Here is a 70954-nt window from a genome sequence, read left to right on the forward strand (position 1 = left end):
TAATGAAATTTTCTTTCCTGATCAAAAAAAAAAAAAAATTGACTTGGAAAAAATAATGGGAGAAAGACACAACTAACCAAAAGCATATAGTTTGAGACTTTGATAGCCACTACTTTTAAACTATGACTTTAGGGGTCAAAATGCTATTAAAAGACAAAGCTACCCTTACTAATTAGTTAATAAAAATAAAAGAAAATTGAAATAACATTTGTCTTAAAATAATTGTAATAAAACAAAATAAAAAATGAAAGTTTAACTTACAATTTTAAGAAAAAAACTGACGGCCATTCTTCCAAAACCTTTCTTCTTCCCCATTTCAAAACCATCCAACTTCTTCCCCATTTTCTTCAAAATTGCCGTCCGTCACCTTCCACTCTCGCCATCTCTGCTCCACGATTCTTCACGGCGACCGTCGACTTCCGTTCTCGGCGATTCTTCACGGCGCAACCTCCAGCGCCTCTTCTCCACGACGACTCCAGCGGGCGGCGCTTAGGGCCGAGACAGAGCTCCAGCGGCGACGGCGATAGAGCTTCAGCGGCGGCGGCGCTTAGTCCCACCAACCAAGTTGTGACTTCTGTTGCTTTCGCCTCCGCCATTGTTGCGTTTGGTCCAACCTCAGCGCTGCGCAGCTGCAGACGAAGCTTCAAACCCTCGATCTCGCCTTCCCTCTGCCGGAGATCCGCGGCGTACTTCTCTCGCATCAAATTCGCCTCGCTCTGCTTCTCTTGGAAGGCGGACTCGACCGCCCTCTGCTCTTCTCGGAGAGAAGAGATCGTTGACTGCATCTCCGACATCTTGGCGCTGAGCTCCGCCTTCCGAGACCCGAGGCTCGCTATCTTCGTCTTCATCTCCTCCGCCTTCCTCTTCGCCTCCACCACTACGTAGGAGTTGCTCCATTTCCTTCTGCTGTTGCTGCTGTGCATGTGCCCATGAGCACCCTTCATGCTTCCCCCCATTCTCTCTCTACTCTCTCTCTCTCTAGAAGAGTGGTGGAGAGATAAATAATGAAGGGCAGCAGCTCACATAATTAATGCATGTTGCTTCTCCGATCAAGAGCTTAAAGCCCATAAATTAATCAGCACAATGGGAAACAAACCACTCTCTAAAATATAAGGAAAAGGTTAAACCACAGAAAGAAAAATAAACAAAAAAAACAAGAAGAAAAAGAAGAGGCATAGCCCAACTTGCAGAGAGGCAGATAGACGAGACTGAGAAGAGGGGCGTCGGCGAGTAGGGGCTGCGGCGAACAGGGGCGACGGGGGAGAAGAGCTGAAGGAGACCGCAGCGGGAGAGGGCGGCGTGGGAAGGAGGCTGCGGTGAAGGGCGATGGGGGAGGGCGGCGTGGCAGACGTGGGCGCCAGTGGTGGGCGGTGTGGGGGAGGATAGGCTTAATTGAAATGAAATACTGCTGAAATAGAAATTTTATTAAAAAGAAAAAGAAAAAAAGAGAGACCAGATACAGAGGAAGCAAGCAAAAGCACCCGCAAAAAACCCCGGGTAACCAAAAAACAAACCAAGACTAAGAGAACATTTTAAGAGGGTCGTCCTCGTCTAAATCGTCCTCTTCATCGTCCAACATATCGCCCCATTTTTTCTTCATTTTTGAAGAGGCCACAACCGACATAGCATGGGCTGCATCGGTAGAGTTAGAGGAGTTGATCACAAAGTTTTGCAGTATATGTCCTCGAGACTGAGCATACTTCACTTTATTCAGGAACTCCACAGGCGAAGAAGTGTCAAGACCTGGGCCATGCATATCGTCACGGCGTGCTGAGTTTTGGAAATCCGAAGACATGCCATTGATTATGATACGACGGAGCCTGTGCTTGATAGAAGAATCAGAAACTCTCCCCTTCTTGGTGATAGCCCCTTTCGGACGCCCTCGTGTACGAGAAATGGGTCCTGTCGTCCCAGTCAAAGTTAGCACAGCGTTGTTGTCAGTCACAACAGCAAGCGGCTGAACAATCAGAGGTGCAGAACTCCTCTCGTATTCCTGCTCAACTACCTCAATTTGGCTCTTTTCGTCATCTGACCCAGGGTGTTCCATATCCTTTCTACCCTGACTGTCCTGAGGGATGCAAGCATCTGAAGCTCGGTCTCCATCAGAAGGCGGCTTTTCCATGTTATCATCAGCAACAAGTCTCTGTTCATCTTGCAACTCTAGAGAAACCAACACAGCAAAGGGATTGGATGAGGTAGGAGAGTCTGAAGAAGAGTTCAGTTTCTGTCCAACCTCAAGAATTTCCTTTCCAGCCCATGCTGGAGTTGCCTGATTTCCGGTGTAGGGACGAGGATGAACCCTGTGGTCATCTACCTTGGACTGACGACGTTCCTCGGTCGTGGTCGTTTTATTTCTTCTGCATTCGTTAGAATTATGTCCCACAACATTGCAGACGGAGCAGTAATAAGGCAAATTCTCATATCCAAACTTGACAGTAAAATCAATATCGCCACACTTAATATCTAAAGCTTCAGGAATATCAGCCGAAACATCTAACTCAACAAGAATTCTAGCAAAGTGACCCACATGAGCCTGTGCGGACTGACCATCAATCAAGATAGGCGTACCCACTTCTCGTGCGACCCCGGAAAGAACCTCTGGGTGCCAATATTCATGTGGCAAGTTAAAGATTCTAATCCATACCTGAACCAGGGTAGAATTCGCTTTGTAGGGATCAAAATTCGGCACCCAAGCCTGGAGATGGAGTATACCTGAGCGTAGACGCCAAGTCGTTTTAGCGAAAGCCGCTGCCCTATCCTCGTCGGTGGTGAAATTAAAAGTGAAGTAACCTTTTCCGAGCGGATGAATCGACCAACCAGCAGCCGGTTTCCAAAGCTGCTGAAGTTCCTCCCAAAGATCCGCTGCAAACCGAGGTGACTCACCTTTGCGGAGGATCAGCCGGCCGTGAATCGCATGGGCGAAACGCTGGACTTGTCTTTGGTGGAAAGAAGGCTCTAAAACAAGGCAACGTTTGAGATCCACCAACTCTGGTCGGAGGATTGTATAGTCATGAGCGGGGACGTCCCTAGGCTTGGAAACTTGCTCTGTCGGACTGCCATCCCTAGCTTTCAGTTTATCTGCAAAAGAGGCTTTCGGCGACACCTTCGGAGCAGACAGCGGACTGACCACTTTCGGATGGGCAGTCCCGATCGAGCGAGGCGGGATCAGGCCCTTAGGACCATCGGCCTGAGAAGAGACGCCGACAGTATGGGAAGTCATCACCGCAGCGATTTCCGGGAACGAAACATCAGCAGTAACTCTAGCAGCCTCCGCCGAACGATCTGTGACAGTGATGCTCGGAGGCATCGTGATCCCAGACTCGGGGAAGAGAAGCGCCGTCATTACTGTGGAAGAGTTCATTGTCGTCTGATCAGCAGTGGTGAAAACCCTAGTAGAACTGTGTAGTGGCGATGAAGATCGACTGACAGGAGCAAAGTTATTAGACACAATGGGGTAATTTGGGAGGGGAGGCTGGAACGATGCCATTTCTCACAAATAGTTCAGATCGGCAGCGGAGATTGCAGCGCCGACGTCGAGAGAGCAACGTGCGACGCCCGCTGCCTTGCCGGAGCAGCTCGCTGTGGAGTAGGCCGCGCGACGTCGATGGCGTCGCTGCTCTCAAGCGGCGGCGGGGCTGACGGGACTGAGCACAGCAGCAGCGAACGGCGTGCTCGCCGCACGCCGGGCTGGTGGCTGTCACGTAGTCTAGGCTGGTGGCGCGTCTCCTTGCCAAGGGCGGATCCGGCGAGTCGGCGCGAGTCGTAGTAGAGCCTCTATGATTCATTTTTGGCGGGGGATAGGATGGTACCTCTAATTTAGAGATAGGGCTATTTCATAATTAAAAAAAAAAAATTATTTCATTTTTGGATATTTCAGTTAATAATATTAGTAAAAAAATGTATTTTTTAAAATATAATATTAATAATTTTTTTGTAATACTATTTTTCAAATTTCATTATTTAAATTCTTAAGATTAGAAATAGATCTTTTATTATATTTACTATTTAAAGTTATAATATTAATTACTTTTAAGCAAAATTCTTTAATTTTATTTATTTAAATAGTAAATTATTTTTTACAATTTAAAATAAAAATATTAATCATTTTAATTTTTTAAAATAATAAGCTAAATGGCATTAAATTTTCACTACATTTTTTAACAATTAATAGACTACAAAGGTAAACACTGTAGTCAAAACTCACATATACACTACAGTTTGACTACAATCGTAGTAACAAACAACCTACATACACTACAATATTTAGAGCAATTGTAGACAAAAGTGAAGATACATACCATATATTACGCTTTAAAAAACAACTGCAGTAAAAACTTTATAAAGAACAAAGAATACACTACGATAGTTCATAAATTGTAGAGACAAACTTCAAAAAGACGCTCATACACTACGGTTTTATGGGAAACGTAGTAATAGACTACTATAGACTACGCTGGTGACTACGGTTTGTTCGTCACCGTAGTCTAAAATTAGAAAAGGGCGCTCATACACTACAGTTCATCAAACACATTGGACATATATCACATGAGAGTTAAGTATACTAAGAGTACGTGTTAGAGTGCATATAATAGCATCGTAGTAATTGAGACGTGTTTGATTAAAAACAAATATTCGATTTGATGTGTTAACCCTTGAATTTAACATAGGAGATTAAAAATCTAAATTTCCGATGCCCGAAGTCCTTCAAATCGGGAAAATAGTAAGAGTTCTACGGTGCACAATGACAGTGCACAACTACGTACACAATGAATCGGGGAATACACAGTCAACCACAAACGGGGCACGTTTTAGTAATTCATATGCAATTAAGTGAAATTAAGTATGCAATTTCAATTAATAGACATTATATTCATTAAAAATGAGTCAATAGTGTTCAATTCCATTACCCCTCAAACACATTGGACATATATCGCATGAGAGTTAAGTATACTAAGAGTACGTGTTAGAGTGCATATAATAGCATCGTAGTAATTGAGACGTGTTTGATTAAAAACAAATATTCGATTTGATGTGTTAACCCTTGAATTTAACATAGGAGATTAAAAATCTAAATTTCCGATGCCCGAAGTCCTTCAAATCGGGAAAATAGTAAGAGTTCTACGGTGCACAATGACAGTGCACAACTACGTACACAATGAATCGGGGAATACACAGTCAACCACAAACGGGGCACGTTTTAGTAATTCATATGCAATTAAGTGAAATTAAGTATGCAATTTCAATTAATAGACATTATATTCATTAAAAATGAGTCAATAGTGTTCAATTCCATTACCCCTCAAACACATTGGACATATATCGCATGAGAGTTAAGTATACTAAGAGTACGTGTTAGAGTGCATATAATAGCATCGTAGTAATTGAGACGTGTTTGATTAAAAACAAGTATTCGATTTGATGTGTTAACCCATGAATTTAACATAAGAGATTAAAAATCCAAATTTTCGATGCTCGAAGTCCTTCAAATCGGGAAAATAGTAAGAGTCCTGCGGTGCACAATGACAGTGCACAACTACGTACACAGTGAATCGGGAAATACACAGTCAACCACAAACGGGACATGTTTTAGTAATTCATATGCAATTAAGTGAAATTAAGTATGCAATTTCAATTAATAGACATTATATTCAATAAAAATGAGTCAATAGTGTTCAATTCCATTACCCCCTCAAACACATTGGACATATATCGCATGAGAGTTAAGTATACTAAGAGTACGTGTTAGAGTGAATATAATAGCATCGTAGTAATTGAGACGTATTTGATTAAAAACAAGTATTCGATTTGATGTGTTAACCCTTGAATTTAACATAGGAGATTAAAAATCCAAATTTTTGATGCCCGAAGTCCTTCAAATCGGGAAAATAGTAAGAGTTCTACGGTGCACAATGACAGTGCACAACTACGTACACAGTGAATCGGGAAATACACAGTCAACCACAAACGGGGCATGTTTTAGTAATTCATATGCAATTAAGTGAAATTAAGTATGCAATTTCAATTAATAGACATTATATTCAATAAAAATGAGTCAATAGTGTTCAATTCCATTACCCCCTCAAACACATTGGACATATATCGCATGAGAGTTAAGTATACTAAGAGTACGTGTTAGAGTGCATATAATAGCATCGTAGTAATTGAGACATGTTTGATTAAAAACAAGTATTCGATTTGATGTGTTAACCCTTGAATTTAACATAGGAGATTAAAAATCCAAATTTTCGATGCCCGAAGTCCTTCAAATCGGGAAAATAGTAAGAGTTCTACGGTGCACAATGACAGTGCACAACTACGTACACAGTGAATCGGGAAATACACAGTCAACCACAAACGGGGCATGTTTTAGTAATTCATATGAAATTAAGTGAAATTAAGTATGCAATTTCAATTAATAGACATTATATTTAATAAAAATGAGTCAATAGTGTTCAATTCCATTACCCCCTCAAACACATTGGACATATATCGAATGAGAGTTAAGTATACTAAGAGTACGTGTTAGAGTGCATATAATAGCATCGTAGTAATTGAGACGTGTTTGATTAAAAATAAGTATTCGATTTGATGTGTTAACCCTTGAATTTAACATAGGAGATTAAAAATCTAAATTTCCGATGCCCGAAGTCCTTCAAATCGGGAAAATAATAAGAGTTCTACGGTGCACGATGACAGTGCACAACTACGTACACAGTTTAACAACTACGTACACAGTCGGCCACAAACGGGGCATGTTTTAGTAATTCCTATGCAATTAAGTGAAATTAAGCATGCAATTTCAATTAATAGGCATTATATTCAATAAAAATGAGTCAATAATGTTCAATTCCATTACCCCCTCAAACATATTGGACATATATCGCATGAGAGTTAAGTATACTAAGAGTACGTGTTAGAGTACATATGATAGCATCGTAGTAATTGATACGTGTTTGATAAATAACAAGTATTCAATTTGATGTGTTAACCCTTGAATTTGACATAGGAGATTAAAAATCCAAATTTCCGATGCCCCATGTCCTTCAAATCGGGAAAATAGCAAGAGTTCTACGGTGCACGATGACAGTGCACAACTACGTACACAGTTTAACAACTACGTACACAGTCGGCCACAAACGGGGCATGTTTTAGTAATTCCTATGCAATTAAGTGAAATTAATAGGCATTATATTCAATAAAAATGAGTCAATAGTGTTCAATTCCATTACCCCCTCAAACATATTGGACATATATCGCATGAGAGTTAAGTATACTAAGAGTACGTGTTAGAGTACATATGATAGCATCGTAGTATTTGATACGTGTTTGATAAAAAAACAAATATTCCATTTGATGTGTTAACCCTTGAATTTGACATAGGAGATTAAAAATCCAAATTTCCGATGCCCCATGTCCTTCAAATCGGGAAAATAGCAAGAGTTCTACGGTGCACAATGACAGTGCACAACTACGTACACAGTTTAACAACTACGTACACAGTCGGCCACAAACGGGACATGTTTTAGTAATTCCTATCCAATTAAGTGAAATTAAGTATGCAATTTCAATTAATAGGCATTATATTCAATAAAAATGAGCTTAATTAATCACTTAAATTATACAATTTAACTTAATTAATAAAAAATAAATAATATACTTGATTAGTCACTTAATTAACTAGCTAATTTAACAAAATTAAATATTTATTAATTTTTAATAATAAATTATTAAGATTTTTACGAGCTTGTAATTCAAATAATTTGTTAATGAATATATTAACAAAATCAAATAATAATTAATTAACAAATTCAAATAATTAATAACAATGCACAACATTTTTTTTTTATTGTGGATGCAACTGTGTTTCTAACTGTGTAGTTAAGAACAGTTGAGCTCCCAACTGTGTAGCTAAGAACACATTCATAGCTCCCAAACTGTGTCCTCAAAATCAACCATTTATTTTATATTTTTCACACTCAATGTGGTCTTAGACGTGAATAAACTAATTTTTTTCATTACAAAACAACAAATCATGAATTTGATATCAATATATTTTAAACTGTGTCATTTACAAATACAACTGTGTTCTGCAAAATTACTGTTCACCGCTCACTAAAATCGAAAAATAAGACATACAATTGATACATTTGCCATGAATTTAACATACATACCTAAATACAATCAGAATGCCCAAAGAATTTCGTCCGACCCAAGTGTTTTCAAATAACAAAATCGCTATTTTTTTGGGGAAAATTTTCGTGGGTTTCCACCAAAAAAGAAAAGAATGAGGAAGAAGAACACAAATCCACTTTTCATCCATTTCTTCACCAACCTACCTTACATTAGCATTTATTATCACATTAATTTAGCTGTACGAACCATCTTAACCTACGAAAATCAAAGATACGATGAAGAATAAGATCGGCAGTTTCATTAATGGAAGCCATGGAAAGAGTAATGGAAGCCATGGAAAGAGAGAGAGAGAAGATGAAGAGGGGTGGGTGAGGAGTAACTTTTGCTGAGTTGGCAGTTGGAGGTGGGTGAGGAGTAAATTCAATTTTTCTTTATTTTTATTTAGCAATTAGTAAGGGTGAGATTGTCTTTTCATTCCATTTTGACCCCCAAAGTCATTATTTAAAAGTGGTGGCTATCAAAGTCATAAACTATATGCTTTTGTCTACAAGTGTCTATTGTCACAAAAATAATTGCATAACTTGATGAAAAACGTAAAATAACACAACTACTGACATGTGTTAAACAAAATTAAGCCGTATTGGTATACAGAGCGGTGCGTTCAATTTACGAACAATGTAAAATTTACATACATATTTAAGAAAAAAATTAGAAATCGCGTGTAAAACTAAATCTGGGTAAAATACGCATATTTTAAACCAATTTGCCCCTAAATCTGTTATTCATATTTCAAACTTTTGGCTTAATTTCTTTATTTTATAATGATGAGACAGTTATTTGTGTGTGTTTAGAATAATTTCCTACACAGTTGTAGTTTAATTTGTCGATATTCGTAATGAGCCAAGTTGGAGTTCTTCCATTTCCAATGATTTTCAAGGGATGATAAATTAATGCCCAATAATTTTCATTATATTTGGGATAAAGAGATGAGAATTTGCAAGTATAACGAGATTGTTGCACTGGCAATTTTGCACACCACATGAGTCTTGATATTTTTTCATATCAGTTTCTGATTGTTCTCAAAAGTCTTGGTTATTGATTGGTCACCTCAAATCATGGCAGATTCTTTTCTTTTCTTTTCTTTTTTCTTTTTCCCCTTATTAAATTTGGTTTGATTTCGAAGAATGCACAAACTTTGAGACATTTGTGCACATTGACTAACATTTTTAACTTTTTTGCAATTTTAATTCATAATTGTAGAATATAGAATTTTGCGTGTGTTTGTAACCTTGCATGGCGTTGGATAGGCCTGGGAATCGGGTCGGGTTCGGGTACCCTACCCGAAAAAATCGGGTACCCGAACCCGAATAACACCGAAAACCACTACCCGACCCCGACCCCGAAAAAAAATCGGGTACCCTAATACCCGACTCGGGTACCCGAGTCGGGTATTCGGGTACCCTAAATTACCCGGTCAAAATCGCATTTTTCAAGTCAAACTGTGAAAATCGGGTATTTCGGGTATTAGGGTACCCGAATTACCCAATTTTGGCCTAATCGGGTATTCGGGTACCCTAATACCCGAAATACCCGATTTTTTTTTTAAAAAAAATCGAAAATATAGCTCCCCTTATTTTCAATCGGGTATTCGGGTATACCCGATACCCGATCGGGTATACCCGATACCCGATTTTCAGCCGCTCAAACTACCCGATACCGAGCCCGATACCGATTTTTTCGGGTATTGGGTACCCGATACCCGATTTTTTCGGGTCGGGTAATCGGGTACCCAATACCCGAACCCTATCTTCCCACCCCTAGCGTTGGACCATGCTGTCCCTCGTTGCGTATATAATATTCCCTCAGTCTCACTCCAATAATCTTATTTTTTCTTTTCGAAACGTCCCACTCCAATAGTCCTATTTTTATTTTTAATAATGATTTTACACTACAAATAATGTGGCCTCATATATCTTTACTCATTTTTACATTCAAAAAGTAAATTTCTTAATCTTCGTGTTCAAATGAAATGAGACTATTGAACTGAGATGGAAGAGTATATACTATCATAAAATACTTTTTTTATTATTTTTTTGAGGAAACTATCATGAAATTCTTAAGGTGCTAGCAATGGTAGCTTTTTTTGCTATAAAAAAATTGAGGAGTAACTTTTTCACCAATGCATGATGATGATGTTGCAAAAAATACAAATTCAACTTCCAATTTTAGGACCCAGCTTAGCACAAATTTCAAAGTTTGAAGGAGACGTAATTCATAAAATTGTTTAAAATCTTTTATACTCATTTTTCCTTTTTTTTGTTCTTTTTATTGATTTCTTTTTTTAAAAAAATTAGTATTCAATTATTTTTAAATTTAGGATTCATAAAATTGTTTTAAATTTTGACCAAGCTTGAAGGAGACGTAATTCATAAAATTGTTAAAATTTTAGGACATAATTTTATTTTTTAAATACATTCAATTTAATATTAAATAAATAAAATAAATAAATTGAATACATAAATGAATATATAAATATATTGTAATATGATGGGACTCGTGCAAAAGTTGCTTTTCTAGGTTCGTTGTTGCATAGATAAGTTTATAAAAGTTTGTCGAATTAATCTTTTGATGTAACGTTGTTAAAGTTACTTATGTTCTTGAAAACTACTCCTTCATTCCATAAAAAAAATAGTCACATTTGAGGATGAACACCGATATTAATAAAATTATTAAAGTAAGTGTAATTAGTGGAATAAAGCCATATATAAAGGTATATTTGTAAGAGTAGTGTTAATGATAATTTTAATTATTTAATCCTTCATTAATGACTATGTTGGATGAATTCATAGTTCTGAGTTGGAATTTCATAAATAACGAAAATTTAATTTTTGAAATTTATATATTATATATTTATCCAGCGAATTCAGACGTATTTTTACATAAAATTAAAATATTTACATAGCGATTGCTCAAAGACTAAATCTCAAACTGTATAAGTAACCAATAATGTAAATTTAGATTATGGATTTATCAATAATACTATAAAATTTATCCCTATTTTATACTCTAACAATTAGTTTAGAAACCCCCCTTAAGATGGAAACTAAGAACCTAATCTAAACCATTGATTTTTAAAAAATAGAGGGCTGAGATTTAAAATTAATGTTGAACACGTTTTTTACATAAATATGCATTAAACATGGTAAAAGGCTAAACTAGTAATTTACTTTTATTAATTAACCGTGTGCATCATAATTTTCGCTTGAATTTACCATTTCTCTTCATTCACCATAATTTGTACTATTAGTTGCTTCGAAGAATTTAAAAATAATAGTATTCGATTATTATGGAAAAAAATGTGTGGTTGATTGTTGCATTGAATGTTATGTGTAATTGCATAGAACATAAATAAGAAATATTTATAATTTGTGATTGCAATAATGTTTTTTATTGTTGTAGTAGTTGCACATAGAGTTATTTTTTTTTTTCGAACAATTGTTGCATTAATTTAAAGTAATTTCGTGTATAAATATGCATGAACTGAAATAGGTTTTGCAAGAATATGTTCGTTGCACATATTTTAATTGCATAGTAAAAATTGTAATTGCATAGATTACTTTGATGCATAGAATGACTGGTGTATTTGGACTTGAGTTCTTTCTGATGTGTTTTTAATTATCATTTTAGTTTAAGTTAATGCTGGGAATTTATATCTAAAATGAATTTTAGCGCTTGAAGTTTATATATAAAATAAATTTGTGTTTGCATATTTATAACATGTTCGTTGCACTGATTCTAATTGCATAGAAAAAATTGTAATGCATAAATTACTTTGGTGCATAATAATTTGTGTTTGCATATTTCTAACATGTTCGTTGCATAGATTCTAATTGCATAGAAAAAAATTGTAAATGCATAGATTCTAATTGCATAGTAAAAATTATAAATGCATAGATTACTTTGGTGCATAGTACGACTGGTGTATTTGGATATGAATTCTTTTTTTATGTGTTTTTGATCATTTTAGGTCAAGTTAATGTTGTGAATTTATATCTAAAATGAATTTTTGTGCTTGAAGTTTATATCTAAAATAAATTTGTCTTTGCATATTTATAACATGTTTGTTGCACAAAAACTTAAAATTAAAAACGTCCCACACACATATTACACTACTAATTAACTAATAATCTTTAATTAAATAAGAAAACTATAAAAGACAAAAATAACCTTAATTTAATTGAAAAGATAAAAACACGGTCAATTAAAACAAATGACGCCTAATTAGGCGGTTTTATTTTTGACTAAATCCTAACCATTAGATCTAATATTTAAATGGCCAAGGCCCAAGATTAGGTTCCTAGTTCTCATTTTAACAGAGGTTTTTATTAGAACATCTTCATATATATATATATATATATATATCTATCTATATTTGAGGGTGTTGAGTTGTACTATAATCATATTGTAATTTTATGGATTCATGGTATTCTTATGTTTGTAGTTTTCTAGGTAATGTCATACTTTTACAAAAGATTTTTGGGCAAATATCATGAAAATCTCTGAATTATACTTATTTTATTAAAAATATCCTGAAACTTTTAAAATGTTCTCTAAACTCTCAAACTATCAATTTTTTTTATCAAATATATCCCGCATCTATTTTTCGGTTACCAAAACGTGATGTGGCTCGCTGGATGTCACAATGTAATTTATATTCCATTTTTTTAAATGACATGGAAAAAACGACTTCGTTTCGTACCATATTCTATTGTGTTTATCCCTAATTTTAAGTTATTAGCGTGAATTTCAAACATGATACGAGTGAATTTTAAATTTCAGAGTAGATTTTTTAAAAAATGATATGATACGAAACGACGTCGTTTTTGCCATTGCATTTTAAAAAAATAGAATATAAATTACATTGTGGCATCCGGCGAGCCACATCACGTTTTTGGTGACCAAAAAATAAATACGGGATATATTTGATAAAAACTTAATAGTTTGAGGGTTTAGAGAACATTTTGAAAGTTTCAAGATATTTTTGATAAATCGAATATACTTCAGAGATTTTCATGATATTTATTCAAGATTTTTGGATAATATTTTAAACGAATTATTGGTTTTAGTCGGTACGTATTAATTCTAGCTTCATAGTGAGTAACATGTTCTATTTTAAGTATGGCCCATAATTCTTGGATTTGAGTTGTGAATTTCATTATTGTATGCACGGTGACATTCATTTGGGAGGATAAAGAGTCCAGCTGTACCTTTTTATTTAATCGATTGAATTTTTATTATTTTTACAAGGTCTATTTTCTTTTCCATACCACGAGCGTGACCTTCTGGATTTGTGGAAGTGACTGACATTTTTTTTTTTGATAAATTAACAGTATTAAATAAAAAATTTAAAGATCGCGTCACAAGAAACTCAAAATCAAAACTTTTGACCTTGAGCATTAATCTCTTGCTGCTTGACTAACACACCACACAAAAGTGATCAACATTAGAATAATTTAGTTGTCACGCTTCAGAAATAATTCATGATTACTTAAAAAATGAAATGTTTGTTGACAATTTTTTTTAACCAACCGCACGCACGAGCATTGTCCTGTAGTTTAGGGAAGACAAAATCCACTTATTCTACGTTTTCTATATTTGGATCCTATTTAAAATTTAATGTAAACTTTAAAAATATTTAAATTTAAACAGTTAAACTTTTAAATATTCGATTTTTGTCCCAATGTATTAGCGTTTTAATAAAAATGTCACACTTTTAGGATAAGTGCTTAGAAGCGCTCATCGTATTAATTTTCGATTATTTGTGTCCCGAACAAAAAATAAAAAAATTGGCGCCTAAATATTGACGTGGAATGCTGAGAATCTAAATTGGCAATTAACGTTGAAATTATGTTCGAAAAAAAATGTAAGGAGAGATAAGAGACTTTGCGTTAATCCAAATCTAGAGCTCAGGGGGAGACTTCCTGTAGATGACGAAAATGGCGGCTCTACTTGCTGTTGTTGTTGTTCGGATAGTGAAAGGACGAAAGCGGCGGCCTTCGTCGAAATTTTCACGTAATTTGTCAATTTGGATTCTCGGTGTTCCACATCAACACTCAGGCGCCGATTTTGTTTGGGCACAAATAACGAAAATCGATACGATGGATACTTCGATGCACTTATCCTAAAGGTGTGATATTTTCGTTACACGCTACTACGTTGGGACGAAATAGAATATTTATACAACTAAAAATTACTATTAGCATAAAAAAATCAAAATTTACCACACTTATCATGTTACTCTTTAGATAAAAAATTTAAAAATTATCCTTCTTCAATTCACATTCACCGTAATTCTCATCCCTACAACTAGATTTGTTGCAGCTTCGCCGCCTCAGGTTTTGACACTCCCTTGCCGCGTCGTAACATGCAATTGAGAATCGAAGCCGCACCTCATCCTTCTATTGTAAGTCACAGCACATAAATCTCACACATATTCCTAGATTTGTCGACACGCCACCGCCTTAGGTTCTGAGTCTTAGCCTAGTCGTCACCTTCGGTTTTGAGAAATTGTTCTAGAATTCACAGCTAAATAATTAATGTTGGTTGTGAATTTTAGTTCTATAGCTAGAATTCACATAGTCTTGATTGTAAATATGAGTTTCAAAACTAGAATTCAAAACTAAGAATAATATTGGTTGTGAATTCACAACTAGGAATAGTCGCATTCACCTCTGTTGCCCTGAAAGTCAGCGTTGTAGCCATCTACGGTTACGGCGGTGCACATGCAAAAATAAGAATTTTCACCTATTGTTCGACAAAAAATGATTCAAGGAGGAAATTTTTGAAATTTGAGTGTTGGTTTAGCAAAGTATGTGATTTTGTATATTAAGTGTTGTTTGTTTATCGATTATCAATCGATATCCGTATTTAACATTTAAAATAATTCTATTTTATAATTAAATGTGATTTAGTCGAATTTGTATTGTTATTATTCTAAATGTCATAACTAGTTCTTAATTCACGATAATACTAAATAAATTGTGAATTCGCATATTAAAACTAAAATTCACAATTCGATATTAGTAGTGAATTTGAGTTTTCCGCAGCGCTGCTAGTTTTATTACCCAAACTTCACCTATTAAATTTCGGTACCGCTGACCCAACCTATTATCATCCCTACTATCCTAATCTCTTTTATTGGGTGATGCCAACACATTTAGCGATTTATTTCCTTAATCAGCATCTATTTTGTATTTAACTTGTCCTGGCAATTATTTGACTAATTAAGTTTGTTTAACTAATAATTATAGTTGGTAAAATAATGGTTAACAATAGATATCAGATATGTTTTGTGAACAATCAAATATTTAGTTATACAATAAGATTGTTGACTCAAAAGACTTGATTAAGGGTGGGACGGTATGGTATACCTTATTAAATCGACCATACCTTATACCTTACATTTATCTCCGGTATGGAGAAAATTCATACTTTTACCTTATCTTTACCTACGGTATACCTTAGTTCGGTATACCTTAAGTACGGTATGGAGAATATACAAAACCTTTACCGTACCTTACCGAATTTCGGTATACCGTACTTTCACGGTATACCGCACTTTAACGGTATACCGTAATATCAATATTAATTATAACTATGCTATTATATACATAGATGTTACACGTCAGATGTATAATTTATTGTAGAACAATAATCTTAGTTATATAATATAGTATTATATTATAACTGTACAATAATCTTAATTATATAATATAGAATATTATATTATAACTGTGTTATGATATCAATATAAATAATTCAGTTACATTAAATTATATAACTTACATACTATATTATATTTTATTCACTCTTATATCATTTGATGATATTTATATTCACATATTTGTATGCATTCATGTAATATATAGTAAATTATAGTAGATGTTATAAGTTACATATAATTTATATGTTAGACGTAATATTATTTATAATATAATACTAATATTATAACTATGCTATTATATATGTAACTATTATAAGTTAGATGTATAATCTATTGTAAAACAATAATTTTAGTTATATATTATAACTATACTATAATATCAAAATAAATAATTTTATTTTATTGTATGACTTATACTATATAGGGTTAATACCGTAAAAAACCATGAACTTTGGTGCGATTTCAAAACTTTCCATGAACTATTTTTTTTTATCCAATTTTCCATGAACTTAAACGCCTGAACAATTTTTCCACGAATTTTTCCTCCGGTGAAACTCCGGGCTGACATGGCAATTTTTAGACAATACGAGCTGATATGGCGCTTATGTGGACCAAAAATTGCCACATGGAAAATAATATATAAAAAAAAACAAAAAAGCTAATTCTTCTTCTTCCTCACCCTTCTCTCTCTCCCTACGTTCCCTCTCTTCTCTCTTGTCTCTCTCTCGCTCTCCTCCGGCGGACTTCGCCGGTTTTCGCCGCCTCCGGCGCCGCGAGGCCGGCGCCTTTTCTTCTCCCTCTTTCCTTCCTCCATTTTCCCCACCGGCCAAACCCTAATTTCAGTCGCCGCCCACCTGCCGCCGCACCAGATTCGGCGCCCCTCCCGCTGCCACGCCAGTCGCCGCCCTCTCCGCTCTGCTCCGATTCGCGACCTTTACCACCACCACACCAGATCCGCCGCCCATACACTGCCTTTCCCCACCACCACACAAGATTCGCAACCAACCCTGCAGATCCGCCGCCTCCTTCACCACCGCCTCCGGCACCAAACGTCTGCTGGTTCCATAGAATTCCTCGCCGGTGGTGAGAGACGAGGGCGTGAAGGGGCCGGCGACAAGGAAAAGGGGTGCGAAGGCACCAGATCCGCCGCCCCTACGTTGCCTTTCCCCACCACCACACAAGATTCGCAGCGTCCCTGCCCCCAATTTAAGCAGACGATTTAGTCGCGGAGGAGACGGAGGAAATCAAAGCAATTAATAGGTGAACTCTGGCCCATCCCTTGCTCCGATTCGCGGTAGGCAGCGGCAATAGCTGCGTCTCATCTTCAAGCAGCAGCAGCTCCGATTCGCGACGGCGGCGTCGGCGTCAATTCCAGGAGAGAGAAAGTGGAGAGAGAGAGAGAAGAGCGAGAGAGACAACACACATGAAAAACGACGTCGTTTTATCACACCTAAACGGCGTCGTTTTATTAATCGTCCGGCAATTCCACGTCATTTTTCCAGTAACTTAAAATGTGCCATGTCAGCTTTGAATTTGGGGATTTTAGAAATCATGGAAAAATTGTTCAAGTCCTTAAGTTCATGGAAAATTGGATAAAAAAAATAGTTCATGGAAAGTTTGGAAATCGGCCCAAAGTTCATGGTTTTTTACGGTATTAACCCTACTATATACTATATTTCATTTATTTTTGTATCATTTGATGATATTTATAAATTCATGTACAATTGTATATATTCACATAATATAGATTATATACATCATTTTATAAAATTTATAAATATTTTTAAAAATAAAAACATAAAAATATATATTATATATTTTAAAACTATAGATTTTGATACGATATATACCGCGATTTTCGGTATATCAATATATACGGACAACTGCGGTATATCAGAATAAGGTATTGTACCTTATTACCGGTATATACCGAATATTAAGGTATACCAGAATAAGGTATGATACCGCATCACCGGTATATACAGTAATATTTGGTATACCAGTAATACGGTATCATACTGTGTTCCGGTATAGACCTTTAATACTGTATTTATTGATTTTTTCGGTATATACCGCGGTATCGGTATACCCCGGTATCTGAAAAATCCATACATTTACCTTACCGTAAATCTTTGGTACGGTATCATACCTTACCAACAAAATCGGTATACCTTAAACTCGGTATTTTACGGTACGGTATGGCCGATATACCGAGTTTTTGGTATATTTCCCAGCCCTAGACTTGATGCAAGAGCTGGGTTATTTATATATTTTGTGAGAGCTTGAGCTTAATTAAGCAACAATCTCGATCATCTGAAACCTAACTGATAATATGATTTGCTTTAACAATTACTCCCTCCCCTTTTTTATAAGTGTCCCATTTAACTCATTTTTTTTTTTTTTGATAAATTTACAACATTAGATAAATAAATTAAATGGTACAGGGGATTCGAACCCAAGACCTTTGACATTAGGCAACTCATTTAACTCATTTTTTGTTTCTCAATAAGTGTCCCATTTCAAAATTTGAGAGTATATTTATGACATTTTTCCTATTTTATCCTTATTTAATACTTGTATGAATATAATAATTAGTTGTATATATGCATTTATTATGATAATTACTAAGGTTACAAATGTAAAATATCTTAATTTGTTGGTATTTTCACGGCTGTGGAATATTTAATAAAAAACGAAGGGAGTATAAATTAATAACTAAGAATTTATTGACAATAAATAGTACCGTGTGCAACAGTGCAAGTCTCAACAAGTCCTGAATTCCAATTACTAGTCATTATTTATTTCACATAAGAACCTTGGAAATCATTGTAAATATTTTATTTTTTGACGCATATATCCCTTTATCTTAAAAGAGCTTCTCCTTTTTCCATTTTGGGCTTATTTATCTAAAACGAGGGTCTTTTAGATACAAATTAACCCAAATGGCTTTATCCCAAATGCCTTTTGAAACATCGTTCCGATTAAAATTTGTAAAAAAAATGGCTTGGCTATTAAATGAGATTTTAGATCGATCTTGTTGAATTTGGGCCGCCTAATATGATTTGGCTCTCGTCTAATCTTACGACTATTGTATGTAATTTTATTCAGCGCGTACCAATGAATAGCGGCCTGATTAGGGATTGATGAATTTAAGGTACGTTCAATTAATAAAATGAGATAAATAAAATTGATATGATATATTAATTTAAAAAAAATCATAAGAAATAATATGATAGGTGGATGATTAAATAATAGATCAATTTTGAAGCAAATAATCATCACATTATAATCAATACAAACTGAAAACGTCTCCTAATTATTTACATTTACGACGATGGATACACTGTACATTCGGATGCGCACACATTTTGCCTTGATTACAAATATTTTAAGACAATAATTTCACAAAACTTTTATGTCACAGGGAATTTTCATAGTCCATCGACTCCATCCGTTTTGTTTTTATGTGTCCAATTTTGATTTTTTTTTTCTTGTTTTTTTAATAAGTGTCTCATTTTAAAATTTAACAGTAAAATTAGGCCATCTACAGGGGGCGAGGACGCCGGCCCGGGCCAGGCGCTGCCCCCCCTCCCCCGCGTCGGGCGCAGAACGAGTTTGTATGGGACGCATGTTTCACACGCCCCCATTTTTTGAAATTTCGACAATTTAAAAATAAAAATAAAAATAAAATTTAAATTGTAAACGGACAGATTGGCAGAGAGCCGTTGCAAATTTTTTTTCTTCTACCTATTTCTATAAATTGCCCTCTCTTTTTATTCACTTTCACGTCCCTTTCTCATTGATCATCATCATCATCATCTTCTTCTTCTTCTATTTTTTTTGCAAGAAATCATGGATGAGAGTTGGGCTAAACATTAGAGCAATCACTCCCAAAATTCCAATTCCGGCAATCCAAATTCACCCGGTGATACGTTCTCGCCATTCTCTCAATCTTCAAATGCTTTTGAAACGGCGAGTCTCGAAGGAATAAATTTGAACGCCCAATTTGCAGTGACGGCCGAACCCGAAGTGAAGGAGATAGCCACAATGCCGCCCTCTACCAAACAAAGAGGCGGCTACACCCCAACGAAGACGACATTGGTGTGTCGTTTGTATGCGGAGGCCACATGCGACTCGATCAGAGGCGCTAACCAAAAAGGAGCAAGCTATTGGGTGCGATATCCGCGAGAAATACAATGCTCAACAGCCCCCGGGCACGATCGAACGCGATGTGAGGCAAATAAAGTCTCACTTTCAACGCGTCCAAAAGGATGTGAAGTTGTGGGAAGCCATCTACGAGAAGTGCCGAGCAAGTTCGGCATCCGGCATGAGCGACGACCAAATCACCACCAAAGCAACAAAGATATATGCTGCCGGGCACGGGAGTGTTTTCAAGTATCCATATGCGTGGAAAGTGCTTCGTGAATGTCAAAAATACGCATCGATTGGCGAGGATATTCACTCCTCCAGACAGTCCAAGGGCTCGGATGGTCGCCATACTTCCACCTCTAGCCAGCCAAGTATCTCAACACGGCCTCAAGGCCAAAAGGCGGTGAAGAAAGACAAAGGCAAGAAGAAGGCGGAGTCGTCCGACGATCAAACTCGGGCATGCGAGGCCATGGAGAACATGGTAAGGGTTATGAACATCTTCTCCCAAGCCCAACGCGACCTCGCCGACTCGATCATCATAGGTAAAGATACCTCCGACATGAACACCGATGGGCTGGCATTCCACTTGAAGTTGGTGGAAGATATCAAGAAACGCAACAATTTACCATAAATTGTTGTCTTTTTTTATGCTTTTTTAAATTGAAGTAATCTAGGATTTATTTTATTGTAATGCAATTTTCAATTTCAATCAATGTAGAATTAAATTTTTAATTTAAATGAAATTATGCTTTTAAATATAGTGTTTTAGAATTAATAGAAAACAAATATTAAAATTAAATCTAAATTAAAACATAAATTTAAGAGCCAAGGGGGTTGGCTCACCAATTTGGGGTGTTGGCTCACAATTAGTGGGGACCACTTTTAAGAGTCAATGTTGGCTCTCCACTGTGGATGCCCTTAGGCATTCTTTCCGTTTACCTTTCTTTTATTAGAACAAAGATAAGGCCCTTAAAAAGAAAAAAATAAATAAAAATGCAAATGTAAATTTCCCTACTTGTTTTATTTTATTCTCAGAAAAAAAAAATCCCTACTTTTTGTATAAGTAATTTAGTGGTTTGGAAGTTGGAACATTAAAAACCCAGAACTAATTAGATTTTACCCTATAAAATGTTATCAAGGGCCAAGGCCGGATCTAGGTATCTACTTTGCTCTTGTAATTCCGATACCTGGTCCATCCCTAAAAGCCCATCTCGATCCTCAAGTTCCATAAATGTTACACAAAAAAAAAAAATTATATAGAATTTTTTTATTTTACAAAATTTGATTTGACATCATATATAATATGTATATAAGGTGTATTAATTGGAACTCTAGTACATGTGGGATTGAAACGTGCCAAATCAGTTTATCAATGATCATAAAATTTGGAAAAAAGTGGAATTTACTACAAATCAAAAGGTTAAGACGTGATTGTAAATATCTTAAAAGATAGGTGAAATTAATTCGCAAGAAGGCTGAAGGTTAGGACTTATTAAACAATTTACCATTCTTAACTGTGTATCTAATATATTAACTATCATCAGTTCCATTAATTAATTTATATATGTTGATCGACAATACCACTAGTTCCTAGGTGACCAGGTCATTATTAGTGACAATTATTGTATACAAATACTGTTTGATCTATTAAAGTAGATACATATGCAAATGGTAACACAAAGTGGTGCAGAGACGAGTTGTCGAGGATTTTTAAATTCACAGTGTGTGTAAATTGTAAGTAATCAAATTCGTCGTCATTTTCTTTACGATGACACACGGCATTTTATTTTAACTAGCATTTGCATCCCGTCCAATGCACGAAAAAATATTTTAAATTTTCATATTTATTTAAAATTAATTTTAATTGAATATATTTAAATTAAATATTGAAAAAATAAAAAAGAATTTATAATTATAAAATTTGATATTATGAAAAACAAAAAGAAAAAAACAAGTTAAAAAAATTAAAAATAAAATACTAATTAAAAAGAATTAAAAATATATTTATTCAAAAAAGATGAGAGAGGATAGAGAAGTTTATAAAACTTTAATATTTACACAAATTTAGTTTTTAAATTTTAAATCAAATATTTTCACAAAATATATCATATTAAAGCTCTTATCGTGATCTTTAATTTGATATGCATATTAATTATTTTATAATTAATCGAATTTCATAATTTTGGAAAGAAATGTAACAACAAATAAGAAGTTAAAGAAAATGAATATATATATATATATATATATATATATATATAGTTTAAACATAAACCTTCAATTTTATTATAACTACAAAATTGTCACTCAATTTTAAAATTAATTTGAAATTGATTTCAAATTGAAAACTCCTTTTTTAATATAGTATAGATTACTATCAAAATGGTAGAAGTTATACGGTTATCTGACACAAAGTGAAACTTTCACAAAATCTCCAGTACACCCGGGTGTATCGTACACTCGAATTGATCTGTACCCAAATCCTTACCCGTGTGCTAATCTAAACCCGTATTCTGACCCAAATCGTGTAAATAACACTATTCAGTTATACAGATGACACTGCTTATAATTGACACTATTCAATTATATAAATGACACTGTAACATTTTAAAATGTTATAGTGTCATTTTTAATCTTATAGTATTATGTAAAATATTATAGTGTTATTTACAATCTTATAGTGTCAATTACAGGAAGTGTCATTTATATTTTTAAATAGTGTCAATTATATACAGTGACATTTGTATAACATAATAATGTCATTTACGCGATTTGAGTCAGGATGCGGGTCAGGATCTGGGTACGGGGCAACCTGGGTGTACCCAAGACCACCTCTGGAACTTTTCATTTCATTAAATAAAGATTACAAGAGGTTAAGGGCATGTTTGATTTCCTAGTTTAGTCCTAAATAGATTAGTAATCTAGTCTAATAGTGGTGATTGGTATTTTTTTAAAACACTTATCGGCCCTACACTAATAGAAGGCCCGTCCTTTTTCTCCTGTAGCCTTTAGGGTAATTAATCCTTCAACCCATATCCGATTATTTGACTTGAAATGAACAGTATTAATTACTTAATCACATTTTCTCACTTTTGCCCTCATTTTCGATATCTACATCTGTTCATTCATATTTTTTTTTCCAGAAGCGCCGATTCACGATTCCTTCTTTGTGTGGAGAACGAAACCATTGATCGTCGTCGAAGCTCCGATTCGCAAGATTGTTGCACCCCTCTCGCATTCCAAACACGATTCAAGGTTGTATATTTCTCGTCGAGAAATACTGGTCGTCGGGACGCGTCCGCTAGGGTTTTAAATCTGCCCCTAATTTATATTCAAGGTTAATTTATGTCTCCACTTTGGTTTTCTTGTTGATGGTGCGTGTTTGTGTGTGTGTTTGGTGGGAAAGTGAGAAGAAGAGGTTAATAAAATTGTGACTAAAGAGTTGAACAGATTGTTGTGTGTTCTTACCAGTTTTATTTGAATCAAAACTAGAAAAAAGTCAGATGATGTTTCATTTTCCTTTCTTTTTCTATTTATTTGTCTCATCATAAGCTCATTCTTCTCTCTTTGTTTCACTATTAATTTTGAATTGATTTTTTCAATTTCATCAATTGAAAAGGGTGTTTTTATTGGTTTTGAATCATGGTATATATTATTCTTTCAATTCTTTAGATATATACATGGTGTATAAGTGAGTTTTGAACTATACTGTTGATATGATTAATTTGTTCACGGTGTTTTATATCATGTATGAAATTTGGTTTTATATCCATGGGAAATAATGCATAAGAGGTTGAATTTAAATGATGAAAGTAAATTTTGTTTTGTGATTTTTTTTTATTTTTTTGTTTTTGCTGTCATTACTTTGATATCAATTTTTTGGTGTGATACAATGCACTGCTTATGAGAATTATCTGCTATTATTGGCATTGCTTCCTATAGCTAAGAGTATATTATTTTACTTCCAATTATATGCAGAATTTTGTATACCTATCCATCCACAGTAGCCAATGACGCGCACTCCTAGAGATGTTGAAGCTGTCCTATTGATACAGGAGACAATGCATGCGTTTTTGATGCAAATGATATGTGTAATTGCAATTCTAACTAGATTGAACTATCGAAAGAGAAAGCGTAGTAATATAGCTAATACATATTCTTTGATCCAAAGAATACCCGACCAAATTAAGCACTTGAACAGAATGGTAGGACTTACTGACATTGATTGCATGGCAAATCTTCGCATGGATCGAAACACTTTCGGTAGATTATGTCTTTTATTGCGACAGTTAGGGGGTTTGACTGATGGGAGATTTGTTAGTGTAGAAGAGCAAGTCGCAATGTTTATATCTATTTTGGCACATCACCAGAAAAATAGAATAATTGGGTTTAATTTCTCGCGGTCCAGCCAAACAATATCCCATTACCTAGCTCCATGTTGTTTTAAAAGGTATTTTGAAATTACATGGGATATTCTTGGCCAAACCACAGCCTGTCCCAGAAGACAGCAATGACCCAAGATGGAAGTGGTTTAAGGTATCTCGTTCTAATGTTCTTTAATAGTTATGTTTAGTTTAATGTAGGCTAAATTGACTCTGTCTCTTGTTGTGTATAGGGTTGCTTAGGAGCATTGGATGGCACATACATTAATATTGTAGTGCCAAACGTAGACAAGCCGAGGTATAGGTCAAGAAAGGGTACCATTTGTACGAATACACTAGCCGTATGTGACAGAAATATGAAGTTTGTTTACATATTAACTGGTTGGGAGGGATCAGCTGCTGACTCTCGGGTTTTAAGAGATGCTGTCAACCGAGTGCACGGACTCAAAGTTCCAAGAGGTATATATACTTATGTAAATTGTTAATTAACGCATCTTTGTTATCATTTGTAGAGGACATATACGCTAACTAGGCCTTATGGTGTGTTTGTGTTTGTTATTCTTTAGGAAATTACTATTTATGTGATAACGGTTACGCGAATAGCGAAGGGTTTTTGTCTCCATACAAAGGTGTTAGGTATCACCTTAAGGAGTGGGGTCCTGAATCTGTGAGACCTCAAAACGCCAAGGAAATGTTCAATATGAGGCACACTAAAGCTAGAAATGTGATTGAGCGTGCATTCGGACTCATGAAGATGCGATGGGCGATACTTCGGAGTGCGTCGTATTATCCTGTCCATGTTCATAATAGGCTGGTTATGTGTTGTTTTCTACTACACAATTTCATTCGTTCAGAAATGGTGCATGATCCACTTGAAGCGCTGGTTGATAGACAGCCTGGTGCAGATGCCTATGAAGAGCATGGAGACGAAGATGATGGTTTTGTTGATGCTATTCAAACGTCTCCCCAGTGGAATCGCGCTAGAGATGCAATCGTTGAAGCAATGTGGAATGAGACTTGATCAGCTTTAAGGAGACATTAGTACTATATTGTGCTTAGTTTATGCATAATAAGGTGTGTTTGTGTTGTCATAAGTGAACAAGTGGATTAGCTGGATTCTATATTTTGCAAACATGTGTTTAGCTGGATTCTAACTTATTTACCTTTTGCCCATGTTTTTTGGTGGCTGCAATTATGTGATTGTGATTATTGGCCTTGTTTAAAGCTTTGTTTCCAATTGTATAATTTATTTTTGGCTGATTTAAGAGCTCAATGAATAAATCAACAGGAGCTCAATTATTTATTTATTTTTTTGGCTGATTTGTCAAGCTTCCTGTTTTAGTCAAAAACCAGCAGGGGCTATCACTTCTCTATCTTTCAAAAACCTGCTGTCATGCATTGCAATTATCCATTTCAAGTAACTTGGTTGAAAAGAGTGTGTTTTGTCATTTCTACGCAGTGAACTTGATAAAACAAGTGCTAAGACTTGTCATTCTACTGTCTGATATGAAATGTCTATGGAATATCACCCTGTTACAAAATACCTTCTATAAAAGCAACAATAATGGTTCTCTACTAATTACAACACACTCATTTCCATTCTCATCCCTCAATGTCTCTCTCTAAGATTAAACCACAAAAGGAGTTCTTCTATGGCTCTAAGTGGAGCCGTGAAATGGATAGCGTCCTCTTGGCAAGCCTAGCTCGGCAAAGAAATATTTATCAATGGAAATCATCAAACATCCCTGCTGAAGCCATGACTTACGTGTGTTTTGATGTAAATGAAATGTTTCCAGGGATACTCCGATGGGGCGAAGTTTATGTGTGCAAAGACCACTTGCTATCACGTTATAAGACGTTCATTGAGATTTTGAAAGTCCCAGGAACACAATGGGATATTCATCAGCACTGCATTCACGCCGCCGACATTGTCTGGAAGCAAATATTCAGGGTTAGTATTTTAACATAAATGCTTTTGCTCATTTGCCTACTTTGAAATAATAGTTTACAGTTGCTTAACGATTTGTAGGGAAACTCCTTCGCGAAGGTATACTACTATAATGATGAGCCCGAGTTTGACAAGTTAGCGAGAGTATTTGGAGATGATGAAATAAAGGCGGAGAGTGGGAAAACAGTGATAATTATAAGCGACACGACACAAGTCGTAGTGGAAAATCAGGAAAACAACGCTAACGTCTCAGACGATGAAGAGGTGATGTCGCCGGACGTTGGCAAAGCACGTCGGAGATTGTTCAATGATATGGGTCAGATGCAGGATGTGCAGTCCACAAATAAAGGTGACGAAACACTTCCACTGATAAATGCTTTCCCGATGCCAAATGCGCGGAAAACGGCAGGCTCTAGCTCGTGCATCGTCTAGCCCTAGCATATGGTGGAAGAACAGATCCCTGTAGAGGGTTAACAATGTGGTGCTGCACGTGTGTCTTGATGTTGCTCATCTGCCTTGTTTAAAACTAAGCTTTGTTGTAGGCCTTTTAAATTCATATGTTAGATTGCGTGCGTGTCTGTAGTTGTTAGATTGCCTGTGTGTCTGCATTTATCCCTTTCTTGTTGTTGCCCTTATGGCATGATGATTTGTAGTTCTTGTTGGCTTTATTTTAATCTTTTGTTGGTAAGCTTGAAGCATTTCTTAATTAATTTGCATGCTATGCTTAGATCTGTTCGACAAAACCCCCCACCAATCTGTCTTGAACTAACCTGCAAATTCTTAAATCCACCAATAAACCTGTCAACAACACAGCCACACAATTCTTAAACAATCCTTAAATCACAGTCAAGATTCACCATGCATTCCAAAATAAATGCTTAAACAAGTACATTAGATAGACATAACTAACTTCAAGCAAAAGGTTCATCAGCCTACAAGATTACTTAATTACATAATTCCCTGCTTGAACCATAGGGGAATTCTAGAACTGAATATAAGGATTACATAATTGTCTTCCATGCTGTAAAAAAACAAGCACATATCTAGTTACAAAATCAAAAGTTTAAACCAAAAACTTCAAGCTCGTCTGCCCTTCTTCAGTCATTACAATCCAAGCAACTTCTCTATCTTTTTCTAAGAAGACGATACACATAGCTTTCCCGAGAACTTTCTGGTAAGCTCCTGAACATCTCAAGGCACGACACTTTCTCGTTTAACATTTCGCAGACATCAAACTTTTCATCTTCGGAGATACCTTGCATGTTACTCAGGCATTCGAACGCATCCTTCCTCGCCTTTGCTAAGTCATGATCGTAGCCAATTCTACTGCACATCATGTCCATTCTAGATGCTGTTTCACGGCCAATATCACCTATAAGTGCGTACAGATTTTCGAGGCCATCTCCTGATTTGCGTTTCTTGCTTTTAGACTTACAAACTTGCTCAGCTTGTTGGCCTATAGAACTATTTTCACCATTTTCTGTTTCAACTTGCTCATCCAATGCTCTGAATTCGCTATCTATTCCATCTTCTTCCAAGTTGTCGTCACGTGGCAACTTACCGAGAGCATCGAAAATGTCCTCAGCAGACTGGCCAGTTGCCCTGTCTTTCCCAAAAATCTCTTTCCAATCATCCAGATAAGGCCAAGGCTTATAGCGCATGTTCCTCGCATTATTATCCTTCTGCCAACAAAACCATGTATACACAAAATTTAAGGAGTCTCATTCCCAAAATAATTATGTTAATAAAAATAAAGAGAGCATACTCAACAATACCAACATAAACTATATACTGGGAAAATAAACTTGAACAATAATATCTAACCATGACAGCTATAGAAACTCATGAATCTAAATCATAAGATTAACTTCTTTGCCTTTTTCTCATGTGATGATTACCTTTAGAACTTCATCCCATTGATGATTATCAATATCAATCATGAATGTTCCTTTCAGATTGAACCCAACTCCACTTGGCTTCAAGATTTCGATTAGAGAATTGTAATTTTTCTTCCACGTACACAGCTTAGAATTGATATGAGGTGTTCCTTTTAGGTCCGTCCCAGGAAACTCTCTTTTCATCGTGTCTTCAAGCTTCTTAAGATACCCACCTCGAAACCCATTGTCTGATTTCCATCCTTGAGCTACCAGTTCTTTAAGCGCTGCAATAAGGATGTCTTCCTCGCGTGGGGACCAAATACGTCTGGTCTTATCGGTTTTGTTAGCCTTGCCTCCATCTCCGCCACTAGCTGTATCCAAATCTCACGAAAATGCGCAGCACAAGTATTAGATAATCTACAAATATATGATTTTTCTAAAAATTAAAAAGCTACATCAACGAATGAACGATTTTTTGTACTAGACCACAATGTTAGGGTAAAACTGATAAATTTGACAAAGTACAGAATCGATCGTTTCACTTAACAAATCGAGGTCAATTAGCATGAACAAGTGATAAATGGACGATTATTATGAAGCAAAAATATCGTAAAGGAAATCTACATACCTTCTTGGGTAGAACTCATGTCGAACGAAATCGAGAGCACCGGTGCCAAATTTCCAGAGGAGAGTAGTAGGGATGTGAGCGATTTTGGTAAACTTCAACAATTTCGCTGCTTGAAAATGGGGTCACGCAGAGATTAGAGCCATAGCTTGAGGAAGATGGAGAAATTGGGAAAACCCGCCAAAATTTTCATCTGCGTGAATCTGCGATGATTTGGTAAATGGAAAGGTGATTTGATAAGTGATAGGCACTCTTGTAATTTTTTATTTTATTAAGGGCATTTTTGTAAAACTGTATATTAGTCTTCAGGTTAAACAAGGAAACCAAATTGTGCGTGTGTGTTATCTAAGTTTTTAATATTACATATCAATCACCTAAAATATAATACTAATCTACTAGAGCCATACTAATTATCTCAAGTTTAATTAACTAAAGTTAATTTGAAATGGAAATCAAACTAGCCCTAAGGCTTTCTTGACAATATCTACAGTAGAATGCCCTAATCTATTGTATCAAACATCAAGATTAAGAGAGAAAGATGACTGGAAAAAGCCAGTTGTGGGCATGTAAAAATCTTAAAACAAGACAATTGGAGAAAACATTTGGGTTATGGAGATTGAACTGATAGAGGCCTCCTTCAAGAGAACCTCGGAGAATAGCATTGGTAGCCTGATTCTTCACAAGACAAAAGTTCTGGTGAAACTCAAAGAAAACTTTATTGTCTTTGGCAAACTGAGACATACTAAGAACATTCTTTCTAATATAAGGAACATGGAGTAAATTATTCAAGATGAAAGTCTTTGATGAAGTAGGAGTGAAGATTGTTAAACATAAGAGGAAAATGGACAGAGACTAATAGGAGAAAAGATACAAGAAAGATAGAAAGTGATTTATGTTTTCATTACTCAAATCAGATCACAACCACATCAATTTATACAAAGTAGCTATCTAAATAAACTAACAAAAGAAGTTAATGGAAGCTTCCTAATCGGTTTTAACTAACTAGCAACAACCTAACTACTTGCTGACTCAGCAAGAATACAATTAAAATTAAATACTTTAACATGCTCGAAAAAATGTTTGCCCAATAGCGCAAGAGGCTACCCATTATCACAAAGAGGCTCGAGGTGTAAAGAGGGCTCAGCCAAAGGTTTAGTAAAATGATCAGCAACTTGTACCAGAGTTGCTGGTACATGCCCGACTTCAATGAACTGATCTTGGACATTCTCCCTTACAAAATGGACGTCTACCTCTATGTGCTTGGTCCTAGCGTGGAAAATCGGATTTGAGGCTAGTGCCACGTGTGACGCCCGGGGACGAAGTGCGGAGTGATCGCCGGTGCAAAGAGGCACGGATAATGAGCGGCTCCGATTAAGACTTTCAAGCGGAAGGGCGCAGGGAGGAACTGAAATACACTCGAACGAGAGGGATTCCGATAATATATTTGAATGGGACGACATATTCAAGGAAAGCTTAAAGGATTTTATTGAGCTACTCATATCAACAAGATGCATCTTCTTTTCTAGTGCTCATGTGGAAGAAACTCCAAGGTTAAATGTGCTTGGCTTAGAGCAATTCCAAGATGGGTGACCCCCCTGTGAATTTTTCTCCCATGTTGGTCTGTGGGGACACCCGTCAAGTCTGGAGTCGGGCTGTTACACCACGACACTAGAATTATCACACCACAACTTGTGGGGAGAAGAAACTGGGAGATGTAATTCCTGACATAAAGAGTAAAGCCACATTAGCTCAGCTGTGGCATATGCAAGAGCCCTATACTCAGATTTTGTGCTGCTACGTAACACCACTGATTGCTTCTTAGAACTCCAAGTGATCACGTTGTCACCATAATAAACACAATACCCGCCAGTGGAGCGTCTATCATCGACACAGCTTGCATAGTTCGCATCTGCAAAACCAACTAACTGGGTAGAAGTAGAAGGTGAAAAATTGAGGGCCATAAAAGTGGTGCCTTTGAGATAGCGAAGAACCCTTTTGCAAGCTTGCCAATGGAGAAAAGTGGGATGATGGAGAAACTGACTGAGCTTATTAACAACATAAGCAGTATCTAGTCTAGTGTGAGTGAGGTACTGAAGAGCACCAACTATGCTGCGGTACAGAGAAGGATCGGAAAAGAACTCATCTCATTCCCTATACAATTTTGTGGCAGGAGTCATAGGGGTAGAGCAGGGATGACAGAAGCTCATGTTAGTTTTCTCAAGCAACTCCTTCAAGTATTTGGATTGACATAAAGCATAAGATGACCGAGACTTAGTAACTTATATACCCAAGAAATAATGTACCTCGCCAAGAGAATTAAGAGCAAACTGTTGGTTGAGCAGATCGATAATGTGCAAGACTTCATCATGATTATCTCCAGTGATGAGAATATCATCAACATAGATCAAGATAAGAAGCAAGACATCACTATCTTTTCTGAAGAACAAAGAGAAATCTGATACAGACCGTTGAAAACCAATAGAATACAGATAGGATCTAAGTTTGTCATACCATGCTCTAGGAGCTTGCCTCAAACAGTATAGAGACTTTTGGAGCTTACATACATAATGGGAATGAGCTGGATCATCAAATCCTTTGGACCTATATATTATCTGCAAGATCTCCATTAAGAAACGCATTATTAATATCAAGTTGTTGTATAACCCATCCTTTGGAAGCAGTGACAAACATGGTTTTCATACCTCAATTCCACATGATTTGTTGTCATTTCCCTTCATATTTTGCTTGCCAATGCGTGTTTGTACCATAATGTTGAGTTTTATGAAGATTTGATGTCTTGGTGTAGTTTTGGAGTAATTTCAGGAAAAATCAAGGATTAATTGGAGGATTTTGAAGATATGAGATTGAAGTACGTCTCGAGAGGAATCCGTGAGCGCAAACAGCGACCAAATCCGAGTCCAGACGAGGGAGAACGGAGCAAAACAAGCGGACTGCGCAAAACGCCCAGTACGCCGCGGTCACCACCCGCGGCCGCGGGGTGGGACCGCGGGTCAGCTGCCCCCGACTCCAGTAGACGCCCGCGGTCACCAACCGCGACTGCGGGTCCCCTGAGCATCCCCCACGTTTGAAGGCCGCGGACGCGGGCCGTGACCGCGGGAAAAGGGTGGGGCTTTCCCCAAGTGGGCCCCAGACGTGATTTTGAGCTCTAAAACCCCATTTCCCCCCCAAGTGGGCCTCAGGGGACCCGCGGTCCCACCCCGCGGCCGCGGGAGGTTGAGAGTTGGGTAAGGGCTTGTTGATCTTTTGTGCTCTTGGGAGTTATAGGTTAGAAATTGACCGGGGACGACAATTATGACCCGTAATCTACTGTTTTAGTCGTCCGGGAGAGGGCTAAAACTAGTGGGGAGATCGCCCTAGATAAGTAGGCCATATCAAGATTAATATTGCTTTAGATTGAAGTTCATTACGATCCATCGAAATCTAGTCCCTAAGATAACTTTCCTTCGAGTAATTCCCCAATTTATTAACTAAGTTTATCTTGTTGTTATTTTATTTACTTGCTTTATTTAGCTTTGTTTTAGTGCTCAACACCTCTTCATCTTTGGTTGTCTAAATAGATTGAAAACAACTCATTAATAATATTTAGAAGTTTAAATTCACCAATCCTTGTGGAATACGACCTTGCTTCCCTATATTGCAACTACACCGTGCACTTGTGGCGTAGCGAAAATAATAGCGAACAAGCAGCTAGAGCAAACATAAGCCTAATAGTGGATGATTTGATAACTGGACTGAGAACCTCAACAAATCAACACCAGCAAGCCGTTCAAAGCCTCGAGCCACTAATCTAACTTTCAATTTATGAAGCTCGCCATCAGATAGAGTTTTAACCCTAAAACCCCACTTATTGTTGATTACCTTATACAAAGAAGATGGTGGAATAAGAATCCAAGTGCCTTTGATGTTGAGAGCTTAAAGCTCTTTTTCCATGGCTGAGCACCAACCAAGATGAGCTAGAGCTTCATCATCTGACTTAGGAATGGAGGGTAGTTTAGATGCAGAGCCAGAAACAATATGTTGAACAATATATACCTCATTTTGTTGTATAGCAAAGCACCCAATCGGACCAGAGGTAGGAGCAGAACTATCCTGCTGCACAATGAAACTCTTGGGCTTGAAAATGCCACATTTGGATCTGGTAACCATGGTGTGAATATTAGTTTGAGGAGGTGGTGGGGGAAAGGGTGATGGGGATGGTGATGCTGGAGATGTTGGCAGATGAGGAATTTGGTGAGGTGGTGGGGAGTGGGAAGGATATAGGGAGGGTGATGGATGAGGAATTTGGTGAGGTGGTGGGAAGTGGGAAGGATATAGGGAGGGTGATGGATGAGGGCTGGTAGAAATTTGAGTTTGTGAAGAGGAGGACAATGAGGGATGAGGGCTGGAAGAACTTTGATCAGAGAGAGTCTGTGAGGAAGAGAAAGATGATGAAGATTTTTAGGGAAGAGGCTGATCAGGGAGAGACAGAATAGGTAGAGAGTGAACAGGAGTAAGTGAGGACTGTGGTGCTGCAGGTAGAGTGATGGAAAACATAGAAGTATATGGAAACTCAAGCTCATTGAAGTGTACTGTATCAGTAATATATAATCTTTGAAAAGAACTAAGACACTTATACCCTTTATGACTCTCACTATAACCCAGAAACAAACACTTAGAGGATCTATATTGCAGCTTATGTTGATTATATGGCTTTAAATATGGAAAGCATGCACAACTAAAAACTTTGAGCCACTTGTAGTTGGGAACCTGGTGAAAAAGGACTTGAAAAGGGGATTTATTGGAAAGAGAAGGGGTGGGCAATCTATTTATAAGGTAAATGGCAAGGTTAAGCCCATGTCTATTACATGTTGATGTTTTCTCTCTACACGACCATTCTGAGCATGCACATATGGACATGTATGCTAAAAGTGTATGCCTAGAGAGGTGAGATATTGTGATAATGGTGTGAACTCTCCCCCCAATCAGTTTGAAAGGATTTGACGATAATGGAAAACTGACATTTGATCATTTGAAGAAAGTTTTTGACGGCAGTGATGGTTTGAGACTTTAAGGTTAAAGGGTAAATCCAAGTATACCATGTAAAGTCATCAACAAAGATTATATAATATTGATAACCAACAGAGGTAGGTGTGGAGGCAGGACCCCAAAGGTCTGAGTACACTAGGTCAAAAGCAGCTGTGGTTTTAATAGGTTGTGTGACATGAGATTTTTTATGCAGTTTTCCTACTTAGCATGCTTCACAAAAACTAAGATTATTTGATTGAAAAGGAAGTTTAAGATGAGTACAAACTGTAGCCATTACATTTGGTCCAGGATAACCAAGAGACCTATGCAAAACATCTAAAGTGGTACATATTCCAGCAAATTTGAAAGTGGTTACATGTGAGTCTGTACTGGTAGATTTATTACAAGCAAAACTAGAAGGAAGACTAACGATGAGAGCTGGATGATGATGAGGAAACATTACTGTTGTAAAGTGAAGACAGATCGAGCTGGTAAAGGCCTTTAGACAGAACTCCCTTCAGTAGGACTTGATAAGTCTTGAAGTCCTTAACAAAACAAGAGTTGTGAGTGAACTCAATGAAAACATTATTGTCTTTGGTAAATTGAGAGATACTAAGGAGAGTTTTGGTGATTTGAGGAACATAAAAAATGTTATTAAGAAGCAAAGAGTGATTGACAGATAAAGGTATAGAGTTGGAGCCAGTGGAAGATATAGATAGAGAGTTACCATTTCCAACTATGAGACTTTCAGAGCCACAATAGTCAAGTTCTGTAGATCATTAGTGATATGAGTCGTTGACAAACATGGTTTTCGTACCTCAATTCCACATGATTTGTTGCCATTTCCCTTCATATTTTGCTTGCCAATGCTTGTTTGTACCCTAATGTTGAGTTTTATGAAGTTTTGATTCCTTGGTGTAGTTTTGGAGTGATTTCAGGAAACATCAAGGATTAATTGGAGGATTTTGAATACATGAGATTGAACTACGCCTCGAGAGGAATCCGTGAGCGCAAACGGCGATAAAATCCAAGTCCGGACGAGGGAGAACGGAGCAAAACAAGTGGACTGCGCATAGAGCCCGGTACCCCGCGGTCACGGGCCCGACCGCGGGCCTCTACTCCAAAATCGTCCAGAACGCCAGACGGCACCCGCGGTCTGGGCCGCGGCCGCGGGCCCCCTCCAAAAGCTCTCCCACGGTCCTGTACCGTGGTCACGGCCGTGACCGCGATCAAAAGGCGGAATTGTGCGTTTTTGTGGGCCCAGACGGGATTTTTAGCCCCAAAACTCCTTTTCCCCCATCTTTTCTCAGACCATTCACATTCACACCCAATTTCATCTTCCCCAACACTCCAATTCCAAACCCTAGCCTCCATTTCTACCATTTTCTCTCTTCCACACATTAGAACAACACCAAAATCAAATAAGAAGGGGAAGACTTGGAAAAGAGCTCATCAAGACCACATGATTGGAGATCAAGATTATAGGATTTGTCTATGAATCTCTATCTCTCTATATCTTTATTTATGTTTTCTTATGACTTGAGATTTGCTTTTATTATGAATATGCTTGGCTAAAATCTCTTATCTTAGGGATTAGATTAGATGGATTTGTAATGGATTGATTTATTTGTTTAATATATATCTTGATTGTGCTTATTGTTATTTTTTCAAGCCCTAGATTTATCTCTTGTATGATTGGTTGGCCACCTTTTGTGCATTTTTAATTTGTGATTTGAATCGGGAGAGGATAATTACAATAGATTAGGAGCTTGAAACATATCATCTCAATAAACCGGGAGGTTGAGAGTTGGGTGAGGGCTTGTTGATCTTTTGTGCTCTTGGGAGTTATATGTTATAAATTGACCGGGGACGGCAATTATGACCCGTAATCTACTGTTTTAGTCGTCCGGGAGGGGGCTAGAACTAGTGGGGAGATCGCCCTAGATAAGTAGGCCATATCAAGATTAATATTGCTTTAGATTGAAATTCATTACTATCCATCGAAATCTAGTCCCTAGGATAACTTTCATTCGAGTCATTCCCCAATTTATTAATTAAGTTTATTTTGTTGTTATTTTATTTACTTGCTTTATTTAGCTTTGTTTTAGTTATTAACACCTCTTGAACTTTGGTTGTCTAAATAGATTGAAAACAACTTATTAATAATATTTAGAAGTTTAAATTCATCAATCCTTGTGGAATACGACTTTGCTTCCCTTATATTGCAACTACACCGTATACTTGCGGCGTGGTGAAAATAATAGCGAACAAGTTTTTGGCGCCGTTGCCGGGGATTGGCTGAATTTTTACTTTTGTTATTATGAAAAGTTGTTTTTGTCTAATTTAGATTTTTTTTATATTAGTTTATTTATATGTTTATAGCTCCACTGTCCACATACCAAGAAGGATCAACTGCAGACTAAGTTACCATGACACGGGTACGGGTATCGGACTCGGGTCCGGATCCGAGTTTTCGATACTTATAGATACGGGGACACCGTCCTAACTTTGGACACGGGTGTGGGGATACGGCAAATAGAAATATATATATATATATATATATATATATATATATATATATATAAATTGTAAAGTGAGGATGAGTGAAAAGTTTAAAATTAATAAATATATAATTAAATTTGAAGTAATGATTGTAAGTTTGTAACTCTCGAAATTGAAAAGTTTTGCGGCTGTCCGGGGTAGTAAGTTAGTGGTCGTCGTTTCCACCAAATAATTCCTGCAGAATTATCAAAAACTAATTAGTATAATGATAAACATGGTCGATCCCACAGAGAGCAGGTAAAATCATTCAATTCCCTATAATCTATATTTTTGGTGATGCCACCACGCCTTAACTTGGGAGAAAATATTAATTAAACTAAGAAAACAAAATTAATCAAATAAAAGACTCTAGAAAAATATCAATAGAAAGGTAATTCGGCTCAAATAAATCCACACTAATTCAAAGCTCTGATCATCGATGCAATAATTAATTAACCCCTATTAACCAACTAGTTATAGGATACCGTAATACGCACTGACATACCCCAATTCCTACTTACTGTGTCGATAGACAGCTAGATACGCTAGTCCTGCCTATTTTTCTTATTAAAATATAACCTAGCTGGATACGCCAGTATTAGATTTAATATTCTAATAGCATTAAGATGAAGGAACCCAATTTATATCAATTATCCTAGATACGCTAGTAATAATTAATATACCAATTAATTCCTACTACGAACACGGTAGTTTTATCACTAATCAGCCATATTCCAACAATTACGGATTGGCAGGAACTAATTGACTGTAATCCAATTAAACCTAAGTTGGCTAGACTTAAATAAAATCGGAATTATCTTTAAACGCTAGGAATTAATCGGAATCAATAGGAGCCAATTATAAAACCAATTAGGTCTCACAAATTAATAAATTGGTGCTTCATTATTCTCGCCGAATTAAAAGTTTAGCTATTCATAATTAAATTAACAACAATCAAAGAAATAAAAGCAAGCATGAAAATAATCAAATACGATAAACAAATAAATTGCAAATTAAAAAAAAAAACTAATGAAAATAAACTAGGCGATTGAATTAAAATTGAAATAGTATAACCACAAGTCTTCTGCCACCTAAAGGATCCAGCCGCAATTCTCCCAAATTCAAAGCTAGAAAAGTAATAAAACCTAACTAAACTTCATGCAAAAATTAAACGTGCTGAGCAATCATTAAGGGAATAAGAGTTGTCTTCTAAACAAAGTCAAACTAGTTATCTCTAATCTCAAAAGTTGCGGCTCCTTAAAGAAAAGAGTCCTAACTAAATAAAACACAAGGGATCAAAACCCCTAAGTGGCCGAACACCCCCAATTAACGAAACCCGGGATCAAAACCCCTAAGTGGCCGAACACCCCCAATTAACATGGGTTTCGGCCCCTTTCAAAAACTTAAGCCCAAAAATTAATCATAAGAGTATTTGGCTTAATTAAATTACAAAATAATTAGCTCCAAAGCCAAATCTCTAAATTCCTCCAAAAATCACCAACTTCTTCAACAATTTCTCGACTTTCAATATTTCTTCCATCTTCAAGCTTTCTTCTCCATCCATACAATCCCTACGCCAAAAGTGCAAATAACGGGTAATATCCGAGCAAAACCAATGGAAATTAACAAGGCAAAAGATAACTAATTCGCACACATCAATTAGTAACTCCAAATTGATAGTAATACATTTTAAATCCTAAAATTAATAGTAGAAAATGAAAAGTCTTATAAATTTAAAACTCCTAATTGTGGCTGTTAAGATTGTGGCTGTTACCGTAGTGGCTGTTACTTTAATTAAATTAGTGAATTCAAAGAGTCAAAAGTTGCAGCTAAAAGTGCTGTAAAATACAAATTGTGGCTGTTAAAACACAGCAAGAAACCTTGGGCCAAAAATGTCGTGTCCGAAATGAAAGTCACGAGTCGAACAAGTATCCAGTGTCCTACTACGTGTCGTGTCGTGTCAACACGGATACCTTGGCCCAAATGTCGTGTCTGAGTAACACAGACTGCAGATAGATCCTGAGAAGCAACAACATCAACAGAAGTTATAGGAGGTGACTGTTGCACATCAGAGAAAAAAGCTTGGGGTGTTGTGTTATCTGTAAAATTTATTTCAAAGCGCTTGAAGCGCTTGAGAGCAACGTGACCAGAGCGACCACATAATTGACACATAATGCTCTTGGTGGAAGGTATAGAGCGATTGAAACCTCCACGAGGGGGAAAAATACCTCTTCCTTGACCACGATAGGCAAAATTTGTAGATAACTCAAAACCAGAGAGAATTTTGTTGCTGAAGTCTGAGTTCATAGGCTTGGAATGAGTATTGAATTTCCTACAAATTCTGAGTATCACTTTGATTCATAATGTTGACAACCAGAGCTTCATACTCTGGTCCAAATCCAGAGATAATATACATCACAAGCTCATCATCATTGATGAGTTGACCAACTGCAGATAGTTGATCGGCATAACTGCGCATTTTTAGAAAGAATTCTTCAACACTAATTGAGCATTTCTTCGTGGTCTAGAGAAGAAGACGCAACTGCATGATACGAACCTTAGATTGCGACATGAAGAGTCGCTCAAGAACAGACCAGAATTCACGTGAGGAGGTGCATCGGACAACATGTCCGAGCATAAATTCGGTGACGGATGATAACATCCAGCCGAGGAGGAATTGATCTCAGCGAAGCCACGCTGAGTGAGCTGTATTTTGTGGAGGAACATTGGTGGAAGTAGTCGAATGTAAAGGCGGCGGCGGTGCAACCGTAGGAGCAATGAACTCATAAGAGGAAAAATTGGAGTAATCAAGTTTGAGAATTTGTGGAAAGTGTGGAAGATTGACGATGGTGGACGAATTCTCCATGAAAGTGCAGAACGAGAGTAGGAAAGGTGAGAGAGATTGGAGCGGAAGCAGGGATCGAAGATGATGAACCTAGACTAATTTTTGACGTATGATACCATGTTAAACATAAGAGAAAAAGGGATAGAGACTAATAGGAGAAATTAAAAGAAACAAGAAAGAGAGAAATTGATTTATGTTTTCATTGCTCAAATCAGATCACAAACACAACAATATTATACAAAGTTGCTATCTAACAAACTAACATAATAAATTAATGGAAGCTTCCTAGTTAATCGGTTTTAACTAACTAGCAACAGCCTAACTACTTGCTGACTAAGCAAGAATACAAGTGAAAATTTAAATACTTTAACAAAGATAATCTCTTTACCTATATGAGCAATGTCAACATCTTGGTCATTCTCCATTTGAAGCTTTGTTCCACTGTGATACTCAGAACCATAATTCAGATTAGAGAGATCATAAGAAACATGATTGGTTGCTCCTGAATCAGGATACCAAGTGTTCACACCATTATAATAAAAAGAGCGCATAGTGAGAAAAACCAATGTTATGGTATTGAAATACAAAAGGAAGTTCTGCCACATTAGCTCCAGGATTCAAGTGAAACTGAGGTCTAGACTGACGATTTTAATGATACCATTGTTATTGTGGCTGACTTGTTGTTTCGGCACAAAACTTTGATCACATATGTGCCAACATCGGTCCATTGTATGATTTGGTATGAAGCACACTTGGCAGAAGGGTACGTTTCCTATATGTTTCTGTCCTTACCTCCCACATTGATTGTAATGTGTAGACGAATAATTATTACTATAAATGAAATATGGATATTTTTATGGATGGATGAAAAAAAATTATGCATATTTTTATGGAAGGAATGGAGTAGTAAATTTATAATTAAATATGGACTTACATTCCGGCGAAGTATTCGACGTAAAATTAGCTGGTTTCGGGAGGAAGATTCGCAAACGACAGTAAAGTCTCGACAATCTTCACTTTCTACAGATTATTCTTTTTTGTTCTAATTAGTTTTCAAAGTTTGCAACTCAGTAGTAAAATGATTGACGCCGACTTAGAATAAATATTAAATTGATATTGACGTGGACTGATTTGTCACACGTTATTATAAATATCAATTTACGGTGCAACAACCAGTTTTTTACTGATTATAAATAACGACCATAAGTTTTCACTTCAATTAGCATTGGTCTTTGTCAAACTTTGTATTAATTTAGTCCTTATTCTCAGATATTATTAATCTATATATGTTAATCCATAAAGAGAACTATTAGCAAATACAATAATTTATTTTCTCATTAAAATATCTTTTTCATTTTTAGAAAAAGTTATAATTATATGTTAATATATACATACACATATGTTGATAGGGTCGAGTTATAATGAGAAGGATTATTTAATTTTGTGAGAAATGAAAATAAAAAATAAAGTACGTATTTAGTGTTGAATAAGTCGTAGTAAAGTAAACATATTGAATAAAGATATAAAGAAGATTAAATGCATTTTTGTCATATGTATGAAAAGTGAAAGAAGACTAAATTGATGGGACAGAGGGAGTATGTAAATTAGTTACACTCTTGAAAGTGATTTGGATCATGGATAAATTTATAAATAGAATTGGCAGAATTGGTATTTATCTATACTTCTGTATGTGATAAATGAAAATATGACGAAGATCATAAATACGACTGACATCTAAAAGAGGTGGTCTCCTGTACACCTGGGTGTACCGTACATCCGGGTTGTACTCGACCCGGATCCTGACTCAGTTGAACTATTCTGACCCATTTTTTCTTGAAATGACACTAACATTAACACGAAATTACACTAATACTAACACGATCTTGAAATGACACTAACACTATTTTGTTTTACAAATGGCACTATTTAAAAAAAAAACACTAACACTATATATTTTGTTTTACAAATGACATTATTTCGAAAATGACACTAACACTTGACATTCGGGTATGATAGTCCAGTTGAGTTAGATCCAGATCAGGATTTAGGTCGAATACGATCCGGATGTACCATGCACCCAGGTGTACAGGAGATTTTGTGTATCTTAAAAGCCCTCTATTCATTTTAAAGTCTGTTAAAATATCTCATTAAGCTCACACACACTCACACACTCTTTTTTCTTTATCTCATTAATCTCGTTATTATCTTATATATATAACAAGTTGTAACACCGACGAATTAGGTGCATCTACAAATTTCGTTTAATGACTATAAATTTAAGCTACGTATTACTAATAGCTCGAGTTGAGCCAATATGTTGGGAGATGAGCACAGCCGCATGAATCAAATAAAATTTCGAACATGTTTTATTTTGCTAACTCTAAAGTTTATTTCATTTCTTGGTGAAGGAAGAACAAAAAATTCAACAATTTCTAAATTTAAACATAGCCTCTTCTTCTATATATATAAATGTGTGTGCGTTTTTTTGATAAATTACAATATTAAATAAAAAATTTAAAAGTCGCGCAGCAGGGGACTCGAACCCAAGACCCTTTGACCTTAGGCATTAACCATATAAATGTGTGTGTATATAGTATCTATATATATATATAGTGGCGGATTCGGGGGGGGGGGGGCTGAAGCCCCCTCCCAATTTTTGAGGTTTTTTTTTAAAAATTTAAATATAGATATATATTTCATTTTATATATCTATATATATGTATATAAATAAGAAATAGAAGAAAAAATATAATACATTATATATTTATAGTATATCCAACTATCCATATTAATTATTTGACATTGTACATTGATTTGTTACATTTATGTTATTTTTATCATATTTTTTTCTTATTTAATTTTTAATGTTGAATTTGAGTCCATTCTAAAGTTAAAAGTAAAATTACTAATTATTAACAATGAAAGTTAGTTTATTTGTTTAGAAAATGAAATATATTTTTTTAAAAGAATGTATAAAAGTATGTTTTTGTATGCTTTCAATCTACTTGATGTTGAATTAATTGAATTGCAAATAATTATCTATTATATTAAGTGATTGTTAAAAAAATACATGAAAATGAAGTGTACAGAATGCTCAAAAAAATTTGCTTCGAGGCCTCCCGTCCCTGAAGCTCCGTGTAAAATGTCTTCAGACGTCGTAGATAGTAGCCCAACTGACCAAGTGACTAATTTGATTTCTTTTACAAAAATTAGGTATTCCCAAAAATTGATTTGATTGATTTATTCGAAGTTGATTTCTTTAGATGCATTTATTTGAAGTGGATAAGAAAGTGAAATCTACAATAACTTTATGTGTATTTTAGAAATCATCCGAAGAGGCGAAGAATATCGGAAAGAAATAAATTAAGAAAGATCAACGTGGATGCCCATCTTTCTAGATTTGTTAAGAAACATGTCTTACAAGTTACAATGAATAGATTTGTTAAGAAATAAGTATGTCTTGCTAGTTGTTATAGTATCAACTTGTTTTCCCTAAAAAAAATATACATTTTGTTTGCTGCCAAAAGAAAAAAAATACCATTATACATGTAAATGAAAATTAAATGACCCCAAATTAAAAGAAAGTAAATAATTATCATAAGATAGCAATAAATTGTTTCATAATACTTCCCTTCAACAACAATTGAATTTATATATTAGTACTAACTATTCCAAGATAATACAAATCCACACCGCAATTTGTTTTTTCCTAATTCTGTAGAAGTTAGTTTTTAGTTTATAAACAAGTATGTGTGATCAAATAAAACCATCCTTATAATGAATGGTGCGTCATGTTTGATTTTAAAATTAAATAATGTTTTTATGTACATGCAACAATGCCTTTTCACCCATGCAATAATGTTTTTTGTGTATACAATTATATTTTTTAAGATTACAATAATTAATGCTTTGTTCAGCTAATAAAGTAAGGTTGTTATTCACTGCATCTCAATCCTTTGTAATATGCTTGTCTTAGAGCATCCACTATAATGCTATTGATTTTCTCTAGGAGATTATTAGTGTTCCACAATTTTATGTGTATCATTATGTTTCACTCTTATAATTATTATTTTAATAATAACTTTTATAAAAATAAATTTATTATAATACTATAAATTATACTTAACTTTTATTTCTAAAAATTTAAAAATTTTAAAATTATATATCATAATTTTTAATTTATATCAACCTATTATAAGTTAATAAAAGTGAAATTAAATGATGAAAAATAATTATGTACCCTAATTAGATGAAATAAACTCTAGTTAATAATCATAAAATTAAAGTAAAACATACAAAGTTGAAATTGAAGAAAAAATATATAAGAAAATAAATAAAATTGAAAATGGGATACGAAGTGGAATATCAAATGTGGTATATTGAATCTTAATCCGTATAGGGAGCGTTTACTTTGCATGATTGATAGGATGCATGATTGAGTATTTTTATCCTCAATAATATGATTTTTCCAATCCCACCTTTTAAATGAGATAAGAATCAAACAAAACTAGCTCAAATGATAGAAATAATCAATGGCCTTGGTATATCCCAAAGTTTAAATCCATAAAAAAATAAAATAAGGGATTAACCTTACTATTTTTATCTATCAATGCTAATCCTTCAAAGTAAATGTCCCCCTATAGCAGTGTCATATTAATGTCAAAACTAATAAAATTAACTTCAACCCTTAAAAGATAGGAATGAGCGAAAATAAAAACACCTCTTAGAATATAAAAGAGGCACCCATTTCAACCCTTAAATCATCAAAATCTACGATTGATTCATCACTTTGTTTGATGAATTTATGGTATTGAGTTCGAATCCAATAGGTAGCGAAAATTTTAATTTTCGCAATTCAGACATTTATACAATAAATTCATACATGTTCTATATAGAATTCATACATTTACAAACGATAAATCTCATCCGTTAGATTATGAGTAGATCAACGGTGTAAATCTATTCCTATACATATGAAGTAGTTCAAATACAAACTTCTTATCGTGAGAACTGTGAGAAGCACGAGACGTATAAAGTAAATGCATTTTACATGTAAAGTAATTTCACTATGATAATGTACTGAAAAAACAAAGTAAATGCATTTAAAGTATAAAGTAATTTCACTATGATAATATTATATGTTCAGTTCATTATCTTAGGGCAATTATTTTAATGCACTTATAAAAAAATCGCTTCCTCCAAGACTTGAACCTAAGTGTTGTATTCATCTATCAGATAATACATTCATTGTAAATCTTTATAATCGAAGATTTAGGAATGATTCTCCATTCTAATTTTAAATAGGGGTTTTTATTTAAAAACTTGTGTGTGTGTGTGTGTATTCCCTCTGTCTATTAAAAGTGATTTGTATTTCATTTTGAATTGTTCCACTATAAATGGCTTATTTCTATAAATGATAAATTTTTTAATCCATAAAAAAATGTAGGTCCTATCATTTTAAATCACTTTATATGTTATTTTTTATTTTTTTATTTTACGTGTAATAAAGTAACTCGCCCCCTCTTAGCTGGACGAAGGGAGTATATATTTGTAGCAATGAATCTATGCAGCCACATTGTGGCCACCCACAAACTAGTATAATAAGGAAAATCTTGATTTATTTAATTTATTTTTTAAAATAAAAATAGGATTTAGTTATTTTATTATATTCTCTACATTGTACTTATTTTTTTTTAAATTTTTTTTTGCATTTTTTATTTTTAATTTATTTTTTAATAAAAATAAAAAAAATGCCAAAAAATTGCAAAAAATAACTACAATGTAGAAAATATGATAAAATAACTAAATTTTATTTTTATTTTAAAAAATAAATTAAATAAATTAAATTATTTTTTATTTAAATAAATTGTGGGTGGCCACAATGCTGTTTAACATTACTCTATTTATAATTCCACAATAAAGCGGGATTAACAACAAAACAGGCCAATGCATTCTCACGTTATATATGTCTTATGCATTCACTTTGCCAATTAATTAAGAATTAAAAGCTATCTAGTTTTCAGGTATTATATTGGATTATAGAATATTTTCAATCATTTTGTAATGTCTCACTTTTACAGTTACACCCCTACAAAAATACCATTTCTTTTTGCCCTTTTTCTGTCTTTTTATGAACTCAAAACAAAGATGAGGAAGAATTAATACAGCCGAGCAGTTGCCAGTTGCAATTTGGTCCTAAAAAGACATTTGAAAAAGTCAACCTAGCAGTTAAATACCCCGATTTTTTCCCTTATTACAATTTCCCCCAAATTCAATGCAAAAGCCACAAATAACTGAATACCAAACAGAGAAAAGTTATTCGCCTATGTCTGCGTTGCGAAACACGAATCCAAATACTTATCAAATAAATCCATTTTCTCTCTTTTACAAGTAATATCAGAAACTCAGTGATCATAGCCTCGAAATCCGTTCTTCTTAGAATCCAGAAATCTCAGTTGATTGATTAGCTGGCTTCGGTTGATTAGTTTGCAAAAAATTATCGACCAAAACGATGAAGAAATCGAAGTTTCTCAAGAGCTCAAAGGAGTTGCTCTCTCGGAGCTTCAATCCTTCCAAATGGTTTAGTCCTCTTGAATCCTCCACCTAATTCTTATTCCGCATCACTTTAAAATAGGAAAACATAAAAGTAAAATTGATTTGTTATGCGCCATTCTTTTTTTATATGAAACTCTGTATGCATTCATTCTTGCGTAGGAGTATTTGAATGAATGAATCTGTTCTCTTTTGGTTATGCAGCAAGACGTCGTTGAGGCTGGCGGCGTCGCGGCTCAAGTTGTTGAGGAACAAGAAAGAAGCTCAGGTGAAGCAGACGAGGCGGGAAATATCACTCTTGCTCGAATCCGGACAAGATCAAACGGCTCGAATCCGAGTAATGATTCCGCGCCTCTTTGGCTTTGTCATAATTTTTTTATTTTATCATTTTCCTGCAATTGGCTATGTGTTCTGATCGAGAATCATTACGCAGAAAAAGCGTGGATATTAATTAGATCCAAATCAGACTTGTGTAGGGACCGCATAAACGTTGATCTAGAATTGACTTGTAACAGTGAAGGATAACGTTGTCTGGTTTCGGATGATAATGTTCCAAACGGCTTAAGACTAAATTAGGACACAACAAATCACAGAAGCCGAGTTGTCAGTCTTATCTGTTCAAAGTGAAATGCTCAGTTTGGCTACTGTTACCTTTTTCCTTTTAATTTCATGGGCTACTTTTTTGTCCCTAAATTTGTTTTGCAATTTTTTCTTACAAAACTGGAGATTGAAGTTTGTTGGTAGTTGGCCATATATGATTTACAGCACCACATTATACATATATATGTCCATGTTTCATCAAGCACAATATATGAGCTGTGCTTGCGATTAGCTGAAAATGATGCCTGATGAACCAAGTCGTGTGTGCTTTTGGTTTTTTATAACCATTTCCTCTCTGATTTTGGTTGTAACTTATATTCCAACACTATTCCTAGATGAGACCATCTTTTCATGACTATCGTAATCTTTCAGGTTGAGCATGTGATTAGGGAAGAGAAGATGTTGGCTGCATTTGATCTTATCGGAATCTATTGCGAACTTATTGTTGCAAGGCTGCCTATTATTGAATCTCAAAAGTACGTGGATCACTAAAGCAATAAATTTTTATTTTTTTTAAATAATCCAATTATATTTGGACTGTTTTATGAGGGCATATCCACTTGGACTGTTTTATGAGGCATTTCATTTATCTGTTTTCTCCATTATCTTGTAGGATTTGCCCCATTGACCTGAAAGAGGCAATTGCAAGCGTAGTCTATGCTTCCCCGAGATGTGGAGACGTACCTGAACTTGTAGAAGTCAAGAAACAATTTACAGAGAAATACGGAAAAGATTTTGTAACTGCAGCCATAGAACTTCGTCCAGAATGTGGTGTCAGCCGTATGGTATGTTCTGGAATCCGATCCCTTCTATTTATTTAGTACATAAAATGTAACGTTGTACAGAAGTAAATGTGCTCGGGTTGCCAAACGACAGAATCTTATCTCTAGTTTGTTATTTACGTTGTTCTATTGCAGTTGGTTGAGAAGTTATCTGCATTGGCACCAGATGGAGAGACCAAAACTAAAATTTTGAGCACGATAGCTGAGGAGCACAACGTCAAGTGGGAAGCTAAATCATTCGAACAGAACTCCGCACCAGCCAGTGATTTGCTGGTATAATATTCCTATCTACAGTTTATGATGTGATATTTTATCTAAAGTTGGACTAACATTTCTAAAGTTTTTCGTGATTTATGAGTTCCATTATTCAATCTTATCAGAGTGGACCAACTACTTTCGTGAAGGAGAGTGAACGCCTTCCTGAACCTCCTCGAGGTAACCAGTTGCATGATTCAACGTTGAACTTCACCCAGGTTGATCATGGATCATCACCAAGAACAGAAGTTTCTGATTTCAACTCGGGTACTGATCTTTCAACCGAATGGAGCATCTTCGTACTTCTGTTGCTGATATTTTTCCTTTTTCCTTTTGTCCAGCATTAGGTGGTGAGAGGGCACAATTTTTTCGAGGAGATAGTGATAACGTTCCACGCGATAGACAGAGGTGGAACATGAATTTCAAGGATGCCACCTCCGCTGCACAGGCAGCTGCAGAGTCTGCAGAACTAGCAAGCATGGCTGCTAGAGCCGCTGCAGAGCTTTCAAGTCGTGGCAGGATTTCAAGGCAGAGCTCTACTGAATCACATAAATCGGATGATCATTCTTCAAGAGGTGGGGCACCTGACACATACATGAGGTCAAATATGAATGAGCAAATGGATAAGGGGAACCTTAACAATAGTGGTGGAAGATTCGAGGCAAGTCTTGATAGTAGAAAGGATTACAGTCACTTGTCTTCTTTAAAATCTAGAGCTTCAACTGATGATGATGGCTCAGTGGCAGACAGGTATTCTCGGAAGAACTCGTTGAATGAGGTCTATAGAGGTGAAAAGAGTAGTATGCCAAGGCAACAAGGTTTTGTTTCCTCTCATTCTAGCATATCCAATAATGGGAATACATTTTCAAATCCCAAACACCAAGATTTTAGATATGATGATGGTGAGAGCTCTTCTCTGGGTTTTGGGAATGAAGGCATTAATGAAGAGGCCTCACGGAGAAGCTCTCATGGATCGCCTGTAGTTTTCGACAAATCTGATTCAGACTCTGAAAATTATGGATTCGATAGAAGCCCTACATATGATGAACCACAGCAGAGGTTCCAACTGCCATTATCAAGCCAAAAAACGCGTGAGCACCTTTCAACAAACACTGATTCTGGGAGTCCTAAATCGAGCTCTACAAAGACAGAGAAGTCACCTGCATCTGTATTTTTTACTAGAAAGAGCTCGTCTTCTGATTTCCCGGAGAGAAGTATGCATGTCTCGAAACTGGATGACTCCATGGCTGTGACATTTGATGAACCAGATGGGCATACTTCTGGGTTTAAGGATAAAAGTAGGCCTCAATATGACCAAACACAACTGTCACTTTCTTCTGACGATGAGTCTGAAGAAACAGATAGTGAAAGGAACCAAGGGAAGAAGTTTGATGCTGATCCTCCAGCAAAGTTCAATCGTGCAAAACCTTCTGCTGATCAGCCGACTTTGGTATCAAAAATGAATCGGACAGAGCTGAACGACATTGGTAACTCAAGTCCTGAGAGAGAGGAGGGGTTGAATTTTGCAAAACTCACAGGTGGTTTTCGCCATAAAGGATACAACTATCCATCTGTTGGGAAGAAACAATTTGACATGTCGCCTTCCAAGAACGCGAGTCCTAGGATGAAAACTATGCTGGAACCTAAGAATACAAAGCCTGATCTCCAGTCTACATCAGATACTGACAGTTCAGACGAAGAAGACTCATTGCAGAAGAGTTCGGACCACAAACACAAACTTCATACTCTTAAAACAAAGCCTAGTTTTGCAGCTTCAAATCCAATGTTTGGATCCGACAACAGTGATGTGGATGAGGATCAGCCCTTCAGAAGAACAAGCCGTCTGCGTAGTGGAATCTCTCGAAGAACAAAAGCAATCCCTTCTAACCACGAAAAGGAAAAGTACTCCAAGCTGCAGCTCAGATCAGAAGCACTTGATCCTAGAGATGGCATGGATGGAAAAGCCACCACCTCCACCAGTTACGAAACTCCAAAAAGACACGAGACTAAGTGGAACTCAAGTCAATCGGACAACTATGATCAGCATACCTCGACTTCTATCAGAATGGAGCAAAGACGAACCTCATCAGAACCTCAACAACAGTTTCAGTACTTGAAGGGAAATGCTTATCTGTCTAGCTCATCAAAAGTGCCTACTAAGCCCGCGAATTCAAATTTGCGTGGATCTCTATATCAACACAATTCGGAAAAGGCAGACTCTGGGATTATGCAAGAATCTAAGCTTAGTGCAAAACAGGCCTCACTGCCCCAGAGAAAGACTGAGCCAAATGTAAAGACAGAGATGCTGACCAAGACTTCCTCAAACAAGGATTCTAGTAACCAAAAAGTTAGCCATGTTCATCCGAAGCTTCCAGATTACGACAACTTCGTTCAATTCTTTCAGAAAAATCGTTCTTGATATTTTAGTGAGCTGACCTAGTAGTTCTCTTTGGGAAGATGTTCAAGGTGAAGCTCATGAATGCTTGTGAATATATAGATATTGTTTGCAGTTTTGGTGTATATATGTGTATCTCATGGAACACTTTATTCAATATATATGAGCTATGCACATAGAATTGTTTGCTGGAGTTCATTATCTAGCTAATACTATATGTTTTCCTGCGTCCAGGTTTTAAATGTGTCTAAATTTTGGAATAAATGCTATTGCTTTATTACTAACTTTTTTATAAGACAGGTTCAAGTTTAAGGTGTTCACATATTTATTGTGATTAAAACGTTTCCCCCAAAAGCTTGAGGGGAAGATTGTTGGAATTAAAACGTTTTGGAGATTTTTGTTAGATCAGCTGAATTACTGAAAGCTTGAAAAGTCTCAAATAGTTGGAACGAAGTGGAAGACAGTATAAATATTCATGGGAGTAGTATTTTTGTAACTAAACTTTGCACGCTACTGCTACCAAAATGAAAATACCCAAACCTAATACTCTCTTCTTCCCTTAAAATTATGCATTTATCTTTTTTTTTATACGTCCTCCAAATATATGCATTTTATATTTTTGAACATTATCTTACACATTATTTGACAATTTTAATGTTAACGCGAGACTCTTTCTCGATTATCAATATACTCAATGTGGGACCATCTAGGGGCGGAGAGGGACCATCTAGGCCTACCTGCTAAAAGAAGCTCATTTATTTAATTCCACGAAACAACGGACCGAGCCCAAAACGGGCCGTGAGTTAGAAGCTTCCAAATCAAATTGATGCCCCAATTCTTAGAGAGAGATTTTGCCATTTTGGGGTTTCTCTATCAACAATCGTTGACAACGTGGGTCTTCTAACTTGTTTTGTCTCGTCATTCTTAAAAGTAATGCTTGAAGGTTGAAATGCTTGCTCTCTCTTTCTAGTCTTCTAGTGATAGTGATTAGTGGAAGCACCCCTTTTACAAAAAATAAAAATTAAATAAGGCATGCTCTACAGTTGTCGGATCTTCTAAGTCCGCATGATTCTTTTGCTGCATTTATCATGCATCTTTTGCAATTGTTAGTGTTTTATTAAATATGTGAATGGAATAGTATGGCTTCAAATACAATTAATTTTAGAAATTTGGCACAGATAAATATTCACACAAATAATTTCTCATCTCTAAACGAATATAATACTCCATATAAAGGCAGCAAGCCTAACGGAAAGAAGAGAAGACAGCCTTTTGACTTGCAGCTTCCATCTCAAATTTTCACGCACAGAGGTACTAGTGTGTGTTTCCTTTTTTGAAATTAAATCTTAAATCGCGACATTATTCTTATGCGGCAATGATTTGAGTTTGGCGTTGTTTTCGCTTTCTCTGTTGTCGTTGTCAAAGGATTCTTCGAATTGATTCTTTGTTGCTGTGTCCTTTCAGTAATGGATCATTAACCAATGCTAATATTGGCATTCTTTGTTGCTCGGATTTCATTTATCTATTTGTGTGATTATAATTCATCTGGTTCTGTGGCTCATTTGAATGTTAGAATTCGTTTGATTTCTTCTTGCAAAAATAAAAATTGGGTGTTTATTTCAATTTGTGGGGTAAGTACGTCTATGTTGACAGCCTCTTTGATTCTAAATAGTGGCTACGATTCTCTTTAATGTAAAGTGGATTTCTTTGGACTTGTTAGCTCTGCAGCAGCAAGAATACTGATTTCTTGATTGTATTTGAAGGATTTGAGTTGTTAGGAATTAGTGATGGAGACCAAAGCTGTGATCAATACCAGTTCTACAGAAAAAGGCGTGTTGCAAACCGCAGAGTTGTACAAGGTCACCATTCTCTTACAAATATAATGCTTATTTTGTATGTTACCACTAAACTAATTACTACATTTTTTGTTTATTTAATTTCCCAAGTATATAATGGATACTAGTGTGTATCCACGCGAACAAGAATGTCTCAAGGAGCTCAGAGCTATCACTTCCACTCATCCAAGGTAAAATAATTGCTTCATCTAAACTCAGACTAGTTTGGGCTGTAAGAACTAGTGGATCTTTCTAGTGACTATCCAAACACATGTATTATGTTGTTGATTTTGCACATACTTGGAACTAGAAACAGAAACATTCTATGATTCTGATAGTTAGGTACAATTTCCTAGTGAACTTTGTTGTTGACACATTTTTTTTTTTTGGTAGATATTTACAAGATTAATTAGTTTGTTCATGTTCAACATTAATTGTTTCTTATCATTGCATCTGATCTGGAGATTAATGAATATTATCTTCATATTTTTCTTCAAAGGGCTGTGATGGGTACGGCACCTGATGTGGGACAGTTTATGGCCTTGCTTTTAAAGGCAATCAACGCGAAAAAGACGATTGAAATTGGAGTGTTTACTGGATATTCCCTTCTCGTAACTGCCCTCACAATTCCAGATGATGGAAAGGTTACACACACTTTTTTCCTACATGATATCGTTTTAGTTGGTTGCTATAGCTACATATTTAATTATCAGATTAAAAATGTGGGCATAGATCACGGCCATAGACATGAACCGAAGCTCGTACCTGATTGGATTACCTATCATCGAGAAGGCCGGGGTGGAGCACAAGATCAATTTTATCGAGTCCGAGGCTCTTCCGGCTCTTGATCAGTTGCTGAAAGATGTAAGAGTTTTGCTTCCCTTTTCCTCCAGGAGACAATGGCCAATGCTAACCAAATTAGTGTTTGATGCTGCAGCCTGAGAATAAGGGGACGTTCGACTTTGCGTTTGTTGATGCTGATAAAGCCAACTATGCAAATTACCATGAGAGAGCGTTGGAGCTTCTGAAACCGGGACGTATAGCTGTTTACGATAACACCCTTTGGGCAGGGACGGTGGCGATGGATGAGGGTTCGGTTCCGGAGAGCAAGCTGGCGACGAGGAAAGATTCGATAGAGTTTAACAAGTACATTGCAGGTGACGCTAGAGTGCAAATCTCTCAAGTCCCTCTTGGTGATGGGATCACTATCTGTCGCCGCAACTGAAATTCTTCATCTTTTGGATGATGCTCCTCATCAAGCATTTCAATATGTCGGAATAAATTGTTAAGTGATTGTTGTTGGATGCTCTGCAAATTATTATATGATATGATATGATATGATATGGTTTTGTTGCATTCCCTCTAATTTTGGTGTGGTTTGAGTCTGTAAAATGAATATATGATTCATTGGGTGCATGAGAAAAAAGTAGTGTGTATGGATGAGAAGCAGTTGATCCTGATGATGGCAGGGATTGAAACGCCACCACTTACGAAACTTCAAAAAGATACGAGTCAATTGGACAACTTGAAGGATTCTGGGATATCAACACATTTCCGACAAGGCAGATTCTGGGATTATGCAAGAATCTAACTTAGTGCAAAACAGGCCTCACTGCCCCACAGAAAGACTGAGCCAAAAAGTTAGCCATGTTCATCCGAAGCTTCTAGATTACGACAACTTGGTTCAATTCTTTCAGAAAAATCGTTCTTGAAATTCCACGGGTTACACGCTAGTCTTATAAAAATTAAATAATGCATGCTCTACAGCTGGCGTTGATTCCAAGTCCGCATGATTCTTGCTGCATTTGTCATGCATCTTTTGCAATCATTAGTGTTTTATTAAATAGAGTAGGTGAATGGAATAGTATCTGTGTGGCTTCAAATACAATTAATTTTGAGTTGGAGCTTCCATCTCAAATTTTCACGCACAGAGGTACTAGTGTGTGTTTCCTTTTTGAAATGAAATATTAATTCCCAACATTGATCTTTTTCGGCAATGATTTGAGTTTGGTGTTGTTTTCGCTTGCTCTGTTGTCGTGATTCGTTGTTGCTGTGTCCTTTCAGTAATGGATCACTAACCAATGCTAATATTGCCATTTTTTGTTGCTCTGATTTGATTTATCTATTTGTGTGATTAGAATTCATCTGCTTCTATGGCTCATTTGAATGTTCGTTTGATTTCTTCTTGCAAAAATAAAAATAAAAATAAAAATTGGGTGTTTATTTCCATTTGCGAGGTAAGTTTTCCCTTATTGACAGCCTTTTGATTCTAAATAATGGCTACGATTTCTGTGGACTTGTTAGCTCTGCAGCAGCAAGAATACTGATTTCTTGATTGTATTTGAAGGATTTGAGTTGTTAGGAATTAGTGATGGAGACCAAAGCTGTGATCAATACTAGTACTCCTAAACAAAAAGGCTTGTTGCAAACCGCAGAGTTGTACAAGGTCACCATTCTCTTACAAATATAATGTTTATTTTGTATGTTACCACTAAACTAATTACATTTACTGTTTAATTAATTTCACAAGTATATAATGGGTACTAGCGTGTATCCACGCGAACAACAATGTCTCAAGGAGCTCAGAGCTATCACATCCACTCATCCAAGGTAATATAATTGCTTCATCTAAACTCAGACTAGTTTGGGCTGTAAGAACTAGTGGATCTTTCTAGTGACTATCCAAACACATGTATACATATAGTGGTGGAGTCAGGAATTTAGTTCGGGGGCTGAATTTTTTGGCATTCCGTATATTTTAGGCATTTTTTATTAAAAGACAATTATAAGAGTAATAATAAAGAATAACATTTTCATAGATTATATAATTTCAATATATATTACAAATTTTTTGGGGGCATTCCGTACATTTTTAGGAATTTTTTTTATTAAAAGACAAGTATAATAATAATAATAATAATAATAATAATAATAATAATAATAATAATAATAATAATAATAACAACAACGAACAACATTTTCATGGATTATATAATTTCAATACATTAGTAATAATAACGAACAACATTTTCATATATAGATTCTATAATTTCAATACATTAGAAACTAATTCCAATACATTATAGTAATTTTTTAGGGGGCATTCCGTACATTTTAAACATTTTGTATTAGAAAAAAAGCACAATAGTAATAATAACGAACAACATTTTCATAGATTATATAATTTTAAATAACACATTTAACCTTAAATTAAATATATATGAGGGAATATAACAAGTAAATCAATTTTTATAAAACAACATTCTTTATACATATATATCTATTTTAAAATTTGAAAGAAAAAAAAATCGCAAAATTTGGGAGTGGGCTAGAGCCCCCCCGGCTCCGCCCCTGCCATATATTCATACTTCCTTATGTGTTGTATTGAATTGTGGTTGAAGTTATGTTCCTCTCTTGTTAGTTAAGTAAGTTGTTGGTTTATGGTTGAAGTTTTACTTTTATATTTTAGGTTACGTTACACGTTTGGACAAAGTGATGGCATGAGAAAGAGATTCAATTAGTTGAATTCATTAACAGTTGTTTGGTTTGCGTAATGAGTTAATCATTACCCTTACTTGAGGGCAATTCAATCACCCAATTTGTTACCCCTCAGAATAGAGGGGAAACAAAAGAAAGAGAATCCCTTACTAATGATTCATTTTCATTGTTAAACCAAACACTCAATAAAAGTAAGGGTTATTGTTATCTTATATTCCACTCCTTTATTTGATTTCATCCTATTTTCATTCCTCTACTTGAACCAAACGAACACTTAATTTAAAATATTCGTCCCTTTTTAATTAAAATCTTGATAAGTAAACGCTCCTAGAATGAAAAGAGGATGGAATCCTGCTCCAAATAAGATTAAGGCCGTAATTATAACATAATCTCATGACAAAAAAAGATATATAATTGAACATAAATTAACTATAAACAACCTAATATCTTAATTAGCATATACTCCCTCCGTCCCCAAAATAAGTTCCTCTTTGGGGACGGCACGGGTTTTAAGGAAAATGGTAAAGTGTATTGATAGTGGAAAAAAAAATGTTATAATTAGTATTGAGAGTGGTGAAAAAGTGAAAAAGTGTTATAATTAGTATTGAGAGTGGTGAAAAAGTGAAAAGTAAGAATAAATAAAGTATTATTAGTGGTAGGGTAGTTGTCCAAAAATAGAAAGGAAGAAAGAGGAACTTATTTGGGGGACGTCCCAAAATGGAAAAAGATGAACTTATTTCAGGGACGGAGGGAGTACAAAATAATTACCTTCATGAATGAGATTCAGTGTACCACATTTTATGTCTCACTTTGTGTCCCACTTTCAATTTTGTTTAATTTCTTATGTATATTTTCTTCAATTTCAACTTTATATGTTTTAGTTTAATTTTGTGATTATTAACTAGGGTTTATTCCATCAATTTAGGATATATAATTATTTTTTATCATTTAATTTCATTTTTATTAGCTAATAATAGGTTGGTAAATTCAAAGTCATGGTATATACTTTTTAAAAAAATTAATTTTTTGATATAAAACTTCAATATAATTCATAGTATTATAATAAATTTTATTATTATAAAAAATATTTTTAAAATAATAGATATAAACATGGGATACATTGGCACACATAAAATTGTGGGACACTGAATCTCATCTCCTCACATCAGCGTCATTGTCGATGCATGTTGAGATCCAGTGTCCCACAATTTTATGTGTGCCACTGTGTCCCATGCTTATATTTATTATTTTTAAAATATTTTTTATAAAAATAAAATTTATTATAATACTATAAATTATATTTAATCTTTATTTCAAAAAATTAAATTTTTTAAAAAGTATATACCATGATTTTGAATTTATCAACATATTACTCTCTCTGTCCCAGCTTTTGGTATCCAGTTGAGAATGGCACGAGTTTTAATAAAGTGATTGATGTGTTGTGAGTGGAATAAGGGTCCCACATTTTATGTGAGAGTTAAAATAATTAAAGTGGAGTAAGGGCCCACCTACTTTTACTAAAAATAGAAGTGGACACCAAAATGTGAGACGGCCAAAAAAGGAAAGTTGGATACTAAAAGCTGGGACGGAGGGAGTACTAGCTAATAAAAGTGAAATTAAATGATAAAAAATAATTATATACCCTAGATTGATGGAATAAACCCTATTTAATAATCACAAAAATTAAACTAAAGTATACAAAGTTGAAATTGAAGAAAAAATGTATAAGAAAACCCATAAAATTCAAAATGGGACACAAAATAAGACATAAAGTATAGTATACTAAATCTCATTTCTGTCGATGCCTACTGTCTATGAATTATTGCTATATTAGTTTATACCTATCACATTATAATATGGTCTGCCGTCTATTAATTATTGCTATATACTAGTAGTTTATAATTACCAAACCAACCTAACACATAAACAATATTAGTATAAATCTTATAATAATTTGCCCCTTTTAGAAAAAAAAAAATTGGTGGGGCAAATATATATATTTTTTATAATTAAATATGTATATAAGAATATATTAGGTATATTAAAAAAAATTAGGGGGAGCATTGCCCCACCTCCTTTGGCCGTAGCTCCGCCACTGTTAATACATACTTGGAAATAGAAATAGAAACATTCTATGATTCTGATAGTTAGGTACAATTTCCTAGTGAAATTTGTTGCTGACACATATTTTTTTTTTTTGTAGATATTTACAAGATTAATTAGTTTGTTCATGTTCAACATTAATTGTTTCTTATCATTGCATCTGATCTGGAGATTAATGAATATTAACATCATATTTTTCTTCAAAGGGCTGTGATGGGTACGGCACCTGATGTGGGACAGTTTATGGCCTTGCTTTTAAAGGCAATCAACGCGAAAAAGACGATTGAAATTGGAGTTTTTACTGGATATTCCCTTCTCGTAACTGCCCTCACAATTCCAGATGATGGAAAGGTTACACACACTTTTTCCTACATGATATCGTTTTAGCTGGTTGCTATAGCTACATATTTAATTATCAGATTAAAAATGTGGGCATAGATCACGGCCATAGACATGAACCGAAGCTCGTACCTGATTGGATTACCTATCATCGAGAAGGCCGGGGTGGAGCACAAGATCAATTTTATCGAGTCCGAGGCTCTTCCGGCTCTTGATCAGTTGCTGAAAGATGTAAGAGTTTTGCTTCCCTTTTCCTCCAGGAGACAATGGCCAATGCTAACCAAATTAGTGTTTGATGCTGCAGCCTGAGAATAAGGGGACGTTCGACTTTGCCTTTGTTGATGCTGATAAAGCTGACTATGCAAATTACCATGAGAGAGTGTTGGAGCTTCTGAAACCGGGTGGTATTGCTGTTTACGATAACACCCTTTGGCAAGGGACGGTGGCGATGGATGAGGGTTCGGTTCCGGAGAGCAAGCTGGTGACGAGGAAAGATTCGATAGGGTTTAACAAGTACATTGCAGGTGACGCTAGAGTGCAAATCTCTCAAGTCCCTCTTGGTGATGGGATCACTATCTGTCGCCGCAACTGAAATTCTTCATCTTTTGGATGATGCTCCTCATCAAGCATTTCAATATGTCGGAATAAATTGTTAAGTGATTGTTGTTGGATGCTCTGCAAATTATTATATGATATGATATGATATGATATGGTTTTGTTGCATTCCCTCTAATTTTGGTGTGGTTTGAGTCTGTAAAATGAATATATGATTCATTGGGTGCATGAGAAAAAAGTAGTGTGTATGGATGAGAAGCAGTTGATCCTGATGATGGCAGGGATTGAAACGCCACCACTTACGAAACTCCAAAAAGATACGAGTCAATTGGACAACTTGAAGGATTCTGGGATATCAACACATTTCCGACAAGGCAGATTCTGGGATTAGCAAAACAGGCCTCACTGCCCCACAGAAAGACTGAGCCAAAAAGTTAGCCATGTTCATCCGAAGCTTCTAGATTACGACAACTTGGTTCAATTCTTTCAGAAAAATCGTTCTTGAAATTCCACGGGTTACACGCTAGTCTTATACAGTAAAAATTAATAATGCATGCTCTACAGCTGGCGTTGATTCCAAGTCCGCATGATTCTTGCTGCATTTATCGGTAATGTCTATCCGGAAAAATCCTAGGCCGAGGCGTAAAACGCACTGCCGTTGATCACTTGACACGTCATTTATGAGACTTTCGAGAACCCAGACCGATTTTGTAATAAATCATACCACCGGTTTTTCGGACTCTTGTTTTGCAGGCTTTGTCTACCCTAAGCGGCCGCTCACTACGCAGGGCCCTTGATCTTGGGCCACGTGTCCCCCCATACAAACCAATACTTCCCACTTTTTGATTCTGGTTTTGGTCCATTTTTTTCTGTGGTTTTGCAGATGCAAATTTATATTGGCACCCCCTTTTTGACGGAAATGTCTAACTCACGCACCATTTCCCTCTCTTCTTCTTTGTGTGTGTGTGTGTGTCTCTCTCTCTCATCTCTCGTCCCCCTTTCTGTCCCTCTCCTGGCCGCGGCCGCCTCCCTTCTCCGGCGACTCCCGCCGCCTTGTCAGTGCCTACCACTCCTCCTCTCATCTCCCCCTCGACTGGTCGACGGCAGCTGCCACCATCGCCGCTTCTGCATCGACAGCAGCACACCCCAGCCGCCGCCTCCTCTTTTCCAGATCTGGTGCTGCCAAACCACCGTCGCCGCCTCCCTGCCCATTTTCGCCGACCGCCGTGGCGCGGCAGTGCCCGGCGACGCCTAATAGCCAGCTCCCCCTTCGCCTCTCCTGCTCTCCAGCAATCATACACCCGATTTCCCCCATTTTCTCTAATTTCTCATTATTCTTTTAATTATTTATGCTAAAAATATATATGGATTACTACTGAAAGGAAAATGATTAGTGATTAGGTGTGTGCTTGTGATTTTCTGAATATATATGTATATTGAATGTTTAGAACAACAAAATTTGCAGTTGCAGAGATGTAAAAACAGAAAATGATAAATTGTTGCCTTGAAATAGAAATTTCATAGATTCAAAACAAATACGATGCTTATTGATCTGTTGCTAGAGAGAAAAACTTGATTATTTTGTGAGTATAGTTTTTGCTTTGTAAAATTGCAGAGATGGAGCAGAAGTTAATATATATGATGAGCATATTGCTGAATATATTTGTGGATAAATTAAATGATCTATTTAAATAAATTAATTAAAATATTAAATAGAAACAAGAAATAATAAATATAAAAATGTTGAAAAAAGAATTAAAATTATACAAAGAAAAGAAAAAAAAAATTGTAAAAAGATTGATGGGATAAGAGACACAAAAAAAAAGGGAAAAAAAGAGGGAGAAAACTCATCTTTTATATATTACATAGATTACATAGATATAGCTAAGATCAAGAGAAAGAGTCAACGATAAATTAAATATAATTAGATTTTAAAAAATAGTAATAGTTATTGGGGTAATAATAAACATGATTGGAGTTTGAAGAAAAAATGTGTGATTGAATTTGTTTTATTTGTATAACCCAAATTCATTTGGCTCACCGGTGATATGATTAATAATATTCAACTACAAATTTTTTATATTTGTACATGTAGATTGAAAAATATTCCATCACGTGATTTAATGTAAATTATTTGTACCTGATTAATAATACTATGCAGTTCAAAGAAATATTCGTGGTTATAGAAAGTCAGTGGTGACATGATTATATTCCCTATGTTATAATTGATGGCTTGGATACTACTTTAAACAAATGTAAATAAATAAAATAGGAATCGGAAATTTGCAGGTATCCAAATCCTTGAAATCATTAATGTTGAAATTTGAATAATTGTTTTAGAATCATTGCAAAACAATTTGGCTCATGAAAGAAAATTCTTACTAACTATAGTAGGTTCAACATTTGAATTTAAATTATTTAGGCTCAAAATAAAGAATATTCATTGCTGAGGATATAATCTATAATTTAAAGTCATTTATCTAAGTAGGGGCGCGACTAGATAATTCATCACAACTCGACTCATAGATATATATTTTAATAACTTAAAAATATAATAATTTCCAAATAAAATTTGCAAATGAAGTAAACGGTTTTGGGCTGTGACATTCTCAAATTCAAGTATGATTTTCACGAAAATGAATTGGGGATTCTCAAATGTGTGATTCTATTCACAGCCTCCATTTTACTCCCTATAGCCTCTCATATTAAATAATAATAAAAAATAATTATAAATTTTACAATTTTATCCTATATACAACCATAAATTAAATATAATTCATTATAATTTTCTCAAAAAATATATATAATTCATTATAATCAAATTAAAATTCAAATTATATACAGCCCCAAACTATACAGTAGAAATCGGAAATGAATTAATGTGATGCAAAGATGATGATAATGATTTGAGGAATCTAATAATAGCTGCCGATTTCTTCTACTATGGTGATGATGACGACCCACATGGTCATCTAAACACTCATATACAATTTTGAGAAAATCAACAAAGTAATAGTATATGAAATGATGGAGTAATATACAGTTGATCAACACATGATTCAAAAATCATGTGATCGAATTCTAAATACAATAATGCCTGCTTGGAAAAGAACCGCCCAAAACTAATGGGTCGCGTCTCTCTGTGTGCGTGCGTCAACTGGGTCGTGAGAAAAAAAAGAGAGAGGGTTAGAAGAAGAGAAGAAGAGGGCCGATGGTGGTGGTCGAAGCGGCGATGATATTCGCCGGAATAGGAGAGTTGCGGTAGAATGAAGAAGATGAAGAGGAATTTTTTCTTAGATTGGGGGCTATACAACACATGGATTTGATTAAGAAGATATGAAGATGAAGGGGGGTTTTCTCTTAGATTGGGGCTATACAATATACACAGATTTGAACGTTTCAAAAAAAAAAATATATAGACAGATTTGATTAATTTAGTTAAAAAAATAATTATATTTAATTTAGAAATTATAATCTATTGGGAAAAATAATAAATTTATAATTATTTTTTTATTATTATTTAATAACTTAAAAATATAATAATTTCCAAATAAAATTTGCAAAGGAAGTAAACGGTTTTGGGCTGTGACATTCTCAAATTCAAGTATGATTTTCACGAAAATGAATTGGGGATTCTCAAATGTGTGATTCTATTCACAGCCCCCATTTTACTCCCTATAGCCTCTCATATTAAATAATAATAAAAAAATAATTATAAATTTTACAATTTTATCCTATATACAACCATAAATTAAATATAATTCATTATAATTTTCTCAAAAAATATATATAATTCATTATAATCAAATTAAAATTCAAATTATATACAGCCCCAAACTATACAGTAGAAATCAGAAATGAATTAATGTGATGCAAAGATGATGATAATGATTTGAGGAATCTAATAATAGCTGCCGATTTCTTCTACTATGGTGATGATGACGACGCACATGGTCATCTAAACACTAATATACAATTTTGAGAAAATCAACAAAGTAATAGTATATGAAATGATGGAGTAATATACAGTTGATCAACACATGATTCAAAAATCATGTGATCGAATTCTAAATACAATAATGCCTGCTTGGAAAAGAACCGCCCAAAACTAATGGGTCGCGTCTCTCTGTGTGCGTGCGTCAACTGGGTCGTGAGAAAAAAAAAAGAGAGAGGGTTAGAAGAAGAGAAGAAGAGGGCCGATGGTGGTGGTCGAAGCGGCGATGATATTCGCCGGAATAGGAGAGTTGCGGTAGAATGAAGAAGATGAAGAGGAATTTTTTCTTAGATTGGGGGCTATACAACACATGGATTTGATTAAGAAGATATGAAGATGAAGGGGGGTTTTCTCTTAGATTGGGGCTATACAATATACACAGATTTGAATGTTTCAAAAAAAAAAAAAAAATAGACAGATTTGATTAATTTAGTTAAAAAAATAATTATATTTAATTTAGAAATTATAATCTATTGGGTAAAATAATAAATTTATAATTATTTTTTTATCATTAATATGAGAGGCTATATGGAGTAAAATAGTGGCGGTGAATAGAATCACCCAAACATTAATTATATATTAGTATAACTCGGTGCGTTCTCTTTAATTGTAAATTTATCATGAGAAAATGAAGAATAAATAAAATTTCACCCTTTTAATTCTTCATTTTTTTTCCCACATTTTTTACTTAACATTTACTCATTCCTCATTTACACTACAAAGGAGGGATAATATTATCACATCAAAAATGGTGTGATAATATTGTCCCTTCTTTGTAGTGTAAATGAGGAATGAGTAAGGGTCAAGTAGGAAATGTGGGAAAAGAAAGAAAGAATTTAAAGAGTAAAATTTTATTTATCCTTCATTTTCTCATGATAAATTTACAACTAAGGGTGCGTTCTCTTTGGTTGTAAATTTATCATGGGAAAATGAAGGATAAACAAAATTTTACCCTTTAAATCCTTCATTTCTTTTCCCACATTTCCTACTTGACCCTTACTCATTCATCATTTACACTACAAAAGAGGGATAATATTATCACACCAATGGTGTGATAATATTATCCCTCTTTTGTAGTGTAAATGATGAATGAGTAAGGGTCAAGTAGGAAATGTGGGAAAAGAAATGAAGGATTTAAATGGTAAAATTTTGTTTATCTTTCATTTTCCAAAGATAAATTTACAACCAAAGAGAACGCAGCCTAAACTGAACACTACATAATTTGCCCCTTTTCTTAAAAAAGTAACTGTCGATGCCTGCCGTCTATTAATTATTATTGCTATATACTCCGTACTAGTTTATAATTACCAAACCAACCTAACACATGAATCATGCATATTAGTATAAATCTTATAATGATTGCCCCTTTTTTTTAAAAAAAAAAATTGGTGGGACAATTTTTATTATTTTTTTTCATAATTAAATATGTTTAATAGAGTATGTTTATTATTGCTATTATTTTTTTTGCCTTCTTTGTATAACTTCAGTACATATATAATTTTTTTTCATTTAATAAAGCTCTTATATAAATTTATATGTATATTACTTATATCTACAAATTTATTTAACGTCATGAAAATGAAATGATTCCCACGCATATTGCGTGCATGGGTGATAGACTAGTAACATTCTCCCTCCATTCACCAATCAACTTCCTCTTTGTCTCTAAAATTTTGTTCATCAATTAACTTCCTACTTTGCTTTATGGACATATATATTCTCCCTTACTTTTTAAATTACTACAATTTACTAATTGGACCCACCACACTCTATCATTACTTGTCTAATTAATCCAATTTTGATATTAATTAAATGGGTCGATTATATTATTTCCATTTTATTTATTGTTCAGTTTATTTATATATTCATTTTTCAGTTTATTTATTTTCTGAAAAATTAATTTCTAGTTTATTTATTTTCCAGTTTATTTATATTTTTTCTGAATTTTAAGTTTATTTATTTATTTTCAAATTTTCAATTTATTTATTTTCTGAAAATTTTATTTCTAGTTTATTTATTTTCCAGTTTATTTATTTATTTTCTGAATTTTTGGTTTAGTTATTTAATTATTTTCGAACTTTCAATTTATTTATTTTCTGAAAAATTTATTTCTAGTTTATTTATTTTCCAGTTTATTTATTTATTTTCTGAATTTTTGGTTTAGTTATTTAATTATTTTCGAATTTTCAATTTACTTATTTTCTGACAATTTTATTTCTAGTTTATTTATTTTCCAGTTTATTTATTGTTGGGAAACTTGTGGAATATCCTAATCCTTGTTTTGATGATACCAAAATTCATAGGTCTTAATTGTAATAGACTAGAACTGTTTTGAACTCAAGTGTTAGAGTTCGTTTCTAGTTTAGCATGCGGTTCTGAAGACTGAAGACTGAAGACTGAAGTACGAATGACTGAAGACTGAAGACTGAAGATACCAACTGAAGTATCAGTTGAAGAATCAGTTTGGAACTGATTACTTAATGCGTGCCACGGACTGATACTAAAGTCAAGTATCAGTTGAACATGCTTCCTCGGACTGAACTTCCAACGTTCAAAGGAAGCCACGTACTCACGAAGTACAGAGAGATCTCAGGATCACGAAGTACAGAGAGATCTCAGGATCTTATCTTTGTAGAGGTCATTCCTATCTGGTGGCTACTTTATCAGAGACGTCACATCTCCTGTCTATCAAGAGAGCCATTTCCACCAGACAAGGAACCTCGAAGATTGAAGCCTCAGCCCAAATTCGAATTGCTCTCCAACGGAAGAAATCTTGAGGACGTTCTACGCCAACGGATCTATTCAAGAGTTCTCCTACAAATACAATCATTAGTGTTTTATTAAATAGAGTAGGTGAATGGAATAGTATCTGTGTGGCTTCAAATACAATTAATTTTGACTTGGAGCTTCCATCTCAAATTTTCAGACACAGAGGTACTAGTGTGTGTTTCCTTTTTGAAATGAAATATTAATTCCCAGCATTGATCTTTTTCGGCAATGATTTGAGTTTGGTGTTGTTTTCGCTTGCTCTGTTGTCGTTGTCAAAGGATTCTTTGAATTGATCCGTTGTTGCTGTGTCCTTTCAGTAATGGATCACTAACCAATGCTAATATTGCCATTTTTTGTTGCTCTGATTTGATTTATCTATTTGTGTGATTAGAATTCATCTGCTTCTATGGCTCATTTGAATGTTCGTTTGATTTCTTCTTGCAAAAATAAAAATAAAAATTGGGTGTTTATTTCCATTTGCGAGGTAAGTTTTCCCTTATTGACAGCCTTTTTATTCTAAATAATGGCTACGATTTCTGTGGACTTGTTAGCTCTGCAGCAGCAAGAATACTGATTTCTTGATTGTATTTGAAGGATTTGAGTTGTTAGGAATTGGTGATGGAGACCAAAGCTGTGATCAATACTAGTACTCCTAAACAAAAAGGATTGTTGCAAACCGCAGAGTTGTACAAGGTCACCATTCTCTTACAAATATAATGCTTATTTTGTATGTTACCACTAAACTAATTACTACATTTTTTGTTTAATTAATTTCCCAAGTATATAATGGGTACTAGCGTGTATCCACGAGAACAACAATGTCTCAAGGAGCTCAGAGCTATCACATCCACTCATCCAAGGTAATATAATTGCTTCATCTAAACTCATACTAGTTTGGGCTGTAAGTACTAGTGGATCTTTCTAGTAACTATCCAAACACATGTATACGTATAGTGGTGGAGCTAGGAATTTAGTTCGGGGGCTGAATTTTTTGGCATTCCGTATATTTTAGGTATTTTTTATTAAAAGACAATTATAAGAGTAATAATAAAGAATAACATTTTCATAGATTATATTATATAATTTCAATATATATTACAAATTTTTTGGGAGCATTTCGTACATTTTTGGCGTTTTTATAATTACCAAATTCCAACCTAACACATAAACAATATTAGTATAAATCTTATAATAATTTGCCCCTTTTAGAAAAAAAAAATTGGTGGGGCAAATATATATATTTTTTATAATTAAATATGTATATATATAAGAATATATTAGGTATATTAAAAAAAATTAGGGGGAGCATTGCCCCACCTCCTTTGGCCGTAGCTCCGCCACTGTTAATACATACTTGGAAATAGAAATAGAAACATTCTATGATTCTGATAGTTAGGTACAATTTCCTAGTGAAATTTGTTGCTGACACATATTTTTTTTTTTTGTAGATATTTACAAGATTAATTAGTTTGTTCATGTTCAACATTAATTGTTTCTTATCATTGCATCTGATCTGGAGATTAATGAATATTAACATCATATTTTTCTTCAAAGGGCTGTGATGGGTACGGCACCTGATGTGGGACAGTTTATGGCCTTGCTTTTAAAGGCAATCAACGCGAAAAAGACGATTGAAATTGGAGTTTTTACTGGATATTCCCTTCTCGTAACTGCCCTCACAATTCCAGATGATGGAAAGGTTACACACACTTTTTCCTACATGATATCGTTTTAGCTGGTTGCTATAGCTACATATTTAATTATCAGATTAAAAATGTGGGCATAGATCACGGCCATAGACATGAACCGAAGCTCGTACCTGATTGGATTACCTATCATCGAGAAGGCCGGGGTGGAGCACAAGATCAATTTTATCGAGTCCGAGGCTCTTCCGGCTCTTGATCAGTTGCTGAAAGATGTAAGAGTTTTGCTTCCCTTTTCCTCCAGGAGACAATGGCCAATGCTAACCAAATTAGTGTTTGATGCTGCAGCCTGAGAATAAGGGGACGTTCGACTTTGCCTTTGTTGATGCTGATAAAGCTGACTATGCAAATTACCATGAGAGAGTGTTGGAGCTTCTGAAACCGGGTGGTATTGCTGTTTACGATAACACCCTTTGGCAAGGGACGGTGGCGATGGATGAGGGTTCGGTTCCGGAGAGCAAGCTGGTGACGAGGAAAGATTCGATAGGGTTTAACAAGTACATTGCAGGTGACGCTAGAGTGCAAATCTCTCAAGTCCCTCTTGGTGATGGGATCACTATCTGTCGCCGCAACTGAAATTCTTCATCTTTTGGATGATGCTCCTCATCAAGCATTTCAATATGTCGGAATAAATTGTTAAGTGATTGTTGTTGGATGCTCTGCAAATTATTATATGATATGATATGATATGATATGGTTTTGTTGCATTCCCTCTAATTTTGGTGTGGTTTGAGTCTGTAAAATGAATATATATGATTCATTGGGTGCACCTATGCATCTAAGTTTGGATCATTGCAAGTTTGTGGTTTAGTTTGGTGTGATTTGACATCAAAACTGAAATAAATTGTAAGCTATATACGATTTAGTGATTAATTTTGTGAAATCAAATTAAAGTGTATTAATACAATAATTAAATTAAATTGTATTAAAGTGAAATCATGATTTAGTGGGGTGTTTGATTTGCTGTTCATAATTATACTTTTTTCGTCGCTAAAAATTGTGGCTTTATTATTATATTGGGACGTCCCTAAAAATGGTGGTATTTTCTTATTTGGAAATAACCCAACTAAATTTTTCTCTCAATATTTACAAAAAAACGTGGGATTAAATCTCTACTTAAATACAATTACCACACTTTTTCTTAAAATCTGTATCATCTCTTTTGGTCCACAATTTTTAGGGACGAAGAGAGTATTCTTTATTCCTCAAAAATTATGGTATGTACTTATATAATACTATTATGTTAATCTCATTATAAGTGGTATGTATTTTATTTTGAACTAGTACGACCATCCGTGCGATGCACGGCGAAATCGAAATTAAATGATATGTTTAAATAAAAATATATAAATATTAATCAGAAATAAAATATAATAAATGCAAAATATGGTTTAAAAATAAAATACTAATTACTCAATAAAATTTTGAATTTAAAAACGTAATTTTCAATTATGTATAAAGTGTAATGATAATTATAGTTATTAAATTATTTTAAATTATTTGATAATGAAAATTAATAGTATACATTATTATTATAGAGTATTTCACATAATAATAAATAAATAAATAAATATTTTCATTCACAAACATAAATAAAAAGTTGTAAAATTTTAACAAAGAAAAAGAAAATAATATTTTAAAATTTTAGTAAGCTATTCGTTTTAAATTCATTTTTGATAATTTTTTTACCATATTAAAGATCTTCTGACGAACTTAAGCTTAAGATGCACATTAAATAGTTTTTTATAAATTAAATTTGATCATGTTTAGAAAAGAATTAAAATTATAAAAAAGAAAAGAGAAAAGAAAAATAGTTAAAAAATTGATGGGAGGAGAGAGATAAAAAATTGAGGGAGAAAACTGCTCTTTTATATATTATATAGATTGTTCTATTACAACTGACATATTTCATAAATAACAAAAATTAATCCTGGAAAAAATATAATCATGTCACTTTTAACCAATTCACAGACAAATTTTTTAACCAATTCACACCTCTTTAATTCTTGTGTCCAAAAGTTTAATACTCCTTCCATCTCATTAGAATAGGCTCAATTTTTTTGGACAGTGATTAAGAAATTACTTTTAAGAAGAAAATGAACTTATTCTAATAGGACATTCTGAAAAAAGAAAATAAGCATATTTTAGTGGGACGGCAACGAGGGAGTACTAATTAAGGGACTAAGGGAATATTAAACTAATAAAAAGAGCAATGAATGAGTAATTTCTCTAATTGTATTATTGGTTACCATTTGATTTGATTTGATTTGGGTTACTTTCTAAAAACTTAACTCTAAACTTCAAACCATAATTTAGTAAAAATATAAATCAAGGGTGAGAATTTAAAATATCAATTTTTAGAAGTTATCTATGAAAAGAATACCCACCTTCATCCTTCTTTCATCACCAGTACCTTTGATAATTTTCTCTAAGAAATTTCTTATAAATTTATCTAAAACTCACCATTTTTCCATTATCAGTATCCTTGACAATTTTTTTAATAATTTTCTATTAAATTTATCTAAGGAATTGATAACGAAAAAAAGTTTTTCATTATCAACATCTTTTCTGTATTTCAATACTTTCAATAATATTTTTAAGGATTAATAGTGTTTTATGTCTCGAACTTTCAGCGTTTTTCATAAAATGTTCCAAACTTTCATTTTCTCCTAAAAAACCCCAAACTTTCAATTTTTCCCATAAAATATTCTACTATACAAAATCCGGTGACAAAAAGATGATAAAAAAACTCCGAACTTTCACCGTTTTCCAACAATGGTGGTTCTCAGTATGGTTTTCCAACAATAGTGGTCCCCAAAATATTTCTTTCGGCGAGATAATTCATTTTTTTGCTACCGAATTTTGTATAGTGGAACATTTTATGGAAAAAATTGAAAATTGAGAGTTTTTTAGGAGAAAATGAAAGTTTGGAACATTTGGTGAAAAACGCTGAAAGTTCGATATATAAAACACTATTAACCCTATTTTTAATAAATTTTTATTACTATAACTTATTATAAGTTACTTATAGTATCAAACAATTTCAAACACAAGGGAGTGAATAGAAAAAATTCCTAATACATGTATGGGATATATAGAATAGACAGAACATTAGAGTGAGATACGTGGACACAGAGACTATAAATTGGCATCAAATTCAACGCTCTGTTTGGAAGTCTATCTAACACTTTGATTTCGACGTTGTATTAACCCTAATCCCCTAATTTGATCTCATCCAATTTTCTTCAATTTCCATGGAAGATCTCCCCGCGCCTCTTCTCCTCGAGATCCTCGGCCGTCTCTCCGACTCCGCCGACGTCGCCCGCTGCCGCGTCGCTTCCCGCGCACTCAACTCCGTCGCGCGGGAGATTCGGTCCGTCCACCTCTACTGCTCCCACCTCCGCTACGCCAAGTCTCGATCCCCTCTCACCCGGTCCTCCATCACGCCTTTTAAGCAAGTTTTCTGCAGATTGATCTCCGAGTTGCACGTTGTAGAGCGCGTCTTCATCGGCGTCGAGAAGCCGCTGCTCCTCGTGGCGTTCGACGACGTCGAGGATGAGGACGATGATTTGTTCCTCAGCGACGTCAGTTTCACCAAGGAGTGGCTGCCCAAGGTTTGCCGGAATTTGAAGTCGATTTCCATATCGGATTTTTGGGTGCAGTCCTGCTGGAGGCGAACCGACGTGCTTTCCCTAATTTCTTCTTATTGTGAGCTGCATTTCTCATTTCTTGCTTATCTACTCTGTTGACGTGCGTGCTTTGTTGTTGTTGTTCGTGCGGATATACTGCTTCGTATAATTCGTCTGTTTTGTTGTATGTGAAGTGTATTCAATCACTCATACATAAGTTAAGAGCTTTGATTTTAATGTAGAGATATCAAAATAGTGCTGCTTTTCTCTGGAAGCACTTAGGAAACAGAAGGACAATGATCGTTGGTTTTATGTGGGATTGAGTTACTTGATCGTTATTTCATTTACGGGTTAGTTTTTGCATAATAGAGTTGGAAGCTTTTTATAATTGATTCTCATCACTGTTGGATTTTCATGGTTTAAACCTGTAGAGTGGTTCTTAGTATGAATTTGTTTAAGCCTCTAAAGAGGATTGAGAAATGAGAATGATGATTGCTTATATTTGTACATAGTTTGATGCTTACAGACAAATTGAAATCTGAATTATTATTTTCTGGCTGTGCAGGTTGTGAACTTCATGAGTTAGAAGTTAAAAATGCGTGGCTATCTGTTGATGGCTTAACTCCTATGCCAAACCTCACAGTCTTGACGCTTGAATTTATTAGATTGGATGATGAGAACCTTGAAAAGGTGAATGACA

At 35.0% G+C, this 70954-nt stretch overlaps 8 protein-coding genes across 14 annotated transcripts in view; 6 read left to right on the top strand and 2 right to left on the bottom strand.

Moving 5' to 3' along the window:
* The first annotated feature begins 24439 nt into the window (after window positions 1–24439).
* On the top strand, window positions 24440–25405 carry LOC130990455 (uncharacterized). The gene is made up of 3 exons (XM_057914689.1): window positions 24440–24538; window positions 24618–24843; window positions 24951–25405. The coding sequence occupies exons 2-3, from the start codon at window positions 24741–24743 to the stop codon at window positions 25403–25405; spliced, it is 558 nt and encodes a 185-aa protein (XP_057770672.1). The 5' UTR covers window positions 24440–24538; window positions 24618–24740.
* Window positions 25406–27296: 1891 nt separating this feature from the next.
* LOC130988473 (uncharacterized) lies at window positions 27297–29098 on the bottom strand. Its single transcript, XM_057912334.1, has 3 exons — window positions 28838–29098; window positions 28231–28580; window positions 27297–28014 (listed from the first exon to the last, which is right to left on the bottom strand). Exons 1-3 carry the CDS (start codon window positions 28854–28856, stop codon window positions 27457–27459), a joined length of 927 nt encoding a protein of 308 aa, XP_057768317.1. The 5' UTR covers window positions 28857–29098; the 3' UTR covers window positions 27297–27456.
* Window positions 29099–37749: 8651 nt separating this feature from the next.
* Window positions 37750–39296, bottom strand: LOC130988474 (uncharacterized). Its single transcript, XM_057912335.1, has 2 exons — window positions 38281–39296; window positions 37750–37971 (listed from the first exon to the last, which is right to left on the bottom strand). The coding sequence occupies exons 1-2, from the start codon at window positions 38705–38707 to the stop codon at window positions 37943–37945; spliced, it is 456 nt and encodes a 151-aa protein (XP_057768318.1). The 5' UTR covers window positions 38708–39296; the 3' UTR covers window positions 37750–37942.
* Window positions 39297–45441: 6145 nt separating this feature from the next.
* LOC130988477 (uncharacterized) lies at window positions 45442–50022 on the top strand. 2 transcript variants are annotated; one of them, XM_057912338.1, is made up of 7 exons: window positions 45442–45824; window positions 46002–46134; window positions 46770–46873; window positions 47011–47182; window positions 47315–47452; window positions 47560–47701; window positions 47776–50022. In XM_057912338.1, exons 1-7 carry the CDS (start codon window positions 45757–45759, stop codon window positions 49851–49853), a joined length of 2835 nt encoding a protein of 944 aa, XP_057768321.1. In that variant the 5' UTR covers window positions 45442–45756; the 3' UTR covers window positions 49854–50022. The 2 variants fall into 2 exon arrangements, with proteins under 2 accessions (XP_057768321.1, XP_057768322.1); XM_057912339.1 differs by lacking the exons at window positions 45442–45824; window positions 46002–46134 and adding an exon at window positions 46162–46432.
* A 645-nt stretch (window positions 50023–50667) lies between these two features.
* LOC130988494 (cation-dependent phenylpropanoid and flavonoid 8-O-methyltransferase 1-like) lies at window positions 50668–53020 on the top strand. 3 transcript variants are annotated; one of them, XM_057912366.1, is made up of 7 exons: window positions 50668–50720; window positions 51070–51140; window positions 51593–51688; window positions 51776–51855; window positions 52164–52308; window positions 52397–52528; window positions 52602–53020. In XM_057912366.1, the coding sequence occupies exons 3-7, from the start codon at window positions 51617–51619 to the stop codon at window positions 52887–52889; spliced, it is 717 nt and encodes a 238-aa protein (XP_057768349.1). In that variant the 5' UTR covers window positions 50668–50720; window positions 51070–51140; window positions 51593–51616; the 3' UTR covers window positions 52890–53020. The 3 variants fall into 3 exon arrangements, with proteins under 3 accessions (XP_057768349.1, XP_057768348.1, XP_057768347.1); XM_057912365.1 differs by lacking the exon at window positions 50668–50720 and adding an exon at window positions 50893–50934; XM_057912364.1 differs by lacking the exons at window positions 50668–50720; window positions 51070–51140 and adding an exon at window positions 51284–51460.
* Window positions 53021–53497: 477 nt separating this feature from the next.
* LOC130988489 (cation-dependent phenylpropanoid and flavonoid 8-O-methyltransferase 1-like) lies at window positions 53498–58337 on the top strand. 3 transcript variants are annotated; one of them, XM_057912354.1, is made up of 6 exons: window positions 53498–53597; window positions 54012–54110; window positions 54195–54274; window positions 57472–57616; window positions 57704–57835; window positions 57909–58337. In XM_057912354.1, exons 2-6 carry the CDS (start codon window positions 54036–54038, stop codon window positions 58194–58196), a joined length of 720 nt encoding a protein of 239 aa, XP_057768337.1. In that variant the 5' UTR covers window positions 53498–53597; window positions 54012–54035; the 3' UTR covers window positions 58197–58337. The 3 variants fall into 3 exon arrangements, with proteins under 3 accessions (XP_057768337.1, XP_057768340.1, XP_057768339.1); XM_057912357.1 differs by having other exon boundaries at window positions 53570–53597; window positions 54027–54110; XM_057912356.1 differs by having other exon boundaries at window positions 53579–53597; window positions 53969–54110.
* A 6725-nt stretch (window positions 58338–65062) lies between these two features.
* LOC130988491 (cation-dependent phenylpropanoid and flavonoid 8-O-methyltransferase 1-like) lies at window positions 65063–67513 on the top strand. Of its 2 annotated transcripts, none has more exons than XM_057912362.1 (6): window positions 65063–65087; window positions 65517–65615; window positions 65703–65782; window positions 66477–66621; window positions 66709–66840; window positions 66914–67513. In XM_057912362.1, exons 2-6 carry the CDS (start codon window positions 65541–65543, stop codon window positions 67199–67201), a joined length of 720 nt encoding a protein of 239 aa, XP_057768345.1. In that variant the 5' UTR covers window positions 65063–65087; window positions 65517–65540; the 3' UTR covers window positions 67202–67513. The 2 variants fall into 2 exon arrangements, with proteins under 2 accessions (XP_057768345.1, XP_057768344.1); XM_057912361.1 differs by lacking the exon at window positions 65063–65087 and adding an exon at window positions 65146–65406.
* Window positions 67514–69750: 2237 nt separating this feature from the next.
* Window positions 69751–70954, top strand: part of LOC130988481 (F-box/LRR-repeat protein At4g29420-like) — a 2608-nt gene continuing 1404 nt past the window's right edge. The window contains exons 1-2 of the mRNA XM_057912345.1: window positions 69751–70333; window positions 70820–70954. The exon at window positions 70820–70954 is cut by the window's right edge and continues 1404 nt beyond it. Coding sequence (XP_057768328.1) covers window positions 69880–70333; window positions 70820–70954 — 589 coding nt within the window. The 5' untranslated portion in view covers window positions 69751–69879. The remainder of the gene's footprint in view (window positions 70334–70819) is intronic.

This window comes from Salvia miltiorrhiza, chromosome 6, assembly GCF_028751815.1.
Source record: "Salvia miltiorrhiza cultivar Shanhuang (shh) chromosome 6, IMPLAD_Smil_shh, whole genome shotgun sequence".
Taxonomy (NCBI): Eukaryota; Viridiplantae; Streptophyta; class Magnoliopsida; order Lamiales; family Lamiaceae; genus Salvia; species Salvia miltiorrhiza.

Coding starts and splice junctions, on each gene's coding strand:
- LOC130990455 (XM_057914689.1), top strand. CDS start 24,741: ATGAAGTTTGTTTACATATTAACTGGTTGGGAGGGATCAGCTGCTGAC. Junction 24,844..24,950: donor CGGACTCAAAGTTCCAAGAG/GTATATATACTT, acceptor GTTATTCTTTAG/GAAATTACTATTTATGTGAT.
- LOC130988473 (XM_057912334.1), bottom strand. Junction 28,015..28,230: donor AATGGGATGAAGTTCTAAAG/GTAATCATCACA, acceptor TTTTGTTGGCAG/AAGGATAATAATGCGAGGAA.
- LOC130988474 (XM_057912335.1), bottom strand. CDS start 38,707: ATGAACTCAGACTTCAGCAACAAAATTCTCTCTGGTTTTGAGTTATCT. Junction 37,972..38,280: donor CACGACATTTTTGGCCCAAG/GTTTCTTGCTGT, acceptor CTTTTGGCGTAG/GGATTGTATGGATGGAGAAG.
- LOC130988477 (XM_057912338.1), top strand. CDS start 45,757: ATGAAGAAATCGAAGTTTCTCAAGAGCTCAAAGGAGTTGCTCTCTCGG. Junction 45,825..46,001: donor AGCTTCAATCCTTCCAAATG/GTTTAGTCCTCT, acceptor TTGGTTATGCAG/CAAGACGTCGTTGAGGCTGG. Junction 47,183..47,314: donor AATGTGGTGTCAGCCGTATG/GTATGTTCTGGA, acceptor GTTCTATTGCAG/TTGGTTGAGAAGTTATCTGC.
- LOC130988494 (XM_057912366.1), top strand. CDS start 51,617: ATGGAGACCAAAGCTGTGATCAATACCAGTTCTACAGAAAAAGGCGTG. Junction 52,309..52,396: donor CAATTCCAGATGATGGAAAG/GTTACACACACT, acceptor ATGTGGGCATAG/ATCACGGCCATAGACATGAA. Junction 52,529..52,601: donor TTGATCAGTTGCTGAAAGAT/GTAAGAGTTTTG, acceptor TTGATGCTGCAG/CCTGAGAATAAGGGGACGTT.
- LOC130988489 (XM_057912354.1), top strand. CDS start 54,036: ATGGAGACCAAAGCTGTGATCAATACTAGTACTCCTAAACAAAAAGGC. Junction 54,111..54,194: donor AAACCGCAGAGTTGTACAAG/GTCACCATTCTC, acceptor TAATTTCACAAG/TATATAATGGGTACTAGCGT. Junction 54,275..57,471: donor ATCACATCCACTCATCCAAG/GTAATATAATTG, acceptor TTTTCTTCAAAG/GGCTGTGATGGGTACGGCAC.
- LOC130988491 (XM_057912362.1), top strand. CDS start 65,541: ATGGAGACCAAAGCTGTGATCAATACTAGTACTCCTAAACAAAAAGGA. Junction 65,783..66,476: donor ATCACATCCACTCATCCAAG/GTAATATAATTG, acceptor TTTTCTTCAAAG/GGCTGTGATGGGTACGGCAC. Junction 66,622..66,708: donor CAATTCCAGATGATGGAAAG/GTTACACACACT, acceptor ATGTGGGCATAG/ATCACGGCCATAGACATGAA.